Source organism: Mytilus californianus, unplaced genomic scaffold (assembly GCF_021869535.1).
Source record: "Mytilus californianus isolate M0D057914Y unplaced genomic scaffold, xbMytCali1.0.p SCAF_10, whole genome shotgun sequence".
Classification (NCBI taxonomy): domain Eukaryota; kingdom Metazoa; phylum Mollusca; class Bivalvia; order Mytilida; family Mytilidae; genus Mytilus; species Mytilus californianus.
The window spans coordinates 58,063,901-58,129,925 of NW_026262582.1; the positions used below are offsets into that span (position 1 = coordinate 58,063,901).

General features: G+C 32.2%; 1 protein-coding gene across 1 annotated transcript; it reads left to right on the forward strand.

The window, feature by feature from the left end:
• Window positions 1-27,560: 27,560 nt before the first annotated feature.
• LOC127718786 (fibrinogen C domain-containing protein 1-A-like) lies at window positions 27,561-41,488 on the forward strand. Its single transcript, XM_052224836.1, has 5 exons — window positions 27,561-27,573; window positions 30,176-30,325; window positions 34,916-35,008; window positions 35,888-36,052; window positions 41,238-41,488. Exons 1-5 carry the CDS (start codon window positions 27,561-27,563, stop codon window positions 41,486-41,488), a joined length of 672 nt encoding a protein of 223 aa, XP_052080796.1.
• The last annotated feature ends 24,537 nt before the right edge of the window (window positions 41,489-66,025 follow it).

Consider the following 66,025-nt stretch of genomic DNA (forward strand, 5'->3'; position numbering starts at 1 on the left):
TAAGCCAATATGACCAAAACCATTAGATGATTACTAAAGAAGTATTGACCATAGATGAAGATTTTTGACAAATTTTCGTGTTTTGGTCAATTAACTTCAAAACTATAATAGATGGTTGAAATTGAAGATCTATAAAAAAATTCCAAATGATCGAAATCATTGGATGACTCTTTTAGGAGTTATTGCTCTTATTTGATTTTGACTAATATTTGTGTTTTTGCTAATTATGTCGAAACTATAAAGTATAACATATATGTAAAAATGACCATGAATACAAGATCTACACAAATGCCACTAAATAAGATCTACAGTAACATTTACGCATTTCGACGATTAAATGCCAGTCTTTGTAAGAATCGGGCAATTTTGAAAAAAAAAACAAAACATGGCTGAAAGAAAAACCCACCGACCTAACTATCCTATTTTGAAGTTACCCTCATCCTAAGTTAGAAATGGTAGGTCTTTCATTTCTGCGTGTCTGGTAATTCGAGATATCTCTAGATAAATTTTGGTTAGAATAATACCAAATTACGGAGTTAGCTCCCCTTAATTGTTAATTTCTAGTGCATTTCAACCAAATTATATCTTGAATTACCAGAACAGGACAAGGATACGAATGTTATATTTGTGCATCATTATATATTTTGAACATACATTAATGTGCTCTTGAGTGGGTTTTAGTTTGTCATGTTTTCACCACTGCCTGATTCTTAGGCAGATTGGCACTTAATGTCTCTTCAGTGATGCTCGATGCCAAAATATTTGAAAATCAAAAACATGATATAAACGTTGCAGAGGTGATTAAATCTAAAAAGGACAAGGAATTAAAGCTTTGCATGAGGGAGATATATTCCTTAATTCAAAATGATTTAAAAAGTTTTACAACAGCAAATTTCAATCAGAAAATATCCATATTTTCATGCCAGTACCGACGTACTGGCTACTGGGCTGATGATACCCTCTGAGACTAACAGTCCAACATCAGATGCATTGAACCAGTGGTAGTTAACAATACCAATTTAAATGTACCAGATTTATTTCTCTTCGGTGATGCCCGAAGTCAAAATATTTGACAATTCAAAATCTTAAACAAACGAAGAAGAGCTGATAAAACCAAAAAGGACCAGAAGTGAAGCCAAACATAGTAAAGAAATCAGAGCTATGGGTTTATTCTTTTAAGTCAAAATTAATTTCAAAATTTTATAACAACAGTATTTCGTGGCAAATCAAAAGTACTGGTTGATTGGCCGGTGAAACCCACGGGGTCAAACAGGTTGTAAGTTGAAACACCGTCACACAGTATCTTTTAACTAATTTCGTGTATGCGTCAGGTACATCTTGTGTACTTTGCTGGCAGAGCTTTTGTCTCAGGAGCAAGAAAATCATTATGATATTTGGGATGAAAGTACTAACTGCATACACTATGGATTATAGAGAAACAGTAAATCATCAATATATCTGAAAATGAAATTAAAGACCTCAACAAATATGTTGTCGACTAAAATGTCCAGTGTTTTGATGACGTAGTCTCAGATATTTTATTTGTTTGAATCAATGTGGTTCTTCACATAGTAAGATTGTTCGTAACCTAAAAATAACGAAAACCAATATACGATTTCCATTTCTGTAGAACAAGCAATGTTAATGAGAAGATGTAGACAGTCTCTCAATTGAACATAGGGAACAGTTGTGTAGAGTGCAGAAAAATCATAAATATTGATATCATTGTAAAAGGAATTACAAAAATACCGAACTCCAAGGTATATTCAAAAAGGGGAAGTCTATAAAAACTGACAAAATCAAACGTTATCAATCAACGGAAAGAGTGAAAAACAACTGTCATATTACTGACTTTATACAGGTATTTTCCGAAGGAAATGGTGGATTAAATTGCAAATGAAGAAAATGGTGGGCAAAATTGTAATTGAAGATTTTGGAGCAGATATCTATAATTTTCGGTCCTTTTTGGTTTTATCACCTTTTTAACGTTTGTATTTTCAGACATTTTGGCTTCGTGCATCACTGAAGAGACATTAGTTATCGAAATGCGCATCTGTTGCAGTAAAAATTAGTTGCCTTAATATCATTAATACCACTCAGTCGATACCTCTGCTGGTGGACTACAAGTCTACGAGGGTTTCATTAGCCCTGTAGCCAGTACAGCGGTACTGGCATGAACGCATACGGATATTGTCTGATTCAAATTTGTGGTTACACATTTTTTTGAATTCATCTAATTAAGGAATATATCTCCCTCATGCAAACCTCTAATTCCTTTTTTGGTTGTATTAGCTCTTAAACGTTTGTAATAAGTAATGGATTTTCAAATGTTTTATTCCTCATCGCAATATATTTGAAGACCTCCTTTCATTGTAGAAGGAATGACAGTATGAATTTTAGAAGATGATTCCTCAGAACAAATACATGAAATAGAAAAGCGGGCTATATATAGTTATTCATAAAGATTTCAGTTTAAATAAGAAAAATAAGGTTGTCCTTTTAATTAATAACAAGCGAGATAAGGACGGATTTATGATTCTATAAAATCCACATTGTAAATGATTAAGAGAGGCGAAGGATACCAAAGGGACATTCAAACTCATAAGTCGAAAATAAACTGACAACGCCATGGCTAAGAAAGAAAAAGACCTACAATGAGTTTGGTGTAGGTATAAGAAATGATAGGTGCTTGAGTAGTAGCTTTATTATTAGAATTATTTGTTTTTCGTTATTTTTTTGTACATAAATTAAGTCGTCAGTAGTTTATCGAGGCTCAAATCTCGTAAATCGTTAAGGAAGAGACAAATCAAGGTAACAAACAAAAACTGAGGGAATCGCTAAAACTCCAAAAGGAACGAAACCAGGCGCGTAAACGGGGTAAACGTCTCCTGCTTTGCATGCATCACTCATCGTTGGAATTCACAATCAGTCAAATAATGCAATCGGGAATAGGACACAATCGGTAAAATTACATATCTGACGACTTTACATGTATCTAAAGATGGGGGGGTTCAAAGATATAAGACTGCGAAAACGACACATCATATTTGTACATATATCATATCGGTAGTTTTCTCGTATGAATTGACAAATTTAAAATAATTCAAACGAGAAAAACAACGACTTGATTTATGTACAAAAAAAATCAATTAAAACAGATATAATATACTGCAACAAACGACAACCACGGAATAACAGGCATTTTCCAAAGAAAACGAATCGTGGTTTTAACCTAGTTTTATAGCTAGCTAAACCCCCCACTTGTATGACAGTTGTTTATAGTTCGGTTATACTGAATAAAAAAAAAATGGGTTCAGACATAACAGGTTAATGTGACAATAAATGAGACCCAGCCAACAAAAAGTTTTTGTAGTTGATAGTACATGCCGTTAATATTATACACTTTCTCGATAAAAAATAAATTAGGTCAAATACAAAAACAAGGGTAAACAAAATAGAAACAACACTGTAAAAACCTCTTGCTCCGAATCTTACCTTAGGAGCTACCTGCACCAGGAACGCATGAAGCCAAAAACTCGGTAACGGTATGCAGAAATACAGAGTAACATCAAACGTCATACGACCAAAAGAATCATAATCTCATTATAGATAAAAGGATTAAAATTTTATACGTCAGACGGCCAGCGTTTCGTTAAAAAAGACTCACCAGTGACACTCCAATTAAAAAAAAATAAAAAAGGCCAAATAAAGTACGAAGTAGAAGATCACTGAGGACCCAAAAATGCGAAAGGTTTTACCGAATAGAGCCAATATAATCTATTGCTGGGTAGACAATTCTTAATATTTCGGAAAAATCAAAGTTTTGTAAACAGTTAATTTATCATTAAGATCATATGAATGATAATTCATGTCAACACAGAAGTGTTCATTTCTGGACTGGTACCCTAAGACATTACCAAATTCATAAACCATCAGTCATTAGTCTTTGGTTTTCTATGTTGTGTCATCTGTACTATTATTTGTCTGTTTGTCTTTTTATTTTTGGCCATGGCGTTGTCAGTTTGTTTTCGATCTATGAGTTTGACTGTCCCTCTGGTATCTTTCGTCCCTCTTTCATGTAAATCTTCTAGCCCTAAATTTTGAGCAAAATTCTGCCATTAACACCATATTCTCGAAAAAAAAACGAAAACATACATATGACATAAGATAAACCACTTACAAGGTTCCTTTTTGGAACATTTTAGTCTTTCTGTCTGTCTGCATGCGTTTATGTAAAAATGTCTGTCTGTCTGAATAAAATTGAGAATGGAAATGGGGAATGTGTCAAAGAGACAACAACCCGACCATAGAGCAGACAACAGCCGAAGGCCACCAATGGGTCTTCAATGCAGCGAGAAACTCCCGCACCCGGAGGCGTCCTTCAGCTGGCCCCTAAACAAATATGTATACTAGTTCAGTGATAATGGACGTCATACTAAACTCCAAATTATACACAGGAAACTAAAATTAAAAATGATACAAGACTAACAAAGGCCAGAGGCTCCTGACTTGGGACAGGCGCAAAAATGCGGCGGGGTTAAACATGTTTTTTGAGATCTCAAACCTCCCCCTATACCTCTAGCCAATGTAGAAAAAACAAACGTACAACAGTACGCACAGTAAAACTCAGTTTAAGAGAAGTCCGAGTCCTATGTCAGAATAGGAAACAAAAGAAAATAAACAAAATGACAATAATACATAAATAACAACAGACTACTAGCAGTTACTGACATGCCAGCTCCAGACCTCAATTAAACTGATTGAAAGATTATGTCTTCATCATATGAATATCAGGCACAATCCCTCCTGTTAGGGGTTTAGTATTATATCATCATAAAATATATGAGAAGAACATAACCCGTGTCATGCCAACAACTGGTTTTAGAATAAATATGTTTAATTCCGATGCAAAGACCCTATAAGTGAATCAATATTAAAGCCAAAATAATGACCTGACAACAGTATCGTAACTATATCCCTTCTTAATAAGTCTGTTTAAAGGTTTGGTTAGCTTTTGAGGTGAATACTGACATTTTTGTGCGTTGTAAAGAATATTACCATAAAAGATTGGATGTGAAATACCTGAACGTATAAGATGTCTGCATGTTGATTTATATTTACGAATGATGTCCTTATACCGATGATAAAATTTAGTAAATGTTTTGACTAGTTTATGATATCGAAAACCCTGGTGTAATAATTTTTCAGTGATACATAAATTTCTCTCGCTAAAATCTAATACGTTGTTACATACACGAGCGAATCGTACAAGTTGAGATATATAAACACCATAAGATGGTGACAAGGGAACGTCACCATCTAAAAATGGATAATTAACGATAGGAAACGAAAAATCATCTCTTTTATCATAATTTTTTGTATTAAGCTTCCCGTTAATGATATAGATATCAAGATCGAGGAAAGGACAGTGGTCATTGTTAGTATAAGCTTTATTTAAAGTAAGTTCAACAGGATAAATTTCTTTAGTATACATACTGAAGTCGTCATTATTGAGAGCCAATATATCATCCAAATATCTAAAAGTATTGTTAAATTTTTGTATCAGATGTTGTTTCGATGGGTCTTTGCTGATTTTAGTCATAAATTGTAACTCATAACAATACAAAAACAGGTCCGCAATAAGTGGTGCACAGTTAGTCCCCATGGGATTCCGATAACTTGACGATATACGGAATCTCCAAAGCAAACAAAAATGTTATCTCGTAAAAATTCAAGGGCAGATTTAGTATCAAAGCAGGTCCAATTGACATAGCTCTTTTGTTTGTTGCTACTAAAAAATGACCTAAAAGAGTTTGAACATATGTATTTGCATTCCGACTTTTTAAATGCCCATTTAATTAGGTGTGTGAATTTTTTCTTAATAAGAATATGAGGCAAAGTGGTATATAGGGTAGAAAAATCAAAACTTTGAACAGATTCAAAATCACCAATATATGCATGCATGTATATATGTCTGTATGTTTGTATGTTTATCTGTCTGTTTATCTGCATGTCTGTATTCTCGTGCGTCTTTTGTTTGTCTGTCTGTCTGTCTGTCTGTCTGTCGGTCTGTCTGTGTATATGTTATGTCTGAAATTTAAAACAATGTTAAGAGCGATTATAACAAATTTAGCAATCTTGGAACAAATAAAACAACATTGTGTGGAATAGAATTTCTTTAATCAGTATTGTACAACATTCAATATAACATTCCATAGATATATATATATATTATTGCAAGATCCTCTACACATGACACAGTGCCACTTATGGATTTCATTAAGGAAAGGAAAGTTTTCTTTCTATGTTTGTAATGCAGGCTGAATTTTACTGGTCTTTTCTAACGAAATATAAATTTCCCTTTACTAAGCATTGATTTGACAGTCTTATGCAATATTTATTAATTAACCATAGTAGTAATTTTCAACAGTTTTTTTTAATATTCTGCTGCGGCTGCCTCCTCTATTCCCACCCTTAGAACCTTTCTTTCTCTCTTGGGCACGTTGTTGGTCTTTTTGCTTTCTAGCTTCTCCTTTTTGGTGTTTGCCTTTCGTACTAGGTCGTTTGTTTTTTGTGTGCCCCCTTTTTTTAGCCAGTTGTTTCAATACCTGTTTTAATATTGGTCCTGCTATAGCATCGGCTCCTGGCAGTAGTAGAGCGGAATTATGATGCACCAGTTCCTGGCGACTGTTAAATACCGAATTTATGAAATTTCCAACATCACCGGCGATTACAAAGAGCAGGTACAAAGCGAATACATGTTGGTATAATTTCATATTAATCTTTGTTACAATTCTAGAGGTATCAAGGTGGCTCTATGCAGTCACTTCAACCCTGAAATACAAACACGAATATAAGGAAGTGGCGTTACACAGTGATAAGACAGATACCAACACCTCAATAAGGACCACATTAAATACTTGTTCTTCGGACTTTTATGTACAAAAAATTGGAGCGAGCGAGCGAATTTTTTTAAATGAATATTTTAGCAAGCGATAAATTGAATTTGTTGGAAGAAAGGCTTAAATTTTAATCTGCAAATTTTCAGAGCGAAAAATAATTTTTCAACATGATAAATGTAATTTTCCATGAATTGTTGGTCGAGCTATTACATTTAAAACATAAAATTGTTGATTTGATGTAAACGAAACAGAGCGATAATTCAGATAGTCTCAAGGAAATTTCAGTAAATAAACTCATCACAGATACCAGGCATAAATTTATTAAGTCAGGGATTTCGTTACCATAAATTACATAAAACCTTTACTAAGTTATTCCATAGTTACACATATATGGTATAGAAGTTTGGATGTACCTGTAGAAAACTTAAGAGTTTTTACGGTGATGTTGTTAACTAAGCCCGGAAATTTAGATACGATCTGGGTAAAGTTATCAATCCTTTAAATAAACTTATTCTAAAAGGTTACCAATTCAACACTGTAATTAGATCTTTGACTATTGTATTATTAGTATAAATATTGATTTTGTCATCAGTAAATTAAAACCATACTGAAAATTATTGTTATACACATTTGCACATTCACGGTACTACAATCTGTCGTTACCTATATTTTGCCATCGCACAAAGTCATGTTTTTCTGTGACTGTTAATGACGTCTTTACATTTCGTCCATTGAATTTTGGATGTGTACTGATTGTTATTTTAGTCTAATATACATGATTTTTTTTATTATTTGTTATTGACTTTGAACTAGCTGTCAGTAACTGCGAGTACTCTCAGATATGTACTTAGTCTTTTTTGTTGAGGCGATGCCACGTCCGGTCTGTGTTTTCGTTAGATGTTTTATGCTTTGTATCGATCTGATGGATTAAGCCCTTATTTTTATATTACATTTTTTTATTTATCAAAGGCTTTATAAGGGTATAGTATTTAAATAGGAAATGTTAGAAATTGAAAGATAATGGTAGAAACCCTCCCACGAATTAGTTATCATCTGGTTGTAAGAACCGAAGACAAATTAATTATTATTGTGTTTATAAAAAAGGGTCACCCAAAATCTATCAAAGACCACATGAGATCGATATAATGTTAAAATAGGAAATGCTAGAAATTGAAGGCCACTGGTAGTAACACTTCCACGAATTAGTTATCATCTGGTTGTAAGGACCGACGAAAAGTTAATTTTTATTGCGTTTGTAAAAAAGGGTCCCCCAAAATCTATCAAAGGCCACATGAGAATATAGTTTTAAAACAGGAAATGCTAGAAATTAAAAGTCACTGGTATTGACACTTCCACGAATAAGTTATCATCTGGTTGTAAGAACCGAAGAAAAGTTAATTATTGTTGTGTTTGTAAAAAAAAGGTCGCCCAAAATCTATCAAAGGCATGTAGTGTTAAAATATGAAATGCTAGAAATAAATTAACAGTCACTGGTATTACCTCTTCCACGAATAAGTTATCACCTGGTTGTAAGAACCAAAGACAAATTAATAGTTATAATGTTTGTAAAAAAGGGTTCCCCAAAATCTACCAAAGGCCACGCGAGGATATAGTGTGAAAATAGGAAATGCTAGAAATTAAAAGTCACTGATATTAACACTTTCACGAATTAATTATTATCTGGTTAAAGAAGAGAAGAATGCTTAAAAGAACGCATCCTGCTGATTTGAAATAATATGGATTTTCAAATAGATTGATAAATGTTATATGTATATATAATTTTCCAATCAAATTCATTGTTATACAGATGTTACGATGTTACATGAAAAAAAATCGATACCGTAATGTGATCTTCTTTACGTGAATTGTGTCAAATACTTTGCAACACAAATACGTACCAGCATTTATTTAGAAGATCCATTATATTTTGTGTACGGTTTTACTAAATTGACGTTTAAAATTGAAAAAAAAAAATCCAAATTAATTTAAACCAGTAGAAAAAAAAGTGATTTTAAGCTGGCACCAGAGTTTTCCAAAAACAAAGCCAAAGATAAAAAGGCTCATTTAATTCTTTACCTCAATATGTTTATGTACAAAAATAGAGATCAGAAAACAATCGTGCGTGATTTCCTTCTTCTTTAAAAAAAAAAGGTTTTAACTTTTAATTTTCTCGATTGTTTTGGTAATTTAATTTTTTGGGTAAAATACTTCGTCATTTGAGAACTAAAAAATTGTTCTTCAAAACTTTACAGTATTTGATTTCCATGAATTGATAAATAAACGTTGTGGTTAAAATTCTAGAACATCCTTTTAGCAATCTAAAAGATAAAGTAATCTTTTAATTAGAAATAAATAAACGATGAAAATATTTTGAATGTCGTGGTACTTTTGTTTATTTTATTGTTTGTTTTCATAACACCCTTTTTTTAATCTCTTTAAAAACAATTGTCCTTAAAAAATTTACATTCTTCAATGTTTCACTAGAACTAAAAACATATCGGAGAATTTAAAAGAGAAACTTTTAAGAATTTTCAATTTCATGATAAAAAATTTGAATAGTTGCATTGTAATTTTCATGTACTATACTTATTTGATTCAAATCAAATCATGTAGAGTTGAAACATATAAGAAAAATGGATAAAACCGCCACTGAAAAAGAAAAAAAAAACAAATGAACAATTCCCACTAGATAAGACAAAAAGTTTGGAAATCCAAACAAAAAACGAGAGCAAAAAACCTAAAAGGACATTGCCAGAAGGGTCAAAATTGCCTAAGAAAGCTTTGCCTAAGGGATTACAACCTAAGTTTCACCACACTTACCTAATTTGAATATTAATTATTGAAAATGGAATATTAAGGCAACAGTAGTTTATCGATGTTCAAATGATAACGTATCGGCCGATGTATAACAGGTTAATAAGGGAAATAAATAAAAAAAAAAAAAAAAAAAAAAAAACATGAAAACGGAACTGTCGAATTTTAACTTTTAAATTTTCACACAAACACACTTATTGATATAAAGCCAATAAGCTAAACAATAAATTTAAATAGCACTGTTATAGTCTTTAAAAAGCTTACCTGGTACCTTTGTCTTTTTTCCTTTGCTTGTGATGCAAAATTGCTTTAGCTTATATACATATTTAATAAACAGGCTTACGTCATATTCTATAAATAATGATCTGTGTGATAAAAAAATTAACAAATGAAAACAAATTACAAATAAAATAAATCAATAAATGTTATAGTGTCAGCCAAAATAAAAAAAATCAGTAGTCAAAATAGGATTTGTTTGACATGAAACACAAAATCCCCTCTTTTTGGTCCTCAATGCTCTCCAACTTCGTACTTTATTTGGCCTTTTAAACTTTTTGATTCGAACGTCACCGATGAGTCTTTTGTAGATGAAACGAGAGTCTAATGTACAAAATTTTAATTCTGGTACCTATGATGAGTTTATTTAAATCAAAATGTTCAGTTTCCAAATTCATAATATTCTACCGATGGATTTTGTGTTATCGTAGATTGACATGTGGATAAATTTGCCATCTGTTGGATCATCCATATGAATAGTATTTTTTTGGTATTTTTTTGGACTATCATTAACCATAATAGATAGAGAAAAACATAGCAAATATGTTTAGCACTATAAGGTTTACAAACAAGTCAACATGACCGAAATTATCAATCGACTCCTCGTTTTTCGTTTTCGTTTTTTGCCAAGGCGTTGTCAGTTTGTCTTCGACTTATGAGTTTGAACATCCCTCTCTTTGGTATTTTTTCGTCTCTCTTATAGAATTATTACTTCTGAATGATGATTTTTTTTTTATCTATTTTTGCCTTTTTGTAAAACAAAACTATAGTAGATGCAGAGAGAAAATTTGAACCATAACTTATTACATTGAAGGTAAAAATAATTATATATCAAAATGGAATATGTTTACCAGGGGATCGTAAATAACGATGGCTTTCTGAATATTCGAATATTACCTCTTCTGTGAATTAACGGATGCATTTTGAGTGAATATAGTTCCGAAAAGGTTTTTGATATATATTGTTGAGATTATATTATAAATAAATTTGTATAACATCTTCTCAACATGATACAGAACACTTTGATGGCTTTCAAAATGAGTGAAGAACTTCCCTGTACTTTATTTCTGAAGCAAACTCAAATTCAGTAGCAATAGTCTGTTATAATGAGAAAAGTATTGATAGCCTTAAAAACAAACCAACATTTTTATATAAATATACCTGTTGTAATTTTTATTTCTTTACTCACTTAAAAGAACAACTGATAAAAAAAAATTGTCTGTTATAAAGAATACAATTTTAATTAACAGACAATTTTTAAATCTCCGAAGTTTACCAGAGACCCATGTTTTGAAAATGTAAAGAAAAGCCATCCTACCAGCCGGCACCAATTTCTAATTAACTGTCATTGCTGCTCAAACACTAACGTTCTCTCTCTTTCCACTTCAGCTTACCATCTCATTTTTTGAACCTTTGTCATTCATCTCACGAATTTGTTTACATTCTCCTTTGTATTTTTCATTGTTTTTCTTTCATACTAAGTCATATTTTGTGTGAGCTCCCTTCTGTGTAAGCTCCCTTCCATCTATCTTTACTATGTGTTTTCATCCGTTTTTCGTCCTTCCCCCTTTATGCACCATTAGCAAATGATTTGCTAACTATTTTAAAACATGTTTATTAACATCTTTGGTTCTTGCAAGAGGTAACGCAGAATGTTGATTGCATCAATACCTTACCGGTGAATAAAGAATTAATATATATTTCAAACATCACCAATTAGCGAAAAGACGAGCAATGTACTAACTTTACTACATGCTAATCTTTTCTACGAACAAACCCTTATAGAACATTATTGACTCCTATTTCGAAATTTTAAAAGTGGAAATAAAGAGATTTTTAAAGTATAAAATATAAAAAAAAGTGTAATATTTGGGTACAGAACAAGCTGGAAAGCAGGATAATTAATTTGAATATTAGTTTTTCTACTATAGGAAATAAATGTAGTAACTCGATCATTCAAAATTTAATCAATAACAGTTTGTTCAAGCCAAAAATGACCTATGAGTCATTATTTTTGTAACAGATGTAGCCAAGGACCAGGATATTCGAATTGATAGAAAATACTAGGAATGAGAAAATAGGGCATACTAATGATTCTTCGTAATATTGGTTTAACAAAAGCATTGATTTGTGCTTACATATATAATATTCAATTAAAAATATGTTTGTTCAGCTGTTGACTGTTACATGGAACAAAGATCGATAACGTAATTTGAAAATGAAAGGGATACATTCCTGTTGAAGATCTGTAGCTTATTAATTGTATCATCGTTTTTTTGTATATTTTTTTATGACAGAATGCTATTTTCAAATTGATATACATGTACTGCTAACAACAACCATAATAGCCCAATTTCCCGTATCAAACATAAGCTAAAAGAACTCGCCAAGGAATATATTTTTGTCCCGGCTGATAAGGCTGCTAACAATATCATTATTGTTTGACGTAAATTTTACATTGAGGTTCTGCAAAACGAAATCAAGAATTCACCAACATTCCAACTGACTCTATTTTCGGAAAATGACATCTGTAACAAACATAAACTTTTAGCTACCTGTTTACAAGCAGAACCAAATACAATGAAAGTTCCAACTATGTACTGGCTTCCGAAGCTGCACAAAACTCCTTACAAATATAGATTTATTTCGTCTTCAAGCCATTGTTCCACTACTAAACTATCTAGTCTACTTACTAGTACACTTGGTACAATCAAAAACCTGGTAATAAATTGTTCAAATAAGGCCTTTGAAAATAGTGGAATTAATTACTTTTGGAGTGTCAAAAATTCGTTGGAAGTACTTGATAAATTGCATGCTTATATTGGTGATTTCGAATCTGTTCAAAGTTTTGATTTTTCTACCCTATATACCACGTTGCCTCATAATCTTATTAAGAGAAAATTCACACACCTGATTAAATGGGCATTTAAAAAGTCGGAATGCGAATATATATGTTCAAACTCTTTTAGGTCATTTTTGAGTAACAACAAACAAAAGAACTCTGTCAATTGGACATGCTTTGATACTATAACTGCCCTTGGATTTTTACTAGATAACATTTTTGTTCGCTATGGAGATTCCGTATATCGTCAAGTTATCGGAATTCCCATGGGGACTAACTGTGCACCACTTATTGCGGACCTGTTCCTGTATTGTTATGAGTTACAATTTATGACTAAAATCAGCAATGACCCATCGAAACAACATCTGATTCAAAAATTTAATAACACTTTTAGATATTTAGATCATATATTGGCTCTCAATAATGACGACTTCAGTATGTACACTAAAGAGATTTATCCTGCCGAACTGACTTTAAATAAAGCTAATACTAACAATGAAAACTGCCCTTTCCTGGATCTTGATATCTTTATCTTTAACGGTAAGCTTAATATCAAAATTTATGATAAAAGAGATGATTTTTCATTTCCTATTGTTAATTATCCATTTTTAGATGGTGATGTTCCCTTGTCGCCATCTAATGGTGTTTATATATCTGAACTTGTTCGATTCGCTCTTGTATGTAACAACGTATTTGATTTCAACGAAAGAAATCTCTGTATTACTGAAAAATTATTACACCAGAGTTTTCGATATCACAAACTAGTCAAAACATTTACTAAATTTTATCATCGGTACAAGGACATCATTCGTAAATATAAATCAACATGCAGACATCTTATACGTTCAGGTAATTCACATCCAATATTTTATGGTAATATTCTTTACAAAGCACAAAAATGTCGGCATTCACCTCAAAAGCTAACCAAACCTTTAAACAGACTTAATCTGAAAGGATATAGTTACGATACTGTTGTCAAGTCATTAAGGATTGCATATTTTGGTATTAATATTGATTCACTCATAGGGTCTTTGCATCGGAAATAAACACATTTATTCTAAAACCAGTTGTTTGCATGATAAGGGTTATGTTCTTCTCATATATTTTATGATGGTATGATACTAAACCCCTAACGGGGGGGATTGTACTTGATTTTCATATGATGAAGACATAATCTTTCAATCAGTTTAATTGAGGTCTGGAGCTGGCATGTCAGTAACTGCTAGTAGTCCTTTGTTCATTTATGTATCATTGTCATTTTGCTTAGTTTCTTTTGTTACCTATTCTGATATCGGACTCAGACTTCTTTAAAACTGAGTTTTACTGTGCGTATTGCTATGTGTTTCTTTATTCTACATTGGCTAGAGGTATAGGGGGAGGGTTGAGATCTCACAAAAAATGTTTAACCCCGCCGCATTTTTGCGCCTGTCCCAAGTCAGGAGCCTCTTGCCTTTGTTAGTCTTGTATGTTTTTTAATTTAAGTTCATTTATATGTTTTGGAGTTTAGTATGACGTGCATTTCACTGAACTAGTACACAATTTTATTTAGGGGCCAGCTGAGGACCACCTCCGGGTGCGGGATTTTCTCGCTGCGTTGAAGAACCATTGGTGGCCTTCGGCTGTTGTCTTCTGTTTGGTCGGGTTGTTGTCTCTTTGACATATTCCCCATTTCAATTTTATTATTTACTAGTATTGGATTAAATGTTTATAACCATTCATAATTGACAAAGCTGAAAAAGATGATAAATATAGATACTGCACCGTCCCGTGAATACGATATCTATCCATTCGGGTAAGGTAAATTTTCAACTTCAAAATGTGAGGTTTAAATGTAGACCTTTTCAAAATGCAATTGCATTGAAAGGTACCAAAACGTAGCATAGATACAGTATAGCGAACAGTTAACAAAGTTTAAGAGGTGCATGGGGATTTTCATAGATATTGATAGATGTACAGAGTGCAAAAACAATTTAAAAGATAATATAAAAAGATAAACAATCGGGATGGTGGATTTTACGGCCACAAGCCTAAATATATACATTGAATGATATAAGTAGTGATTAGACGTACCAAAATTTAGAATAGATTTTCAGAAATGCAGATTAAAATTGAGAATGGAAATGGGGATTATATAGAAGAATATAAGCTTAGAAATGATTCAAACCATCCTGGAGGAGCAAGTTTTATGAAGGTATTTATTCTTTAAAATCCTCAATCTATATTACATGTATTTGCGCTAAAATATACAATAACCATTACGAAACTTGTTTTTTTTTATAAGACCAAGAAAATGTTACAGGCCCTGTATACATATATAATATTCATTATTTTTGTAACAGATGTAGCCAAGGACCAGGATATTCGAATTGATAGAAAATACTAGGAATGAGAAAATAGGGCATACTAATGATTTTTCGTAATATTGGTTTAACAAAAGCATTGATCTGTGCTTACATATATAAGTAGTATATGTTAAATAGTAAAAAAAAAACTCAGTTTGTCAACAAGTCCAGTACACATTTCTACATATACAATTCATGCCATTGATGTCTCCACAAAGTTCCGACGATTATAAATGTTTCAAACGGTTTATGAAGAGTTCAACATAAATTCAACACTCTGAAATTGTTCTATTTTGTGTTTTGTATTTTCTCTTTCTCCTTCTAGGTTTTTGTTTTAATTGGTATCTCCTTTATAGCGTAACAAATTGAAAACAACACGTTTAATAATTTCATGCGTCCGCAGCGCTTTTCTGGATTAACCTTCATCAGGAATGCTCAAAGCCAAACATTTGAAATCCGAGGGATGTATAAGTACCGAAACCGTTGAAGAGCTATATGACAAAAATACCTAAAATAAATAGCCAAATTCATATAAAGTCAACTTTACCTGAGGGAGTTGAAACCTTAGTTTCTTTGTAATTTCAAAATTTATTAACAGACAATTTTAGAAAAGTTTGTTAAATCATGTCAGTACCGAATTGCTGACTACTGAGCTGATGATACACTCGGGGACTGATAGTCCACCAGCAGAGGTATCGACCCAGTGATGTAAAAAATTGAAAACAACACGTTTAATAATTTCATGCGTCCGAAGCGCTTTTCTGGATTTACCTTCATCAGGAACGCTCAAAGCCAAACATTTGAAATCCGAGAGATGTATAAGTACCGAAACCGTCGAAGAGCTATATGACAAAAATACCTAAAATAAATAGCCAAATTCATATAAAGTCAACTTTGCCTGAGGGAGTTGAAACCTTAGTTTCTTTGTAATTTCGAAATTTATAAACAGACAATTTTAGAAAAATTTGTTAAATCATCATAATTGATGGACGGTTTTGCATAAAGCATATCACATAAAAGAGCACAATTTGAGGGTATAGAACCACTAATTCGGGCCCGGTCTGAAAGAAAATTTGAAAGTTGAAAGCTGTAACTTTGTTAATAAGTAACATATCTGGATAACTTTGGTATATAATAAACGCTTACTGACTTGGGTTCACTGTAGAACCCTTGTTGAACGTTTCCTATCATTAAATAAAAAGATATATGAATTAAAATGGGAGGGCAATTTGCACTGTTGTTCAGATCAGAAGTATCTATTTTTCTAATAAGAAACTTCATGGAACCAGTGCGCTCTAATATGCAATTAAAAGTATTGATTTTTTCAGCAAACGTCAGGGAATGGTATATAGTTTTGACATGGAATGACTGTCACTTCATTTGAACTTATGACAAACTAGTTATGAATTCTTAAAATTTCAGACTTTACCATAGAAACCAATGGAGCTAAAATAAGTGGTTTTATTCGTGAAGGAATATCCAACTTCAAAGTAATTCCAATTTTTGGAAGATTACTTTATTGCTGCGCATCGTTATATCTGATAAATTATTTTCAGTAAAAAAAAATATATCGGGTTTTATTTACTCTGTTCTTGAAATATTTTGTATGCTTGATATAGAAAAAGGGAGTTGATATGATTGCAAATGAGACAACTATCCACAAGAGACCAAATAACGTAGATGTTTAAAACGATAGGTAACTGATATGCCTCTAACAATGGAGCAAAATCCATAGTACAAGCTATGAAAAGCCCCGATATGAAAAGAACATTTTAGATAAATATAAAAAAACGAACATTTTGAATAAATATTTATTTAAACTTTGAAGTAAAAAATCGGATTCGGATGTGGTTTGATTGCAGTATTTTTTATTCATTAATATTGATCCTTTGTGGAATGTTTCTTGTAGCCATGTGTTGTTATCAAATATAAGAACATTGGAAACAAGGATCTTATTCTTAATCGATGAAACAAGGTAATGTTATCATTATAATAATCATACAATCTTGTTTTTTGCTGAATCCTCGTCTTTGTATTGTGGAATATATTGTTATGATTTTATTGTTTTAAAATCATCTCAGCAGTATCAAACACACCCATACAGGTATATTTAATGAAAGATTGTTTGTGTTATTAGGTGGTTCCTACTATAATTCGTATTTAACACCAGTTCAAGAAATTGTATTGACTTTACCAACACGTCTACTTTTAAACAGATAGCTGAAAATGAACAGGTTCTCAATTGTTTTTGACAGATATCTAAAATCATTTAGCTATCAGTTTAATAATACAATATATGAAAAGCCGTTTTCGGCAAAACTGTTTAAGCCATATTTCATAACATTTATCCATAAGGATTGAAAAAATTCCCACTCAGATTAAAATCTTAAAAACGCCCCTATGAATTATAAATTAATCACATTGAGATAAAAAAAACCATGGAAATTCAAAAAGTAAAGTAATACATACTGAGAAAGAAAAATTACACAGTGAGGGTAAAAGTTACACATCAAGAATTAAAAAAATCATAAATAGGGTGCGATCGGATATGAATCTGAGGTTTTCTATTTTAATTAATACCTTTGAGTATCTGCCGTTAAACGCTGCTAGTTTATTACTGTATATAAGATTAGAATAATCAAACCCACATTTAATACACCAATCGGTTTTTAAGCAGTCTAGTTGAAACTAATCAAAGAAACTGAATAGGTAAAAATTGCCATGTTGATATACATGTACATGGATTGTTTGCAACTGTTTCGATGGTCTTTAAAGTTAACTGTAGATGAATAATTAAGTTTTTTTGTATTGTGTATCTTACATCACGAACCTCAAAGATATTTTTTTTGCTTTTGAAATAAAGATAAATTTTCACAAAACATGGATTAAGGTCAAAAGATAAAAGATTGATTTTTAAAAGCATTAATTCTCATCTCTGCTTCCGGCAACACTATTTGAAGTAAACAAATGTGCAATAATCTTAACGAAAAGAGAAAGCCGGTTCTACCTTTTTACGCTCAAAAGTGTTTCAGTTGACTGATTTGTCCTCAAAACGAATGCTTCAGATACCATTATATATATATATATATATATATTTAGAATATTATGTTTTATATGTTAATATAATAACATTAAAAATTCACAGTACAAAACAATGAAATATATATGTCAAATAAAATACCTTTGTTATGAGTCATTACAGTAGCGTACTTTGTGTTTGAATAAAAAAAAACTTCTTGTTGCTACAAATGTTAAACATGCGATGTATTTCTTACTTGTATATTTACTCAATTTTCGTTATCTAATTTTTTTAAATCAAAACTAAAGCATATTAATTATTTTGTTGGTGAAATGTACAAAACAAAACTTGGACACACCGTTCACTAACATGCCCTTAAATATTTTCTAAACGTCCTTTACGATAGACTTTTCTTGCGGATCTTTAAAAGGCATAAATTTTAAAAAAAAATGTTGTGTGTGTGTTATCTATAGTATATAGTTTTTAATCTATGAAAATTTTCTATTCTGCCCTTCAACAAAATGTTTAAAGCGAATGATTTTGTTGTTTTTGTTTTTGTTTTTCAACTTTCACAAATACCCTTGACAACAAATCAGACAATGATTTTAAATTTAACACCACACAAAATGCTCCAATTATGTATGCAACACTTTATTAAAAAATCGTTAGGGTTTATAGTGGTTTTGTTGAATATCAATATTTTATATCTTATTTTCTTTACATTTATATTAATTTGAAAACGATACTTATTTATCAATAATATATTTAACAGGAGATAACTTAAAAGACACATTATGTGAAAAAGTAGTTTGAAAAACAATGAGTGAGACGTAAGTCGTCCAGGTTTGGCTTTACTTTAGGTCCTTTTTGCTTTTATTAGATTTTGGACTTTCAAAACATTTTTGACTCGATCATCACTGAAGAGACATTCATTGTCGAAATGCACGCCTGGTGCAATAAAATTGGCACCGTTAATGTAATTGTACAAAAATAACCAGCCGTAAGTGTAGATGTAACAGTAAATTTGTAAAATCAGGGATTTTGTAAAATCCCTGGAATAATTAGTACTTTTGTAAGATCACTAACAGTTTCAGTAATTTTGTAAAATCCCTGATTACAAGTTTAAACTTGATATTAGAAATGAGTTTTTTCTTAATACAAATAAACCAATGATTTTGAAATCCCTTTTTTATACCTACATTAAACACATATTTACTTTTAATTTGATTTAGATCTAAAAAGTGGAGAAAGTATAGAAACTTCTTTAAATTTTTATCACTTTGATATAGAATACATGTATAAGACAGTATCTGAGATTCTCATTTCACAATAAGATACTCTCGTCCTGATATGCATGTAATATTTGCCACTGGATAAAATAGCATAAACCAATCAATTTCTTACTCTTTCCATGTGAGTTTTTCTCCTCTCATGACGGCGATCACTAAAATGTACTGTCTTTGTATTTGATTATAAATTTGACATAATTTGTTTATACTTTTCAGTAATTACAGAAGCACTATTTAATAAACATAACTTAGTTTCAAACAAGTTAATAATTAGAGCTTATTTTGTGGTCTTTCTGTGGTTTTTAAGCAAAAAGTTTTAAAATTTCTTCATATTTTCCCCGGTTCCAAATGTTACATTTTGATTTTTCCTCAATTATTTGAAGTAAGTTTGCTCTTGACTTAAAAACATATGTGCCTGTGCCATTTTTCTACAGTATGTCAGTTGTTTGAGGAAAATTGCTCACATAGTATTAATATAAAAGACTAAATTAACTTCAAACTTGTTGAATGTAACTGCTGTAGACTTTTTTTAAAATAATTTTTTAATCTAATAGAATTATTTTTTTTACAAATTCACTGAATTTAATCAGGGCATCTATAAAAAAAAATCTTAATTATTTCAGTTATTTTGTAAAATCCCAAGTTAAAATCAGGAATTTTATAAAATCACTAATCAGTTCAGTGATTATAAAAAATCCCTGAAATTCAACGGATTTTACAAATTCACTGTAACATATATACGTCTGAAGAAATAGCAGTCAAATAAAATAACATTTGAAATATGTTTAAATCGGGGTGGCAAATATGAAATAAAGAGGGCAATATTGTATTTCTTTAATAGCGTGTAGATAACAGACGCATGCATGAATATGGAAAATGATATTAAGAAATTGAGAAAACCAATTATGTCCGACGCAATAAATCCTCAATGAACGAAGCAAATGTAAAGGAGATTTGTATCGAAGCAAAAGCAATGTGTAAAGCAGGCAGAAACATTATTTGATTATTTGATCAAGATCTCTTAAACAACTAGAGTTTGACAGTGCTTTATGATACGTGACAGTGTAGTGTCTACAAATACCGAAGACAACTATACAACATAAGACTACAGCTAGAGCATAATGGTTTTCAAAATACAAATCAGGAAAAAATAATACTTGATTCCTAATTATATACAAGATGAATTATTGTGATCCAATCATTACCTATACTACTCGACATGTGGTACTGTAGTAAATATTGTTTTATCGTGTAAATACTTGTGGCTAAGTCTTTTTATATTATTTAGAAACTATCTTGCGGAATAAAAACCGAGTAACCCCACTTTCCCCCACAACAAAAAAGAAATCATGAACACAAAAGAACAAAACATTTTATTTTTTTCGATATGTTCTATTCTGCTTATTTCATGTGTGTCAACCAGATATAGTTTCTTCGCAATCTTTATTTATTATTTTTTTATAGTTGTTTTTTCTATAATCAAATATGAAAAATAGTTTCGGACAGTTGTATTTCTCCTTCCACAATAGTTTTGTACAAGAGAGAGTCAGAAGATACGTAAGGGACATTCTAACTCATAAGTCGAAGACACACTGGCAACGTCATGTCGATTGACATTTAATTTTATAAACTAAGTTAAATACTAATTTATAGAGTTGGCTACAGATGCTTTTGGAATATCTAAACGTGGACCAAACATTCGAACACAATGGGTATCAGTTTTGAAGCATGAGCTGTCATGATACCAATCAACAACACCCGTGTTTAACCGCATTCTTTAATGGGTATTGTTGCCAAATAATCCGTTTTCTTTGTAAAGCTTCGGGACTATGTTTTTCGTTTCCGTTTTTTAGCAATGTTTTTTTTTCAGCAAAATATTGAAAAGATTTTCACGTGTCTTATTTTCTTAGATTCAATTTTAGAATTGGTATTCTTTTTTTTTTTAATTTTTTGTAATATTTTCAACAAAAAACAACATACAGTAAAACATTTTGATTTATCAACATATTCCAAACAGTGGATACTAGACCAATGATGTAACGAAATTTTCTTTTTCGGATAAGAGAAACTACGACTTTTCCTATTTCTAGAAAGAAAAAAAAAACATATTAAAAGACAGATTCAATGATGTAAATAAATAATTTATAAACAGTGAATTTACAGAAAAGGAAAACATCAATTATATTTCATGTCTGCACAAAAGTGCTGACAATTGAACCGGTGATACTATATTATCGAATCGACGTGGTTTTTGAGTGCCCCTTTGGTATCTTTTTCCAGTTTTATGTTTAGATGTCAATGACATTCTCATGAATTTCAATCATTTTAATCATTAAATCCTGTTTATGGTCTGAATAAAAGTGGAAGAGAAAGCAACCCCACGACACACACATCAAATTATCTACAGGTCAATATCTATACATCTTCTATTTTGAAGCTCTTAAAATTTACTGATAAATTTAGATGAGATTATTCCACGATGAACACACAAATTGATAGATTTCTATGACTATACAACAAACAGAAGTATTAATGAATAGAATGCATGCCGATATTGCCAAAAAATCAGTAATTTAACCCTAGATATCTATATCATGAAACCCTTTCCAACAGTTTCTTCAAACAAATCATCTGTTATTGCCAATAAATAAAAAAGGTCTAGTGATGACTGATATTAGAATATAGAAGTACTGGCTATAGTCCTAGAGATGAGAAATATCAGAAGTATATACAAGTACTGGCAATATGTCTGAGGTACATTAGGTATATAAAAGTTCTAGCTACTAGTTATGAGGTATACTATAATTTACAAGTATTAGCCAAAGGTCTTATTATGATGTATATTAGGCATATACTAATACTAGCTCGTGTAGCTATATGTCTAGTTAGGATGTATATTTTGATTTACAAATATTGGCTATAAGTCTAGTTATGAGGTATATATATTAGGCGTATACAAGTACTAGCTGTCCCAGGTAAGGGGGAGGGTTTGGCGCCAAAAATCTAAGTTCAAACCCGCTGCATTTGTTTGCACCTGTCCTAAGTCAGGAGTCAGTTGTTCAGTGGTTGTCGTTTGTTGATGTGGTTCATAAGTGTTTCTCGTTTCTCGTTTTTTATATAGATTATACCGTTGGTTTTCCTGTTTGAATTGTTTTACACTAGTCGTTTTGGGGCCCTTTATAGCTTGTTGTTCGGTGTGATCCAAGGCTCCGTGTTGAAGGCCGTACATTGACCTATAATTGTTAACTTTGTACACATTGTGACTTGAATTTCATTGCATCTCATTGGTACTCATACCACATCTTCTTGTTTCTATAGGTCTAGTTATGAGGTATATTATAATTTACAAGAACTGGGTATAGGTATAGTTATGAGGTATATTGTAATTTACAAGTACTGGGTATAGGTCTAGTGATGAGCAATGAGAGTTTTTTTTAGCCCCTGTGTTGAAGGCCTCACTGTGATTTTGAGATGAAGGACAGAAATAAAGCGCTGTTCCTTTTTTTTGTGTGTTTTTTTTGTTGTTGCTGTGCATGTATTGATTTTGTGTCATGGATAACAAAAATACCGAACTCCAAGGAAAATTCAAAACGGTAAGTCCCTTCAAATGGCAAAATCAAAAGCTCAAACACATCAAACGAATGGAAAACAACTGTCATATTCCTGACTTGGTACAGGCATTTCCTTATGTAGAAAATGGTGGATTAAACCTGGTTTTATAGATAGCTAAACCTCTCACTTGTATGACAGTCGCATAAAATTCCATTACATTGACAACAATGTGTGAAAAAAACAAACAGACATAATAGGAAAAAAATGTCAAAAATAGGGATACAGCAGTCAACATTGTGTTATAATCTTAATTACTATAAAAACAAACAAATATGTCAACAAAAGTTGGATGGAGAGTTATCTCATTGGCACTCATACCACATCTTCCTATATCTAAAGAAAAACAAAATGGCAAATAGACAAAGCACATAAGCAAAAATGAAAGACAAGAACATAAAAATGACCATAGCACAATAACACAATGGCGGGATGTATAAGTACCGAGACACGCCAAAAGGATATTACCAAAAATTGGACTAAACAGTAAAGGTTAATAACTTACAAAGACAAATAAAAGATTACTATAAAACATAAAAGATGATAAACAACGTCAGTACCTAGAATCTATACTTCAAGACCATCATGTATTATTTAGTATAAGTTGATACGGAATATTTATCAACAAGGTCTTGGTATCTTCCGATGAACTTTTTTAGAAAAAGGACGAGACGTTCTTTTACATAGCCATGATTTATCAACTTTCTGCTCAGACACTAGTGACATTTTATAAAGTCTGAGTAGCAGCTGCAAGCTCTTGAAATAAGTTACATAAGTATATACAAGTAGCGGCTATATTTCCAAGTTCGATGAAAATGACAAAATAGGGATATATAAATCTCTTTTGAACCGTTTGGATGACTGAATATCAAGACAGTAAAATAATTCATAAAGTCATTCACACAGAAGATAAGTTTATCTGTTTCTAAAGCACTTTTCATACATCAATCATTCAAGCAAACACTCGTTAATCATGCACAATTAAGTTTACGATCATTTTCAGTGAAAAGATTTGTTATTAAAAAGTCTATTTTTTTTATATATATACTGGCATAGAAAAATGAATTAAAAAAATGCCAAGCCCTAATAGTCTTTTGATATCAAATGATAGAAACCACCATAAAATTTCTTGTAAACTGCTACATCCTGGGGAAAACTATAAATGAAAATACGCTTCATTCTACAAAATCTTGATTTATGGACCATGTTAACAATGCACAATTAAAATGTCACAATCCTATTATAAAGAAGTAACTGTGGATTCGAATTTTCTCAATATAGGTATATTTCAAAATATCTTCTTTTTTACAAATCATACATAATCAATTTTCTTGCACTACTTTTCAAAGTTGATTAATTGGATTATTTAATCCTATAATTTTAGTAGATTTGTTTTTGTAGGGATGTCTTTGATAGTTTTTGTACAAAAAAGGTAAACAGGTTGTTTTTCTTAAATTAAATTTTAATTCCTTTTTATAATTCGAAAGAATTTGGTGCTGATTGCAAATATTTGATGGTTGCCACCACTTGTTTAGTCCAGACTTATTTAAAGCTTGTCATGTTTTATAGACTGTTAATATCTTATATCACACTCTTCATTTCTGCAGGTTTTTTGTGCGTCTTTGAGTTTCTGTCTTATAAAAGTACACAATGCTATAGGTCTAGTGATGACTTATAAAAGAATATAAAAGGTTTCGTTATAGGTCTAGGGATGTGTTATATCAAAATATAAAAGATTTCGCTATATATAAAAATAAGAAGATGTGGTAAAATTGCCAACGAGATAACTCTCCATAGACCATATATGTCTAGTAGTGATCATAATGTACAAGTACTGGCTATAGGTCGAATGATGAGTTATATTAGAAAATATACGTACTGGCTATAGGTTTAGAGATGAGTTGTATTATGTATATATACGTACTGGCTATAGGTTTAGAGATGAGTTGTATTATGTATATATACATACTTGCTATAGGTTTAGAGATGAGTTTTATTATGTATATACAAGTACTGGTAATTTGCCTAGTATTGACTAATATTAAAATATATAAGTACTGGCTATAGGCTAGTAGTTAGTTTTATCATATACTTATAGAAAATAATGGTATAATTGTACCCCATGATAAAACTAATTTGTACATATATTTATTCATTAAATATGAAGAATTGCTTTAGCCGTGTGATATGACTTTTGTTATCAACTGCTTCCTGTTTATATCAACTGCTTCCGTTTTATATCAACTGCTTCCGGTTATTAGCGCATGCTTTTCTGTAACGTTATCGCATGACAATTCGACGTCATTTGGCAAATTCCGGAAAATACACCTCAATGGTACGTATTTTGTGTAAAACATAACAAAGTTGAATGAAAAAAATATTAGGAATCAAGAAAATATATTATTTAAAAATGCAAAACAAATATTACAACAAATGAATTTTTTGAGTTTAAAAAAATAGCTTTTGTCTGTATGTCTTCTGCTGAAGTTTATGATAAAAAGAACATAACATATCATTTTTTATATCAGACCCCTTATCAGCCCATGGTCATAATCATCCCTCGAGCCTGTCGGCTCTCGGGCTGATATTATGACCTAGGGCTGATAAGGGGTCTGATATGAAAGATGCCATGTTATAATCTATATATATCAGAATATACAAGCACTGGCAATTAATCTAGTGGTGACTGATATCAAAAATATACAAGCACTGGCAATTAATCTAGTGGTGACTGGTATCAAAAATATACAAGCACTGGCAATTGGTTTAGTGGCCACTGATATCAAAAATATACAAGCACTGGCAATTGATCTAGGGGTGACTGATATCAAAAATATACAAGCACTGGCAATTGGTTTAGTGGCGACTTTTACTAGAAAATACCAGCCCAGGCTACAGGTCTAGTGGTGAGTTATATTAGAATTTATAAGTAATGGCAATTGGTCTAAACGTGACTTATATCAGAATTAACAAGCACTGGCTACAGGTCTAGTGATGAGTTATATTAGAATATACAAGTATGTGCAGGCTATTGGTTTAGTGACGACTTATATTAGAATATACAAGTTCTGACAACTGGTCTAGTCGTGACTTAAATTAGGAATATACAAGCACTGGTATTTGGTTTAGTGTTGACTAATATTAGAATATACAATCACTGACAATTGGTTTAGTTGCGACCTATATCAGAATATGCAAGCACTGGCTGGAAATTGGATTAGTGGCGACTTATATAAGAATTTACAAGTACAGGCTATAGGTCTAGTGAAGATTAATAGTAGGCTATTCAAGTACAGGCTATAGGTCTAGTGATGACTTATATTAGGATATACAAGTACAGGCTATAGGTCTAGTGATGACTAATATTAGAATTTTGAAGCACTGACTATAGGTTAGGTGGTGAGATATTTGTGACTTGAAATAATAATAATATAATGATAAGACACAGAAACAAGGAAAATGCGTGGATCTTCCGGGAACTTTCGTCATTTCGTACCCAATACTTCTGTCGTTACAATGTCAATAGCCAAAACACTATTGTTGTCTTTATACTGCATATCAAACAATTTTGTACCCGCTTTTGATATCAGTTTGTTTATTTTTTTCATATTCTAAAAACTGCTTTTTAAGGTTCATCCTAGAAATGGCTCTTTTATTAGCTGATTAAAATTGTTACATTGTTTTTGAAATCAGTCGGGTGAACAAATGCGACAAATTTTAGAATAACATAAAAAAAAAAAACACACAATAACTAATGAATTTGAAAAAAAAAATTATAATAAAATAAGAATAAGAACAATTATTTTTGTTTGTATTTTTGTATGATATTATTGAGAATTTAGTTGATGTATATGACCGCTTCGCGCAAGTTCTTACATTCCATTGTAAATTGTCAGTGGCAGGCGAGGCTTATTGAATTGTAGGATTAGTGACTGTATTCACATAAATGTTTACAGACTACATATGTTGTATGCTCCAATAGAACGATTGCAGTTTATTTTTTTCAGTTAAGAGATCATCTGATGAGAATAACGATCGAATTAAAATGCAGCGACCAAACTGTAATAAGTCTTTCTCCAGGAAATAATCCATTTATAAAAAAAAAACTTGCGAACATCGTATGATAAAGTTTTTGAAAGAGATCAAGGAAAATGAATTAAACAGATATCAGTTGGAGTTATGTTTTATTTAGAAACAAAAACTTATCTGACACTTTTGTCACTCTCTATAGCCGGTTTTGATTTTGAATCACATTTTTATAAGAAATGGAAAAATGTAAACATAACTTTCAGCAAAGATGCAATCAAAACAATAACTACCAGTTCAGGAGTGGAGTGTGCAATGAGATGCTCAGTTGACGATAACTGCTGCACAAGCAGCTTTGACTCGGGCTCGGAACAATGTGGGTTGTTCTTTTCATGTTGTCCTCCCAAGAAACAAGATAATGAATCTGAGGTTTTGACAAGGATGTCTGTACCAGGTATACATTTACATCTTTATCATTATTTCACGGAGATATCATTTGTTTTTATGTTTTTATGTATTCATTTATCAATTGGTTCATCAATTTAGTTATTTGTTTACATACCTAATGTGTCAGCAATGTTTAATCTGACGTAATATGATTTGATTAGCATATACTTACAACTTTTCGTCCATTCAAATTGCTTGAATCTGCCTTCTAAATTTCATCAGGAACTATAACATTGAAAAATGTGCTTTGAAAATGACCAATTCTCCAACTTTGGACACCAGAATCACAACTTAATAATGAAATTATGGAAAATTAGTTATCAGCACCCTACAATCGTTCGTCTTCAATGACATTAATTTTTAATCAATATTATTTGGCAATTCTAGGAGAACTTTGAAAAAATTGTAAACCTATGTTTGAAGAAAGAAATGCCCTAAAATACAACCATTTAAAGGTAAACTTTGCGGGACATTTAATTGAAAAATCAATTTGGTTGCATGTCCCTTTATCTATTAGTTCCAGGTACATCATTTTTCGGTGTACTAAATAACTATGCATGGATGACCACAATTATAAGATTTCATTATATCAAGATATAAAAAAGAGATACTTGCTATTTTGGAATAAAATTTTGTGGTAAAAAAAGGTTTGTAATTAGTTTTCACCATAATTTCTATATATCTTGCTATAAAAATTCTTGGTTTGAAAAAGTATCTCTTAAAATACAAATTACTATATAAAGAAAGAATAAGAAAAATAGTTCTTAAAATCTTGTTAAGAATACAACGTAATTTTATCATTGTGGTCATTCGTCATCCATGCAGTTACTTTGTACACTAAAAGATATGTACTAAGAAACCTTGTGAAGGAAAACTCAAGCAATTCGATGATGATGATGGCAATTATTATTCAAATTGGCGATGGCGATTACATTAATTTGTCATCTGATTATGTAAAGAAGTAAACATCTCTTTATCTCCATATACATACTTACACCCGCTGATACCATCTTTAAAATTATGGAGTCGAGAATCTGTTCTAATGACCTATATTTATGGTTGATTGACATACAAACCGGTAAGTTCCCAATTTGTGTTCACAGTACATATGTATAAACTCAAAATATGTGATATCACTGTAACAAATTGAACAATATGACAGCTTTGATACTTAATTTACATAAAACAATACTTAGTTAATGAACTCCTTTTTAAAACACCTATGTAATAAGGTGTCAGCCAAAATAAACTATCAATAGATCAATTATAAGATAACTTAAGTTGTTAATATGTGCTAAATTGGATAGGCAATGAAAAAAGCGTTCCCTCGATCTCAATTTCATAGTATATACCTTTTCATAGACTAACCGTTACATGAGAGTTTGAACGTAAAATTTTACAATTACTTATACAACAATAGAAAAAAGAGACGCTTTTTGGCTTAATGTAGATATATTCAATATATTGAATCTATTTTCTTTAGAAAAAATAGACTTTTTTTTAAGTTAATGCAGTATAAAAATGAAAAAAAAACGTAACGTAAACTGGTGATTTTTGACCGATTTTGACCTTTGGATTTCCCATACTAAACACAACCTCACTAATATTTTTTTTTCAGTTTGTACACAATCTTCCTACATTTTGAATATCAGAATAATCATTTAGATCCTGTTTTGAGCAAGGCTATTTTTTCACTTTTTATCAGGCCCGAATATGCATTTCAAAAATTTTCCACCTTTAAAATTTCAAATGTCATTTCTCATTTCTTCTTAGCAAAAATCACATTGTTTTTTTTATTTTGCATCTTTTCTGATTTCAAAACCACAGTGCGTCACCAATCACCACTGATATTTTCCTTTTGCCGAAATGGTTTTAAAGAAATGACCAATGATGATTTCATACAAATTAATGTCGAGCCAATTAACTGGGCCAAAAAAACACCAAATTTTTCTAATACTTCGGTGCCGTTAAGCACAAAACTGGTAATTTTTATTCATATTAATAACATAAACGGTACTAATGTTATTGCACCAGATGCGCATTTCGACAATTAATTTCTGTGCAGACATGCTCGAGGCCAAATTATCTAAAAAATCCAAAACAAAATGCAAGCGTTGAAGAACCGATAAACGTAAAAAAGAACCAAAAGAAAAGCCAAACTCGGGATGGAATCAGAACTATGATTGAGGGAGATAATTTGCCTTTCATAATGGTAATCTTTCACTACTTTAACTTTTGTAAAAAGGGGTAAAAGATATAAAAAAAAACATAATGAGTCATGTTCAAATGTGGAATGATACTAATTATTCGTAAGGATAAAAAGTTAAATCACAAAAATACTCCGAGGAAAATGTTTAGGCTAAATTATCAAAGGATTATATTTTAATTAATCATGTATAATGATATATCTTATCTCTTATAAATAAAGTTTTGGTTCTTGATATTTGCGTTTGTATTTAAACCGAATAGAGTTGTTACCAAATTATTTTTTTTTAAATGCAGACGCCTTTTCTATTGATCTTATAATGAAATTTCATGATCAAATATGTTCATGAAATTTGCAAGATTTTTTGTTTTGTATTGCGTTAAAAAATATTTGCTGTTTTTAGAGATAAAAAAAGTTATAAATCCATTGCCAAAGGACTGCAGTGATATATTAACGGAAAACTCTAGCGATGTTTTTACAATCCAGCCTTTCAACAGTCTAAACATAACAGTGTTCTGTGAAATGGAGACGGATGGTGGTGGGTGGACAGTAAGTATGATTGTTGTGTAAACCATTAGATCTTAGGAAATAATTATCATTGCCAATAAAAAAAAAAATTTCAGGCAAATAATTGTTTTAGATATGGCTGCAATTATATTTTTACCATGAGCCAACACATGCAATAGACTGTATTTTAAGAATCATATCGATTTAGCCGTATGTTTACCAATGTTACTTTATAAAATGTTATAATGAACCCGCTCATTAGGATAAAACAAATGAAGAGAAAGAAAAACTCCATAAACCGGATACGCCGCAAAGGCGAGGCTTGCATCCTAAAATTGAACAAAAGATTTTCTTGATATTTTTGTTTTAGAACATCGGAAAATTACAGTTGCCTATAATTTTATTTAACTTCGTTCTTTATTTGGTCTTTTTAACTGTTTTGATTCGACCGACACTGATTAGTCTTTTAAATCCTGGTATATATGATAAGTTTATCTAATGACAGAGTATTGTTATTGCTTTTTAAAGACCTTTGGTTATTACATAAACATACCGTGAAATATAGAATGATATTTGCACATAATAAATCCTTAAATCAAATTTTGTAGGGCATTAATATTTTGCATACTAGTTAACAGCAATAGTAGTACAGGTATGCCATCATAATATTCCTAATTTCCTTCGGCTGATTTCGTGGATATGTTAACTCATCCCCAGTTTGTTTAGGGTTCGTGTGCTCAGTCTTTAGTTTTCTATGTTGTGTTTTATCTCCGAAAGGTAATATATCATGGTTCTAAGTTCAGAGAACCCCAACACATCAATTTGAACCATAACTTCAAAATAAAAATGTATTCCATTGAGGACTACGCCATGCCATGGGCTAAACGAGAAGAAGTTGAACTGGACACTTTGTCAGAATGGGTCAAAACAATCAGGTCTCTGATAAAACGTCGAATTTATAAGTTGAAAAACTGTGTGAATAATCCACCAAAGTCTGTTTTCAGAGACAAATAATCTGTAAAAAGTGTATCATCTCTTCATAAATATGTTGTTATTCCTGTGGACAAAGCTTTAAATACTATTGTCTTTGTATGTAAATCGTACTACTAAGAGTGTCTTGTAAAAGAATTAGGAATAAATGAGCACTCAGATAATCCCACATATAAAAACATAACATTTGACAAGGATGAGATTTTGACGAATTACAAGTCCTTCGTGGCTTCAATGAACATTGCATTAATAGCAAATCTGAGGACATACCTTGTTTGTATTGGATACCTACGCTTCACAAAATTCCGTACAAACAACGGTACATTGCCGGATCATCTGCATGTTCTACCAAGGAATAGTCCATTATATTGACAAACATTCTGTCCGTAGTGAAAGAGGGTCTTCAGAAATACTGTGAAACTGTTTTCTCGCGTAGTGGTAATAACCATATGTGGATTCTAAAAAACTTTAAAGAACTTCTGGATAATTTAAATTTCGATCTTTCTCTGAAATTAAGTCTATCAAAACTTTTGATTTTTTAACCCTGTATACCACCATTTTTCATGTGAAATTGAAAAATCGTCTAAAAGAAATAATCCAGAATGCTTTTCAATATAAAAATGGTAGCATACGCTATAAATTTATTACTTTGGGATACCATACGACATATTTTGTTTAAAGTGAACAAAAAGGTAAAACATGTTACACAGAGAAACAAGTGATCAGTATGCTGGAGTTTCTAATTGACAACATTTTTGTTGAATTTAGAGGTAGACTTTTACAACAAATTGTCGGCATTCCTATGGGAACGAACTGTGCGCCTCTCCTTGTCGATCTCTTCTTATTTTCATATGAATCGGAGTTCCTTCAGACACTTGTCAAAAACAAGAAGATCAAAATTCAAAGAAGCCGGATCATTTAATTTCACATTTAGATATATTGATGATGTTCTTTCCATTAACAATCCAAACTTTTCTGATTAGGTTCCATTAATATATCCTCTAGAACTAGAAATTAAGGAAACAACAGACACGGCGTCCTCCGCCTCATTTTTAGACGTATACCTCAAATTTGACATAAGCGGTCATCTCAGTACCTAAATCTATGACAAACGAGACGATTTTAATTTGAAATTATCAACTTCCCCCACCTTAGTAGCAATATACCAACTTCACCTGCATATGGGATATACATTTCCCAACTCATTCGGTATTCAAGAGCTTTCAGCTGCTACCCAGACTTTATAAAACGTCACCAGTGTCCATTGTTATTTCAAAGAACGTCTCGTCCTTTTTTCTACAAAGGTTCAACCGAAGATACCATGCGCATTTCGACAATTACGGTACTTATGCATCCCGCCTGCTTATGTGTTTTGTCTTTATGTCATTTTGTTTTTCTTTGTTGACATATTTGTTTGTTTTTATAGTGATTAAGATTATAACACAATGTTGACTGCTGTACCCCTATTTTTGACATTTTTACTTCTGTTTAGTTTTTTTCACTCATTGTTGTCAATGTAATGGAATTTTATGCGACTGTCATACAAGTGAGAGGTTTAGTTAGCTATAAAACCAGGTTTAATCCACCATTTTCTACATAAGGAAATGCCTGTACCAAGTCAAAATATGACAGTTGTTTTCCATTCAATTGATGTGTTTGAGCTTTTGATTTTGCCATTTGATAAGGGTCTTTCATTTTTGAATTTTCCTTGGAGTTCGGTATTTTTGTTATTAACTTTTTATGTACCTTTGTTTGTCTGTTGTTTTATTTTCTTCTATTTTTGCCATGGCCTTATCAGGTTAATTTTCGACTGTCCCTTTGGTATCGCTTTCCTTCTGGAGCAGCTTAGACCACCTTCGGTTTTTAGTCGGGTTCGTATTGCTCAGTATTTTGTTTCTGTGTAGTATTTTGTGAAATCGTGTTTGTCTTTTCGTCGTTTTTAGTTTTTTGTCATGGATGTGTCGATTTTCGTATTTTTTTTAATGTCCCCGTAGTGTCTTTTGTATTTGTTTTCCTTCAAACATTTGGCTTCAAATTATCTTGCAATATTTTAACAAAACATTTCAGGTTTATCTTAAAGAAAAACTTCTTCAACAAATTAAATCAGGTCATAAATAAAGGCTTGCAAGAAAACTGTTCATAGACTTTTTATTTCCCTGGTTATTAATTACCGATTTTGTACTCTTAGAAACAGGACCGTGCTACTAGTGGATTCGGGTCTGCTCACTATTCTGTAGAACATGATATCACCTCCAGTTCTTAATGGGATTCGTGTTGCTTAGTCTTTAATTTTTTATGATATGTTTTGTGAAATTTTTTGTCTTTTCGTTTTTTTTTGTTGTTTTTTTTTGCCATGGGATTGTCAGTTTCTCTCGCCTTATAAGATTTAAATATCCACTCAGAATTTTCCTTCTCTTTTTTGTTACCGAACGATCAACCGCCAAATCAATCAAATTAATAAGATTAATGACAGGACCTTTTTTTTGATTATCATGATTAGATTTAACACAACATGCCACTGTTGTTGTTTTCTTGGATTCGCACAATGTTTCTGAATAGTATTAAATAGTCTACTACATCTTATCTTTATGCTCAGCGTATCGCATTTATTCGTCAAATTTAGGTCTTCCTTAAAGCATGAATTGCGTTTTTTATTTTGACTCGAATGGTTTTAAAACTATTGAAATATTGACAGATTGTCATATAAATCCGAGATTTTCTGCCACAAAACTCAGTTTTACCTATCACGTTTCCTTTGTCTTTATCCCATGAGAAATTTGATTATTATAAAGCTATTAAATCAACAGTTCCAAGTGGTGAATTTGAAGTATTCCATTCGTTAATTGTACGGACTCAATTGCGAGTTGATTGACCATTATGGAATATGTTCCAATTGTCCTAACCACAATCCCGTCCTCTTTTCTTCGAATGTGACATACCGAATTAGACTAATCACCGGGATTGTATTCCATGAGCAACACGACGGGTGCCACAGATGAAGAAAGATCTGCTTACCTATCCGGGACAGCTTAAATCACCACCGGGTTTTGGTGGGGTTCATATTGCTCAGTGTTTAATTTTATATGCTGTGTTTTGCAGAATGTTGTATTTTGTTTTTTTTGGTTTTTTGACTTGGCATTATCAGCTCGTTTCGAATTATGAGTTTGACCATCCTTTTGGTATCTTCAGCGTCTCTTTTTCTATCAGTTGATATAACTATTTCCCGGTTTCCAGCCTAGGTACAGATATAGACGTAACATGCGTCTTACATTCACTCGGTCGATACCGCTAATTATGGATGTTTTGTAATCGAGGGTATCACCAACCAAGTAGTGTACGTTCTAGTACGGATCAGAAACGATTATGCTATTCACAAATATTGAAATCATTTGAAATCCTTCGGGTGTCTACCCGCAAGCTGAATAGCCTTAGTCATATATTGCAAAACCTTTTCGTTGTTTAAACATGCAACTTTGATAATAACGTTTGCCATTAAATGTAGACTTTAGAATTCAGAACTAAGTACATTATTTGCAAGCATTTTTTATTTTTACATTTTGTTATTATCAATTTTGACTATTAAAGATACATTTTCTATACATTTATTTTATTTCTTCTTAAATGAATGCTATTGTATTTCAGATAGTACAAAAACGGTTTGATGGAAGCACTAACTTCTTTAGATCATGGAATGACTACAAAAAAGGTTTTGGTGACGTCTCAGGGGAACATTGGATTGGTAAAATATAAGAATATAAAAATCTTTGAATTATAAACACATAAATTTAAAGTTTCACAGAATAGATCACATCGTCGAAGTGAAGCTTTCCCACAGAAACTAAACCCGGACATAATGTTATTAAAATAAAATAAGTAAATAATAATTATATGAAAATTTCTGAAATATGGATTCGCCAAAATAGCTGGTAGGATGATACCCTTCGGTACTTGCAATTCTCTCAAGCTGAAATCAACATAAGTTCAATTTGTATAGTGTGACAACACATATTCTGACAGGATTAGGTTTTGTTTTTTAAGAGGAGCCATTAATTGTAAAAAAAAAATAATTGTAAAATTGTTAAATCTTTATAAAATTTGTTAATTTATGATATATGAATTGTAGCTTATTGTCTGAAATAAACTTCATGATGATGGCACTGTTACCAAAGCAAAATTTTATAATTTCCAGTTTTTCCAAAAATTACCAGTTAATAATTTTGAAGACATCCTGTGATTTTTTTGGGGAAGGCTGTTGCTATATTTGATTATTGATAAAAAGTTTAAATTTTGGCAGTGTTTGCAGTATTTTTTCTAATACCGGGGATATTGAAAAACCTAAAGCCAATATATAAAAAAAATACATTGATTACTGGTATATAACAGATCAATGTACGTTGAACATCTATAAGATGTTATTCTCATAACTATTATAGTTTTTGGTTCTCGAAAACCTGGTACTCGAATTGAAAATGAACCTAATGATTCTTTTCTCTTTCTTTTGATTGAAATTGACGATGAAATATAGTGAAACAATTATTTTAAATTTAAAAGTAAAGCATACAAGGTAACAAAGTTTGACCCTAGGAACAAAGAATGATCAATAATTTCATTTCTTTAGGGAATGATAACCTTCACAACATACTACAGCAAATGACTTACAAGGTTCGATTTGACCTTGAAGACTTCACAGGGGATACAGCATATGCTATTTACGATACGTTTAACATTGGAGAAGAAGAAACAAACTACAATCTGAGTATTTCTGGTTACAATGGAACAGCAGGTAAACATTACGTATCATTCTGTCATAATACAAAAGTACATTTCCACAAAACACAAAACATCATTGCTGCAAAGACTATAAAAACGAAAGTACCCAAAAAAAAAGAAAAAAAAGAGAGACACTGAATAAACATCTAAATCACAATTTTTCTCGACTTCTAAATGACTTATTGAAAAATTGCAATTTAAATCATGGCGATTATTTGATAATTTTGAAGGTTGTTCAATAACTAACTGTATTTTCGTTTATTAGTTAAACTTGTTATGTTCTACTTTGCTTTCATCATACGAACATATCGCTTGTCATGATTCTGCATGGTTCTCCGTCAAGTAAGAGCAACTTCAGTGCAATTTTGACTTGTTAATGTTTTCTATACACGACAAAATCATCCGAAAGAGTTATTTTCCCACCAAATTGCACTGATTGTAAGCTTGGTTTTACTTCTTTTAACTCTTACTTTTCCGAATACCAGAATGTCCTACCACAGAGTACGATACCTGTCGAAAATTATATCTTCAGGAGTCTAAATTCGTTTATATGAAAACAGACTATTATGCGACTACTCTGGTATTACAAGATTAAAAACTGCGAACACATATCTCTCGTTGATTGAAATATAAACCACATTCCTGTTTCTGTTGTGTCGTAGTTCTCCTCTTATATTTGATGTGCTTCCCTCAGTTTTAATTTGTAACCAGGATTTGTTTTTTCTCAATCGATTTATGAATTTCGACCAGCGGTATACTACTGTTGCCTTTATTCATATTTTGTTTTGTTATCTCAATTTGTATATAATATATCAATTAATTACCTAAAAAGGTTTTCCAACCACTGATCTTAAACAATCTGATTGTTTCAATTTTTTTTTTTATCAGTTATTAACATTAGGTTTCGGTATATTCCCAAAGATATTTTTTGTTTGAAATAACAGGATATCATATAACGGTTCAAAATCCCATTGAATCCTATTGAATTGTATTAATAACTTAATGGATCAAAATCACATCCGGTTATGCCAGAGAGTTTTCCAGTCATTAAACTTCGTCCGTTATTTGTTATGTTAAAGCATCTATAATTCTTAGAAATGATACAAAAGTAGTCTAAAGAAGCGGATATATTTGACCTTGATTCTATCAAAGAAAATATTATTAATGTCCTTATAAATTAAAAAAAAATTGATTACCTTAAGGACTTGAAAAAATATCTCTGAAAGTTAAATAACTTTCATTCAGGAATCAGCTTTTTCGACAGAAATATCGTCCTTTAATAAACGTATAGGGCCTACACACTGAATATTTCATGTGGGATATTTTTTAATCGACGGTGCTTTTGTAATGACATTACAGTACATTCAGGTGCACGATATGTTTTGTCCATTATTTGTAATTTTAAAGCAGTAAGCTGTACAATATATCTATATCTATCTATACATACCATAAATTACTTAAAACATTTACCAAATTCTTTCATAGATACAAAGATTTGATTAGTAAATTTAGCTGTACCTGTAGAAAACTTATTAAAATTGGTATTTCACATCCTAAATTTTACGGTAATATTGTACTAAAAGCGCGAAAATCACTATGTGATCCGTGTAAACTTATCGAAACTTTAAAAAAACTTATTAGTAAAGGTTATCTTATAAATGTTGTCATATGATCTATGAATATTGTTTTCATTGGCACTAACATCGAATTTGTCATCAACAAATTAAAACATAACTAAATTTGTATTCTTTTCTAATGGTTTTTGGGATGTATATATACACATCCACGATTATTTTCTATTTAGACATTGTTTTATCTATACATAACATCATACATATTATAAGGTTAAATCCTAACTATCCTACTGCCTGTCGTTACTTTTATTTTGGCATTGCACAAGTCATGTCTTCTTTGAATGTCCATGGCGTTAAAACACTAAATCCCTGCCTGGGATGTGTTTTAATTGATTTTAGTCTCTGATGCATGATTTTTTTATTATTAATTGTTTTTGGCTTTTAACTTGCTTTCAGTAACTGCGAGTACTCTCAAATTGTACTTTCGTGATTTAATTTGATTTTTGGTGTTTTAACGCCACTTTTAAGCACCCCTTTTGGGCTATTTCGTGGCGGCCAGTTTTTATTGGTGGAGGAAGCCGGAGTGCCCGGAGAAAACCACCGACCTTCGAGTACTTTCATGTTAATTTGACCTGTTGACACAATTTGTAATGCATTTCTGTTAGTACAATGTTTACTTATTTTGTGTTATATCTCGTCTTACTATTTTTAATATGTTCCACCTTTAATAAGTATTTAGTATGACGAAAAAAGTTTTCACTTCTGTACTAGTACTATGAATAACAAAGTTATTTTGTAAAAAATATTTCTGTACTCCTAACAGCAAAAATTTACCTGTGTACGTTACTTTATTTAACGCCATTTTGTCCTATGTTAAAGTTGTCTTTTTGGCATTGAAACATCTTTTTTGTTTCATATTGTGTCATAGATCAAACTTATTCGTTCAGTGTATATTTACTACGCCTCCAGGTGCGGGATTTTCTCGCTGTGTTGAAGCCCCATTGATGGTTTTCAGCTGTATTCTGCTCTTTGGTCGGGTTGTTGTCTCTTTGAAACATTTCCCATTTCCATTCTCAATTTTATTGTTTTTGTGTATTGTCTTTTTGATCAAGTTGAGCCATTTCAATTGATATTTTATTGTGTGTCATTTTATGTTGTAATGTTATACCACTGTTTCAGGTTAGGGTGAAGGTTGGCGCCTGTTAAAACGTTTAAACCCGTTGCATTTTTATGCACCTGTCCTAAGTCAGGAGCCTGTTGTTCAGTGGTTGTCGTTTGTTGGTCATGTTGGTGTGGTCATAATTAATAATAGGGTCCATGATATACCTATTTCTAGAATAAAAAAAAAACTCCAAGTAATTGCAAAGCGGTTTGTGTTCGTACCGGCAGACAAGGCAGTCAATAATGTAGTGGTAGTGTGACTCATATACTACACGGAAGTTCTCCAAAACGAAATGATCGATTATTCTACATTCAGGTCCGTACGCTCCACAGAGAGTCAAATTGTAAACAAGGATATCACTGCCACTACCCAGCTTAAAGCTCCTTCCGAACATTTGAAAGTACCGACTATGTACTGGTTACCTAAATTACACAAAAAACCATTTAAATTCCGTTTCATCTCCGCATCTACTTAGTGTTCTACTACTAATCTGTCAGTGCTTCTAACTACATCCCTTACTACTATCAAAGAACTTGTTATTAACTTTTATAATAAAGCTTATAAAAATAATGGTATTAATTATTTTTGGAGTGTTCAAATTCTTTAGAAGTTTTAGATAAAATATGTGCTTTTGATTGTCCTTTGAATTCTGTCGACAGTTATGAGTTTTCTACTCTCTACACGACACTTCCACACAATCTTATCAAGACAAAGTTTTCATATTTAATTAAATGGTCTTTTGAAAAATCTCATTGCAAATTAATTTGCTGTACCTCGTTTAAAGCGTTTTTTCTGTAACGAAAAAGCAAAGTATGCTAGATACACTTACTGGAAATGTGAAGATATGATTGAAGCTTTAAATTTTCTCCTGGACAACATATATGTACGTTTCGGCGATAAAGTGTATCGACAGGTAGTAGGTATTCCTATGGACACTTACTGCGCCCCTTTAATAGCAGATTTATTCCTGTATTGCTATGAATCTCAGTTAATGACCAAACTCAGTAAAGACGTCATTGTTACATTTGGTTGATACATTCAACAATACCTACCGTTATCTTGATGATATTTTTTCGTTAAATAATCCAGAGTTCTCTAAATATACTACCGACATTTACCCAAAAGGAACTTACTTTAAATAAATCTAACATAAACAGCAGTAGTTGTCCTTTTCTAGATTTAGACATTTCAATTTCTAAAGGGAAACTCCATACCAAAATTTATGACAAAAGAGACGATTTTTCATTCCCTATTGTTAATTTTCCTTTTTTAGACGGCGATGTTCCTTTGGCTCCATCATAAAGTGTTTATAAATACCAACTCGTTCGTTATGCCCGTGTGTGTATTGATGCCATAGATTTTAACGAACGTAATCAATGCATCACTGGTAAATTATTAAGTCAGGGATTTAGTTACCATAAATTACTTAAAACTTTACTTAATTCTTTCATAGATACAAAGATTTTATGACAACAGGTAAACCCAAAGGGTTAGCATATCTTGTTTTATATAGAACAGTCGTCGTATTGTTCGGTTGTCGGTGATGAATCGAATTCGGTATTGGTGACAATAGATAAATGTTTCTCTGGTTAAGGAATATCGTTATTTGTTACATACTCATCAGAAAAGAATCGAACGATTCGTGATGGACACCTTATATATTTTGTCATGATGTTAATTAACTATTGATATAGCCATGATTGAACAGATCATGTGACATTGTTGTCATTTTCGAGGAAATCGCTAAGGTGGACTATATATTAATCGATTCTTCATAAAACTTGGTTCATCGTATAGTATATTTACGAAATCACTAGGTGGCGGGGCAGATAACAAGAAACAATTCTTAGAGGTTTGAGAAAAAAAGTCATGATTTTGCTTTTCCCCCTCTGTTCATCCACAAGTTTAAAAAAGTTAAAATACTTAACAGTAACCTTCCATATTCATTAATTTAAAAACTAGAACTGCTTCAATACCTTCTTTGTGAAGATAGTCATGAGGTCAAAGAAGTCTAACTACTGTATCACTAGCCTGTCAATACTGAGGTTGTGAGTTCGAATCCTGCACATGGTAGGTGCGTTCGACTCCAATCTTAATTGACAAATATTTTCAGTTTCCTTGTCGAAGGTCGGTGTTTCTCTCCTGGGCACCGTGGCTTCTTTCACCAATGAAAACTGATCGACACAAAATAGCCAATAGTAGCTGTACTGAACGCGTCGTTAAAACACCAAAAACCAAATCAAATCAAATCTCTGTCAAGAAATGGTTGGCGTAAACCAACAATTCTGTTTATACAGGTTTTTGTCTATTTTATTAAAACAAATTCCCACTACAATAGCTGAGTTACATTTCACATTGAATGCAAATTAATCATGTGTAAAAATATTTTCATTTACAAGTGTTTCATTGAGAAATACCAATTTTGATTCATTTCTAAATCCTTTTGAATTTTTATTTTACAGGCCATTCAGTGAGAGATTCTTACATTATTTCACATGATGGTGTGGAGTTTACCACCAAAGATAGAGATAATGATTTCAGAGACGACATAAATTGTGCTGATGCTGAGGGCGGGGGTTGGTGGTATGGGGCCTGCTCATGGTCAAATATCAATGGTCTGTACAATGTGAATGGTCACAAATCTATTCACTGGCATACTTGGCGTGGAAAAACTAAACTAAGAAAAACAAAAATGATGATCAAACCGAACTAAAGAAATAAAAACAATAAGAATGGCCAAATGAAAAATTAATTTATAATTGGATGTAGAAAATGATTGTGGAGTATTACTATTTTCAAAAATATATTTTGATAACATGAATTTATCAGAATCCTTGTTTAAATAACAATTGTTCGCTAATTGGATAAGGCTTGCGAACACATTTCTTTGAAAAGCAATCGTCCCCGATCATATTGTTTATTTCGTATTTGATTGAAATAATCTTAACGGGTGACATATAGTTGTTTCCATTCATCTACGTCATTTGAATTCGGTGGATAGTTGTCTCATTGACAAGCATGCAACATCTCCTATTTTTCTATATTAACTGAATTATTTTAGTGTGACACTATAGGGAAACGGTAGTATATTTTCCTCCATAGGCGACAATAATAACAATTTTTAAATTTACCACTTTTTATAATAAAAACCTGGACAACACAGTACTTTGTGTGGTATTAGTACTTTATCATTCTATTTTAGAAATTGAAGTCAAATAGAGGCATGACCATCTTTGAACGAAGCTTATCATAGTATCCATGACTACCGTCAATTTACATCAAACTTATGAAATTTGAAAGCCTTCTAAAGAAAATGTTTCAATAAAATTGAGAATGGAAACGGGGAATGTGTCAAAGAGACAACAATCCGACCAAAGAGCAGAAAACAGCCCAAGGCCACCAATGGGTCTTCAACACAGGGAGAAAATCCCGCACCCGTAGGCGGGCTTCAGCTGGCCCCTAAACAAAAATGTGTACTAGTTCAGCAAAAATGGACGTCACACTAAACTCCGGATTATATATATCTGGGTAATATGTAACGAGTCATGGACGAACGAGGTCATTACAGTATGCCTCCAAATCAGTTAGTTTGGGTATGATAATAATTTAAAATGTTTTTTTAGGAGTATAGCACCATGAAATTTTCGACACACGTTAGTACATAAAGAATAGTAACACTTCTGTCGTCCTTATTTTAAAAAGAATTGCACGCTGATTTCCAAATTTATAAAATTTGATTCCAACGACAAAACCATCTCGCGGAGGTAAGACGAAAAGCTACAATTCTACTGTATTCTAAAACCTGTTCAGCTTACTTGCGGTATGGAGTTTGCTCATTGTTGAAGGCCGTACTCTGATCTGTAGTTGGTTACATCCTCGTCCTTTGGTCTCTTGTGTATAGTTGTCGTATTGGCAATCAAAACACATCTACATATTATCACATAAAAAAGTTCATTGAAATCGAAAACGGTACAACAGATCCGGGCATACCGAACGAGTTGTGATATATAAACACCATAAGATTGTGTCAAAGGAACATTGTTATGATATTGTAATTATCATGTTTATTTATCTTAGCCTAATTTGTTTTGTGTGGCTTTATAAGATGTTAACATAATTGGGTTATAGTTGTTAACCAAATTATGTTATAATTGTGCAGTTTAGAAATCACTGGAACAATCGTAGATGCTGATTAACTTTCTATTTGACTTGCATAATAGTTCCGGAATGATTATAATCTACGATGCGGAATTTAAAATAGTCGGCTTTGAGCGTTCCTGATGAAGGTAAATCCAGAAAAGCGCTTCGGATGCATGAAAGTTACAACGTGTTGTTTTCATATTTTACATCACTGAGTCGATGGTAGTCTTTTTTTGAACTCTTGCCTTTAGTTTTTGCTTATGTGCTTTGCCTGTGTGCCGTTTTGCTTTTCTTTGTTGACTTTTTTGTTTCTTTTTGTAGTGGTTGAGATAGTGGCACAGTGTTGACTGTGTCCCTGTTTTTGACATTTTTGCCTATTGTGTCTGTTTGTTTTGTTCACTCATTGTTGTCAATGTAGTGGAATTGTGTGCGACTGTCGTGCATGTGAGAGGTTTGGTTGGTTGTAGGCCCGGGTTCGGTCCGCCGTTTTCTACATAGGGAGATGCATATGCCGGGTCGGGAATATGACAGTTGTTTCATTCGTTTGATATGTTTGGGCATTTGGTTTTGCCATTTGATGGGGCTTCCCGATCTGGGTTTTCCTTGGGGTTCGGTGTTTTTGTTGTTTAAATTTTTTCGCACGCATGAAATTTATAACGTGTTGTTTTCATATTTAACAGCATTGAGTCGATACCTCTGCTGGTGGACTATCATTTCTCGAGGGAATCATCAGCTCAGTAGTTAGTACTTCGGTATTGACATGAATTATAACAAACCTTTCTAAAATTGTCCGTTGATAAATTTTGAAATTATATGAAACTAAGGTTTCAACTTCCTCATGCAAAGTTGACCTTAAATAAATCTGGTTATTTTTTAGGTCCTTTTTGGTCATACAGCTCTTCAACTGTTTAGGTTATTATACATTCTTGGCTTTCAAATATTCGGCTATTAGCGTTCCTGATGAAGGTAAATACAAAAAAAAGCACTTCGGACGCATGAAATTTATAACGTGTTGTTTTCATTTAAACTTCTATAGTATTCTAGAAATTTCCCTTCTACAGTTTTCTAGGAGTTTTCTTCTAAAGTTTCCGTTGTAACTATATATCTATATATATACTGACGATGAATTGTAAGAATGACATAAGGAAATGCCTGTACCAAGTCAGGAATATGACAGTTGTTGTCCATTCGTTTGATGTGTTTGTGCTTTTGATTTTGCCATTTGATTAGGGACTTTCCGTTTTGGATTTTCCTCGGAGTTCAGTAATTTTGTGATTTAACTTTTTTTGTAATGTCGGACAGAACTATATTAGAATTCTTAGAAGATCTCTAGAGTTGTTGGATTGCCACTTTTATTTACGTTAACAACATCATAATGTTTGTGAATTTATTGGACATATAAATATTCCGTTTGGATTGCGCAACAGTTAAGACAAGAATTCCGGATAAAGAAAAGACTAGGATCGGACATTCCGATATTTTAACAGATAAGTTAACATTTCAATTTGTACAATATTTCGTGTAAAATTGTATAATAAATCTTATTAAATTTATTATTGATTTTTGTTTTTTTTGTTGGCTACAATTTAAAGATGATTTCTGGTCGTAACAAAATCACCGTCCAAATAAGGAACATTAAGAATAGAAAACGAAAAATCGTCCCTTTTGTCATATTTTTTGTGTAGAGTTTTTCGTGTAAAACTGAAATATCTAAATCTAGGAAAGGACAGTTATTACCGTTTGTATTTGATTTATTTATAGTAAGTTCCTTTGAGTAAATTTCGACAGTATATTAAGAATTTTGTTTTTGATTATTTAACGAAAAAACATCATCACGATAAAGGTAAGTGTTATTGAATTTATAAATTAAATGCAAGTTAGACGGGTCTTTACTGAGTTTGGTCATAAACTATAATTCATAACAGTAGAAGAACAAGTCTGCTATTAAAGTGGCGCAATTGGTGCCCATAGGAATACCTATAGCCTGTCGATAAACTGTATTGCCGAAATGTACATAAATATTATCAACGAGAAAATTAAAAGCTTCAATCATCTCATCACACATCCAGTAGGTATATCTAACATATTTACCTTTCTCGTTAGAGAAGAACGCTTTAAATGAATTGCAGCAAATATATTAACAATCAGATTTACCAAACGACCATTTGATTAAATAGAAAAAAAAAATTGTTTGATAAGATTGTGTTGAAGTGTAGTGAAAAGAGATGAAAAGTCAAAACTGTCAATAGTATCAAAAGGATCATCAAAAGCACGCAATTTATCTAAAACATCCAAAGAATTTTTACATCTTCCGTGACGTCCGTTTTATATCTATCAACCACATTTTATTAGCTCATTGCTGATTCTTTTGTGCTAAATGTCCAATAGGGAATATGCCATCAACATTCAATCGAAGTAGCACTCTGGGTAAAAGGTCGATACATTTCCCCGCCTAAAGCTTTGACATGCTGTGAGAATGATGTGTTAGCTTTTAAACAGTTCCTGATGTAGAACATCATGTAGTTTACCTGAGTTATATTATTTCAAAGGTTGATTGAAACTTGTTAATTACTTTGGCCATTTCTAGGCAAAACACCATTAACTGCTGTAGTTGTGCGATATTGATGGTCAATCTGATTGCCCCATCTTCTACTTTTACAAGCGTTTAATTCTACTCGTGGGCTTGATCTACATTTACTAATTTCAAATTACGTTTGCAACACTTAAACTGTATAGTTAAATGGCATACTATCGCACACGGGAACTGGAAGCCTTAAATTTGATGGATAAATGCAAAGAACCAATGAATAAGCAGTATAATGGAATCTTTTTACACCCAGAAGGAACATTATCTTAATGATCTCACATCAACATGTCCAGTTCAATCTTTAATGTTACAGACTACTTGTGGTTAAGTGGACTCTCATTTTCCCTCTTATTACGCCATTTTTTTAATGTTACATAGTTCTCACCAGGGTCTATCCTCAGTAAAAATTATGTCAGGATCTTTGCATAAGAATGAGTACACCTACTGTAACCTCGTGGAAATGTCTTGTTCATGATGCATGCGAGCCTCTGAAAAGGAATCTGCTGATCATGAAGTACTATGTTTTCTTAATTGAACATTTGTTCAACCACTGTTTTCTCATCAATCACATAAGGTTTTCAACGATGCCATGTGTGTATGAAGACCTAAAACAACACTACTAGTATTCTTTGTTCTACTAGAACATGTAGAAATATGTGTTTGCCAAGTTCCACTCTTCCGATTTTGCGAAAGTGATTATTGATACAAGTCTCGAAAAAAAAAATTAACACATTGTTGGATTGTATTTATGGAATGTCGAACTGTTGTGACAGATTTGATCTCTTCCTGAAACATTGACCAATGCGGATCGATATATAAAGGCGGATGACCATTTGTCTTAGCTCTACATGCGTGATATGCTGTCCAAACATATCTATTTTTTCATAATCATCTTCAGCAATCTGTGTTCTCATTTTGTTAACTTATTTATAACATGTTAGGATAGAGTTGCACAATTGACTAATTATACCTGGTTGGCATACTTGTGTTTCTGGCTAGACAATTGACAGAGTGCATGTCCATAAAATGGTAATTATTAGAGGTAAGTATGAAACGCATGGTTTAATTTGGTGAGTATTAAGTATATATCTTTTTCTATAGTAAAATATATCTAAATATTAAGTTATAGCAATAATACGAACAATTATGCTGGCGCATAATATATTGCTTAAAGTACCAGAGATTATAAGGGAAATGCATATATTTAAAAGCATAAGGTTATAACGAATTTACCAAGTTACACTAAGAAAATGCTGAATTGTTGAATGTGTCGTACTATGTAACGATTCTTTAGCCGTAGTTGAACTCTTGTTGTTGTCAATATTGTCCACGGCTGATGTTGTAAAACCACCAGGATTCGAGGAGGAACCACATATTCAATGTTGAATGTTTCATAAATGGAATCTTCTAGTACTGTAGATACATAGATAATTGGATGATTCATAAACGAGAAACGTAAACTGTACATTTGGTCATTTATTATCTCCTTTCCTGGTCCTAGCATCCAGAAGAAGGCCAATATACACTAAGAGATGGTTTAAGTTCAGTTGAATGTAATATTAAAGAAGAATAGAGAAAACAAACAGAAGTAACTTTGAAATGGATAGCGTCGTATTTGCCTAAAAGGAATAACTCGACTGCATCTCAATATTTGGCCAAACGATTATCAACTAATGTTTTAATGACAGTGGAAAAGACTTTTGCCTACATCATATCTCTTTGAACTACCTGCATGTGCAACCTTTTCAAGTATCGTTGTCATACAAACAGATTGTTGCAGTTGTTTGTTTAACTGAAACACAAATAAATCATTTAAAAGAAGAAGCAAGCACCAGCCTTGTTAATGGCATCGCAAGTAAGAGATTATTGCAATTTTTTTAGATCATTACTATCCTCTTCCAGTTGATCATAAATAAAACTGTTCGTGTCGAGATGTATACATGCTGGTTAAGTCTAGCTTAAATATTGGAATAATACCAGTGTCTATACGTGATCCCTCGTTGTAGACTACTGTTCTGCAAGAATTGTACCGTAGTTACGATTTTCTATACTTTATTCACAACTCCTTTGACGTTTGGCTTAAGTATATAAATGTGACATACACTTGGTATTATAGGGCACTACGTTTTACTGAGGGTACGTCAAAAAAAAACACTGTGTATCCTTCTATAAGGGATATTTGTTGATTTTGATATCTTATGGCGGCCATTTTGGAAAAAGCCGCCATATTGAAATTTCAATAGCTTATATTTTTCGAAACACTCAGCACTACTACCATTTCAAATTTGACCTTGAATGTGACCTTATGTAAATGATAATGTTGATTTTGATACTTCATGGCTGCCATCTTGGAAATAGCAGCTGTATTGAAATTTCAAGGTGGGTCCATAGCTGATATTGTTTAAGACACCAAGAACTAATACCATACCAAATTTGGTGCTTTTATCATGAAACCCACAATTTTGTCACCGATCTGCTGGACTTATTGTTAATTTTCTTTTTTTGGACAGCGATGTTCCTTTGGCACTATCTTACGGTGTTTATATATCACAAACCGTTCGTTAAGCCCGTATCTGTTGTAACGTTTTGGATTTCAATGAACGTAATTTTAATTTACTGATACCAAAATCAATATTAACACCAATAAAAACAATATTCAAAGATATAATTACAGTGTTGAATTGATAACCTTTAAGAATAAGTTTATTTAAAGGATTGATAAGTTTATTTAAAGGATTACCCGGATCGTATCTAAATTTCTGAGCACGGTAAACCACATCTCCGTAAAAATTAGGATGTGCTAATTTGAAATAAGTTTTCTACAGGTACAGCCAAACTTCCAAACCAAATCTTTTTATCAATGGAAGAATGTATTAAAGGTTTTAAGTAATTTGTGGTAACGAAATCCCTGACTTAATAATCTACCTGTATGACCTATAGTTGTTTATTTCTATGTCATTTGGACTCTTGTGGAGAGTTGTCTCATTGGCAATCATACCACATCTTCTTATTTTCATATTGACTAATGAACCATAAGATGAAGTTAAGGTCAGATGAAACCTGCCAGTAAGACATGTACACGTTCCAATCACTAGACACCAAATATTGATGACCTATTTCTGGTTGATCTATTTCTAACATACGGACTTGACCACGAAAATATAACCTTGAACACTGATCCATGAAAGAGGTCGAGATCAGATGAAATTTTTCTGACGGACATATAGATCTTTCAAGGATTCCATGTAACAAATATAGTTATCCTATTACTCATAATAAATGAGTATTTCACATGACAAAAACCCATAGTTTTTTTGTAGCTGTCGCTGAACCATGAAAATGAAGTCAAAGACAATGACAGACGGAAACTTTGTAACATAAAGAATCTGCATCGTGCAAGTTGGCATCCAGGTCTACCTTCTGAACTTTAAAGATTTAAGATAGAGTTTAACAAGCCGCCGCCGTCGGATCGTGAATCGTAAGACTAACATTTAGACATAGATCACACGGTATAGCATGTTCACATGAAGTCTGATAACTAAGGTAGGGAAGCTCTGATTAATTTGTAGTTATTTATAAAATGCGACGAATATTTCATATTTGGCCGATATGAGATATATATATATAATTATATATAAATGTCGATAATTAGGACGTTTGTGATCGGTGCATGTAATAACGCATCACACAGTATATCATGCTCACGTGAAGATTGCTACCAAATTTCGTTTTGTTTAACCAACAGTAAAGCAGAAAAAATTAGATTGATAATATAATGACCAGACTTTATTTTTGATTGTCACGATCAGATTTCAACGTGCCACTGTTCTCATGTTTTCTTAGATTCGCACAATGTTTCTGAATAATATCTAACACACTCTACTACGTCGTTTAATTATGCTTAACAGATCGCATTTATTCGTCGTATTTAGTTCTTCCTTTAAGCATTTTAATATTGACTTGAATGTTTTTAATATTGATATACTGTTATATAAATGTTATATAAATGTGAGATGCAATGCCAGGAAAGATGAATATCATAAGCCATGCATGGCACAACTTTTCGGAATTAGGGGATGTTTGTTACGCTTTCAATTTTGATGACGTTTGTCGAACTTTCGAATTCTGAAATAAGTACAGCTTACAGTTTACTGCGAGTACTCTCTGATCTTGTTTTTGTGTTAAGGTTTTTAAGTGCTTTGTATCGATCATGATGAGTTAAGCCCATTTCATTTTTATAGTTTGTTCTTATGTCGTATTGTTGCACCACTGTCCCATGTTAGGGGGAGGGTTTGCCGCCAGCAAACATGTTTAACCCCGCCACATTCTGTATGTGCCTGTCCCAAGTCAGGAATTCAGTGGTTGTCGTTTGTTGCTGGCTGTATATCATATTTGTTTTTCGTTTATTGTTTTGTACATAAATCAGGCCGTTAGTTTTCTCGTTTGAATTATTTCACATTTGTCATTTCGGGGCCTTTTATAGCGTACTTTAAGGTATGAGTTTTGCTCATTGTTGAAGTCCGTACGGTGACCTATAGTTGTTAGCTTCTACGTCATTTGGTTGAGAGTTGTCTCAATGCAATCATACCACATCTTCCTATTTTCACATTGTTTGAAAGCATTTATTTTGTTTTACATTTATTCTTGTTTTGTTTTAAATTTATTATTTTTTATTATTATAAAGTAATATAAACACGGTTTGGTGGAAGTACTTACTTTTTTAGACCCTGGAATGACTGAAAGAAGGGGTTTTGTGACGTCACAGGGGAAAATTAGATCAGTAGTGTTATTTTATCGAAAAATATTAAGATTTACCCCAATTTCTTAGAAAATTTAATATAGAAATAGATTGTTATTGTACAAAAAAACTCACCAAATATTCCAGGCTTATAATTTTCTATGCGCGTTTCGTATACAAAACCTCCAATAAAAAAAGTTGAAATTCAAAATACAAAGTAGGAAGTTGAATTTTTTACCAGGTTTAAAAAGATACATCCCTGGCTTGGAAATGTCTAGGTTGGAGCATTCCTGATGAAGGTGAATCCAGAAAAGCGCTTCGCACGAACGAAATTTATAAAGTCTTATGCTTATATTATATAACAACATTCAATTATTGCGTTAAGACACAGAAACTTTTAACATCGCGTTAATGTGCGTAAAATACATTTCAATGTTTTTTCACCAACACGATATCTATCTACAGGTATCCCATTATTTAAACTTTTCACAGTTCTTTTAAAATCTCTACTGCAAAATGATTTATGAAGGCTGATTTTTGTGTGAAAATCAACGTTCTAGCAACCCTTACTTATCTTACCATCTGGGTCAATATCCCTAATGCGCCTCAAATTTAGGAACTCAAATATAATATCTAAACTAAAATTCTCTGTGAAGTGATATTGGACATGTTTCAATTTTTAAGAAGTGACTGAGCTTAACCAGTTGTGCTGATTTGAAGAGCAGATGACCATAGAACAAAGGTGTAAAAACTATGGAGTTAATACATGTATAAAAAGAACTGAATTTTCAAAGAACTTATTATGTGAAAAAAGGAAAAGCCGCATCACAAAGGGCTTTTCGGGGTATGCTAAATTATGAAAAATTGAAATTCACTTCGGGATCCAAAAAATTTAACAACTTGTGTGAAAATGTCTCAGCTTCAAAACGAGCAATCATACATATCCAAGTTTACGATATGGACAGAGGAAACACTACCATTACCTCCTATTTGAAATGAATTGTGCTTATTTACCCTATCTGTCTTTTTCGTAATCGTATAGGATCGACTTGTCGAGTTTCCGTTTTATAGATAAGAAATGATTCATGGGGGCTTGAATGTATACTGATTTTACTACGAGCGATAGCGAGGGGTGAAAAATCGGCATAAAGGGCAAACCCGTGGTAAAATCAATATAAATGCAAGCTCCCATGAATTATTTCTATTCGAATAGGACAAATACGGCAATTCTTTTTGGATCGAAGCGCTCTAGGTGTGCCGTTCCCGCCATTAAACATACTATCAATATTGACGTAAAAGAACGGAGAAAACTGAACTATTGACATGCTTAAACTATTTACAATAACGTACTTAGATAGGTTTGGATGAATTTAAATGATAATCTTACTTATATGTAAAAAAAAAAGGCTTTTAACAAATTTTATAGTCGTTTGTTTATGTTCCTTGATTTGATGACTTTCAGTTTCGCAACCGCTTATATGCTTACTTCATCGTTCAATGACGTCATTTCCACCGATTGACGTCGGGTAGCTCATTCATAAAAAAAAACATTTGACGTGGGAGTATGATTGGAACAACCTAAACAAATCATGACGTTGCCGATCAGCTGACATACAATATATTCATATTTTACCACAGGTGTGTACTCAAAGCGTTTGTAGAACGTCATATTGGAATAATATTTTACTATATTTCTGTTATTGTCCCCTATAATTTCATAAAATTATCAATTCTGTTATTCAAGAAAAAAAAAATAATTTTCAAGTCTCAATATACGATTTAATTCTTCTGACATCATACATGTCCAGAAAAGTTCAAATTTACAAATATTTTTAATCTTGGACAGCAGAATACTGGATGCCAAGATCCCAGAAGATGATTAAATATTGGCCAAAAAATTCGTTAAACATTACAGAAATTACCATTGTAAACGGGAGCTTTATCGGTCAATAAAAAGACATAACAGTATCTTAATTGAGACAAATAAAAAGCATCTAGATACTTTTGATCTTCTGTTAAGAGTAAAAATGTTTCCGTCTATATAGTTTAAATTATGACAAGAATCTACATACTTTTGCGCAGTATTCAGATACGTATTGAAAGTAAATGATAGATGCTTCATTAATATATCGAGATGGAAAAGGTTCTAGATGAAACCCTCGGTATTTTGACATGAACGGCCACTCCAAATTAAGTAGGGCAAGTATGTACAATATTTTCTCAATCGACCTAGTTAAATATAAAACTGGCAATATTCGGTTCTTCCCAGTTTACAAAGATATCAAGTTTATCGAAAAAAATAAGAAAAGTTATTTTATTTATAATATACAAAATTCCTTTTTGAATTACGATTTATGACTTTCCTTGGAAAGGAGAGGATTGTGGACCTTTGCTAGCGTTGAATGAAGTTAGAAACAAGAAGTTTCCCACTGTTAATTATAAATACAAACTTTTTTTCCGAAAGATTCCTATCTTGACCATTGGATTTAATAATTTACAAAACTTCATGTGACTCGCTACTGGAAACGTAATTATCGCTACGATGTCAACCAGAAGGGTCAAATGTATTTTAAAAGAAAGAAATACAATTGTTACTATGGAAAGCCACAGTGAACCCCCCGATTATTATTATTTTTCCTTTAAAAATAGATGGATACAAATAAATCTTCGGCTTTCAGAATCCCGCCGATTATTATCAATTCTAAAATCTTCGGCTTTTCAAAATCTTCGGCCTTTCAAAATCTTCGGCTTTTCAAAATCTTCGGCTTTTCAAAATCTTCGGCTTTCAAAATCTTCGGCATTTCAAAATCTTCGGCTTTTCAAAATCTTCGGCTTTCAAAATCTTCGGCTTTTCAAAATCTTCGGCTTTTCAAAATCTCCGGCTTTTCAAAATCTTCGGCTTTCAAAATTTTCGGCTTTTCAAAATCTTCGGCTTTTTCAAATCTTCGGCTTTTCAAAATTCACCGCCAATTATTATATCATAAAATCTTCGGCTTTTGATCAAATGGCCGCCGATTATTATGAATTGTTAAATCTTCGGCTTTTAATCAGCCCGCAGATTATTTTCAATAATAATATCTTCGGCTTTGAATCAAGAGCCTGCAGATTATTTTCAATTTATAATGAAATCTTCGGCTTTTAATCAAGATCCCGTAGATTATTTTCAATAATAAAGTCACCGCGCTGAAGTACGTCCATTATTCATTTTTCATTATTCAAAATTCAATAATGAATAATGAAATAGTTCATTATTCACTATTCAGTCTTTGGCTTTTAATCAAGAGCCCACCGATTATTATCAATAATCAAATCTTCGGTTTTTATAAACCAAACCAAAAATAATCCCCGGGACTCGAATATTATGATTGTTATAATCTGCGTGAAAATAAAAATGCAAAGACTTACATCAAATGAAGACGCGGAACAGAGAAATACATTTAAAACTCTCTATATTTGCATATTCTGGTTCATTACACCAAGAAAGGTTGAGATAGGTAAGTGTTATTGTTGAAAAGACAACTGAAAACCTTAAACATGCAAGCACATGCAGACTATAAAGTACGTGTGTATGTATATATTTAAGTGTGTGCGTAAGCGTCTGGATAATTTTAAGCCCCCGGACGAACAGACGGACGGACAGGGGGTAAATTAATATCCCCCCTATTTTGTCACCGGGGGGGGGGGGGGGGGGGGGGGGGGGGGTGCGTAAAAGATTTCCAGACGATTACGCACACACTTAAATATATACATACACACGTACTTTATAGTCTGCATGTGCTTGCGTGTTTAAGGTTTTCAGTTGTCTTTTCAACAATAACACCTATCCATCTAACCCGAATAATTCAGTCGTTATATTCCGCTGATCTACGAAGGCTACATTAACCGGAAAATTCACACCGCTATGCAATATGGGAATTTTGATTTAAGTTGGCAGCTAAAGAAGGAGGAGTTCCGGATGTTAATTGATGTTAAATGATGTAAACTGATGTTAATTGATGTTAATTAATTATTATCGGATTTGTGTTAATTGAACACACGTGTTTGGTAAGACAATTACAAGACAGTTGCGCAGACTCATTATCCTGATGGCCACCGATTGGCTCTCTCTCACAGAGAGCAGGCGACGCGGCCAATGATCATAAGGAGTTCAAGCCCTCGTGTGGGAGAAAATCGGACACGGAAAGGGCTTGAATTATTCGAGTTACTATCCATCTATCTCAACCTTTCTTGGTGTGATGAACCAGAATATGCAAATCTAGAGAGTTTCGAATGTATTTCTCGGTTCCGCGTCTGCATTTGATGTAAGTCTTTGCATTTTTATATTTCTCCGCAGATTATACAATCATAATATTCGGGTCCCGGGGATTATTTTTGGTTTGGTTTATAAAAGCCGAAGATTTTATTATTGAAAATAATCTGCGGGCTCTTGATTAAAAGCCGAAGATTTTACAATTGATAATAATCGGCGGGGGTCAGACTTTTAAAAGCCGAAGATTTTATAATATAATAATCGGCGGTGAATTTTGAAAAGCCGAAGATTTTGAAAAGCCGAAGATTATGAAAAGCCGAAAATTTTGAAAGCCGAAGATTTTGAAAAGCCGAAGATTTTGAAAAGCCGAAGATTATGAAAAGCCGAAAATTTTGAAAGCCGAAGATTTTGGAAAGCCGAAGATTTTGAAAAGCCGAAGATTTTAGAATTGATAATAATCGGCGGGATTCTGAAAGCCGAAGATTTATTTGTATCCATGTATTTTTAAAGGAAAAATAATAATAATGGGGGGGGGGGTTCACTGTGGCTTTCCATATGTTACAATACCATGTTATTATTTTTTATTTGAGTTAAAGGAGATTTGGGTCAAATGTGATAGCGATAATTTGTGTAAATTGTGCATCTTTATTTGAAATTATTTAAAAGGATTAGTTTTCTTAAATCTGATATCTTTGGACTTTCACAGACAAACTGATCGGTCATGAAATGTCATTATATTGTTATACTTATTACCGTTTTATCTAAATCATTTTATTTGCAATATTTGTCCGTCAAAGTGATTTTATTAACATGTAACGATTTTTCTTTATAAAGCTTTTTGTGTTATAAGTAACAATTAAGTGTCAGTATATTTTTACAAAGTCGGAAATTTGTTTCAAGATAATTCTATTTGTAAATAAAAGATAAAGTCACAGCTTTGTATAGTTCTTAAGTTTTCTTATGTAAAGAATAAATAATCCTTTAGTCATTTCAATTAGCGCTGTTAAGCCTTAAACTAAAACGACAGATTTTTGTAATATTCTTTTGTTAATCTTTCAAGTGCTAATTGTATTATTTCATTGTCATTCGGTAATCTCGTTTCTATTATTGTAACCATGTAAACTCTTGATTTAAATATGTTTTCTGAAGTTCTTACTTCAGTGAGAGTCGGGCATTCGTACTGACAACATCCGCTCATTTGTAAAAGTACATGTATTCCATCCTGAATCAATAAATTGTTAACTACTGCATAGGACTTGTGTCTAATTCTACAAGTGGAGTTCAAGCGAGTATTCTCAGGCAAGTGACTAAGTCTTAGTCATTGTCTAACGTTGGCATCGCCAACGTCTGCAACCGGTCGTTGGTTGCAGCTCGTTATCATCGAAATTCAAGTAGCCAGTCTCCCGGTTACATTTATGGTGGAGGAAACCCAGAGGCGTGTCGACTTTTTAGTTCGACACACGGTACCAGTATCTCAAGCAGCAAGTGACAGTTCGATCGCTAGTTCCCATCATCTCAGTTTATTCAGCGATGGAATATAGTTTTCGAGCTCAATGGAGAACGTGGACATTTTATTCCTGTCAAAATCTAATGTGTGTCAGATGTGGATTACAACATCATCGTTTTGGGACATGTTCAGCAATAGATAAGCAATGCTTCAAATGCAACAAATTCGGACATTATTCAAGGCAATGTTGGAGTAAATCAAGTAAATCTTCAAACTGTTTACAGCTCGTCCAGGAAAAGACAAATTGTAAAAAGCAACGTGATAGTAAAAGACTGAACGAATATTTTGAAAGAAAAAATGTAATGCGTGTGTTGCCATTCTCTGGCATAAGATCTACAGCTTTTCAAAATTGCTTAGACGTTTCTGTCATACTTCGTTCCGAACTAAAGTCTGTAAAAAGTCAACTGCGTGAATGTAAAGTCGCACACAGAAAGGATATCACAAAATTACAAGATCAACTAACAGAGTCCAAGCGTGAAAACACAAGCTTAAAGAAGCAAAAAGAAGACTCAGCAATTCAAGATTCAAAATCTATCCAAGAATATTCAGACAAAATTTCTCAACTTGAATCCAAACTCAGTGATAGTGAAAATTTTGTTAACGTAATAACTAATCTTAACAAGCAAATTCAGTCGTGGATAATAGAACAGGAAGAAAAACACAAAACCGAGAACGACAGACTCATTTGGCGTAGTGATGAACTTTATAAAACTATTCAAATATTATCGGATGAAAATAATCGATTAAAATTAATGCAGCAACAGACAAACGATCAATCAGCAAATAGCAACAAACATTTTCGAGAAAACAGACATTACCGTAGAAGATAGTTTTTTAAACCTCAAAGCGGGGACGCTTTGGATTTCAAAGGGGAGGGAATCTGTGATAGCGATAATTTGTGTAAATTGTGCATCTTTATTTGAAATTATTTAAAAGGATTAGTTTTCTTAAATCTGATATCTTTGGACTTTCACAGACAAACTGATCGGTCATGAAATGTCATTATATTGTTATACTTATTATCGTTTTATCTAAATCATTTTATTTGCAATATTTGTCCGTCAAAGTGATTTTATTAACATGTAACGATTTTTCTTTATAAAGCTTTTTGTGTTATAAGTAACAATTAAGTGTCAGTATATTTTTACAAAGTCGGAAATTTGTTTCAAGATAATTCTATTTGTAAATAATAGATAAAGTCACAGCTTTGTATAGTTCTTAAGTTTTCTTATGTAAAGAATAAATAATCCTTTAGTCATTTCAATTAGCGCTGTTAAGCCTTAAACTAAAACGACAGATTTTTGTAATATTCTTTTGTTAATCTTTCAAGTGCTAATTGTATTATTTCATTGTCATTCGGTAATCTCGTTTCTATTATTGTAACCATGTAAACTCTTGATTTAAATATGTTTTCTGAAGTTCTTACTTCAGTGAGAGTCGGGCATTCGTACTGACAACATCCGCTCATTTGTAAAAGTACATGTATTCCATCCTGAATCAATAAATTGTTAACTACTGCATAGGACTTGTGTCTAATTCTACAAGTGGAGTTCAAGCGAGTATTCTCAGGCAAGTGACTAAGTCTTAGTCATTGTCTAACGTTGGCATCGCCAACGTCTGCAACCGGTCGTTGGTTGCAGCTCGTTATCATCGAAATTCAAGTAGCCAGTCTCCCGGTTACATTTATGGTGGAGGAAACCCAGAGGCGTGTCGACTTTTTAGTTCGACACACGGTACCAGTATCTCAAGCAGCAAGTGACAGTTCGATCGCTAGTTCCCATCATCTCAGTTTTTTCAGCGATGGAATATAGTTTTCGAGCTCAATGGAGAACGTGGACATTTTATTTCTGTCAAAATCTAATGTGTGTCAGATGTGGATTACAACATCATCGTTTTGGGACATGTTCAGCAATAGATAAGCAATGCTTCAAATGCAACAAATTCGGACATTATTCAAGGCAATGTTGGAGTAAATCAAGTAAATCTTCAAACTGTTTACAGCTCGTCCAGGAAAAGACAAATTGTAAAAAGCAACGTGATAGTAAAAGACTGAACGAATATTTTGAAAGAAAAAATGTAATGCGTGTGTTGCCATTCTCTGGCATAAGATCTACAGCTTTTCAAAATTGCTTAGACGTTTCTGTCATACTTCGTTCCGAACTAAAGTCTGTAAAAAGTCAACTGCGTGAATGTAAAGTCGCACACAGAAAGGATATCACAAAATTACAAGATCAACTAACAGAGTCCGAGCGTGAAAACACAAGCTTAAAGAAGCAAAAAGAAGACTCAGCAATTCAAGATTCAAAATCTATCCAAGAATATTCAGACAAAATTTCTCAACTTGAATCCAAACTCAGTGATAGTGAAAATTTTGTTAACGTAATAACTAATCTTAACAAGCAAATTCAGTCGTGGATAATAGAACAGGAAGAAAAACACAAAACCGAGAACGACAGACTCATTTGGCGTAGTGATGAACTTTATAAAACTATTCAAATATTATCGGATGAAAATAATCGATTAAAATTAATGCAGCAACAGACAAACGATCAATCAGCAAATAGCAACAAACATTTTCGAGAAAACAGACATTACCGTAGAAGATAGTTTTTTAAACCTCAAAGCGGGGACGCTTTGGATTTCAAAGGGGAGGGAATCTGTGATAGCGATAATTTGTGTAAATTGTGCATCTTTATTTGAAATTATTTAAAAGGATTAGTTTTCTTAAATCTGATATCTTTGGACTTTCACAGACAAACTGATCGGTCATGAAATGTCATTATATTGTTATACTTATTATCGTTTTATCTAAATCATTTTATTTGCAATATTTGTCCGTCAAAGTGATTTTATTAACATGTAACGATTTTTCTTTATAAAGCTTTTTGTGTTATAAGTAACAATTAAGTGTCAGTATATTTTTACAAAGTCGGAAATTTGTTTCAAGATAATTCTATTTGTAAATAATAGATAAAGTCACAGCTTTGTATAGTTCTTAAGTTTTCTTATGTAAAGAATAAATAATCCTTTAGTCATTTCAATTAGCGCTGTTAAGCCTTAAACTAAAACGACAGATTTTTGTAATATTCTTTTGTTAATCTTTCAAGTGCTAATTGTATTATTTCATTGTCATTCGGTAATCTCGTTTCTATTATTGTAACCGTGTAAACTCTTGATTTAAATATGTTTTCTGAAGTTCTTACTTCAGTGAGAGTCGGGCATTCGTACTGACAACATCCGCTCATTTGTAAAAGTACATGTATTCCATCCTGAATCAATAAATTGTTAACTACTGCATATGACTTGTGTCTAATTCTACAAGTGGAGTTTACGCGAGTATTCACAGGCAAGTGGCTAGATCCTAGTCATTGTCTAACGTTGGCATCGCCAACGTCTGCAACCGGTCGTGGGTTGCAGCTCGTTATCATCGACATTCAAGTAGCCAGTCTCCCGGTTACACAAACGCCAATTAGACATCAACCCGATGACACAGATATCTAGAACACGTCTAGAAAACAACATACAACTCTTAATTAAAATATAGGTCTATAATGTGACAAGCCATCATTCAACCTATAGTGTTAATAAATGTGAAAACATTAACCGCAACATTGAATAACACTAAATTCTAAAAAAAAAAAAAAACAATTCATATGAGATATAACACAACCACTAATGGCGAGTAAAATTCTGAAACGGTAAAAATTACAAATTTCGACATTAACAGAATTGTGAATTTTCGAATCAAAAGAAGTTCATTTAACTCTATAAACTTTCACAGTCGAGGCACAGTTGTGTTTAAGTATTCACAGGACGATAACATTTATGTTTCGACAAATGGGCATATTGCGCTCATTTGATATCAGACTTGTTACGGGACTGTAATGAATCACAGTTTATGGCGAAACTCGGTAAAGATCCGTCTAAATTCCATTTAATTGATAAATTCAACAACACTTACCGTTGCCTTGGTGATGTTTTTGCTTATAACAATCATGTGTTCTCCAGTTATACTATGGATATTTACCCAAGAGAACTTACTTTAAGCGAATTTAATATAAACAGCCATAACTGTCTTTTTTGTAGATTTGGATACTTCAGGTTCAGACGGGAAACTATGGGCAAAAAATTACTAAAAAACAGACAATGTTTCGTTCTTTGGTGTTAATTTTCCTTTTTGGACGACAACGTTACTTTTGCTCATTTTTACGTTGTGTATATTACCAAACCTGTTCTTTATACTAGTAACCATGTCTGTAGTAGTGCCACGCTATTTACACATTCAAAACCCTTGCAACAACTCTTTGAGGGGTCCGTAGGTGGGCTGTTGCTGGGCAAAATTTCAGTTCTTATCCAATGTACCGTTATTTTCCCGTGGCATTTAAAATTTTTCGTCCTTCATACCGGTCGACTCCCATTGCAGTTTCTACCTATTGTATTAATTGTTAAGTTGTTCTGGTCTTGAACATGCATGGAATATATGCCACTGGATTTAAATCAGGTAAACAATCAATCAATCAATCAATCATAAATACATGTTATCAATTTAACACTGTAATAAAATAGCACTGTTAGCAATAATTTAAAACAGAACTAAATATATGCTACTATACATTTATGAACAATTATTGTTCCACATCCTGTCGATACGTATATATTTAGGCATTACAAAAGGTCACACTTTTCTCAGACTGTTTATGACTCACGTTATGCTAAATCTGTTTGATGTGTACGGATTTGTATTTCAGTCTGGGAAGAAACAATTCATTTATTAGTTATAATTGGCTTTGAACTAGTTTTCATTCATTGCGAGTACTCATAGACCTGAACTTTGTGTCTCTTGTCTTTTACCACACTCGGACTACAACAAACTCAGAACAGAAGAAGAATATAAGTATGATAAACGATGTTATTTACTTTTATTGAAAATATTTATCAGTACTTTATTTTGAATCAATTAGGAGTTAGAAAAATGTCAAAATTGATATCAATGAAAACAATATAGCTGTCATAATTTACAATTATTTAATCAAAGTTTTTAAAAATTTATTTGAAAACATTGGCACTTGTAGATGGAGGTTTGTGAATACCCATAATTAATGATTTTTTGTCATTAATAAAAACTTCATGTGAAATGTTTCCTATTGTTAAGTCACTTTCAAAATTCACCTTTCTACTGGATGGTAAGTCAGAGGAGATGAGTGATAAGATGCCTTCACCACTTGAATTTCTATCCCGTCGGTATAGTTTGTAGCCTTCAACGATGAAAAGATTGTGATATAAACATATACTTTTCATCGTCACCAGTTAATAGCTGGAATTAATTAGTTCTCTTCATTCTTTAATTTCATTTTTTTTTCAAACATCATATGTTTTTTGTATTGTTCTAATATCTTATACATATGAGAAGAACCGATGTGAACTTGCAATATCCACTATTCCTGCACTCCCTTTGCATATGTCCAGAGTTTGATATAGACCGAGTTTGTTTTAGGTCGAGTTATCCAGCAGCGACTGTGGCGACACCTGTTAGTTCTTTTATTTTGTCCGTTTTCGTTTTTTACCTCTGTTTTAAATTTTTTATTGTCTGTTTTTTTTCAATGTCATGTCTGTTTTCGTATTAGACCTCTGTTGTCTGTTTAATTTATTAATTGTATGTTTGTTTTTTAATTCATATCTGTTTTCGTTTTTTGGTGTCTGTTTTTCATATTAACGTCTGTTTTTTAATTTGATGTCTGTTTTCGTTTTAGGTAAAATTGAGAATGGAAATGGGGAATGTGTCAAAGAGACAACAACCCGGCCATAGAACAGACAACAGCAGAAGGTCACCAACAGGTCTTCAATGCAGCGAGAAATTCCCGCACCCGGAGGCGTCCTTCAGCTGGCCCCTAAACAAATATATATACTAGTTCAGTGATAATGAACGCCATACTAAACTCCAAATTGTACACAAGAAACTAAAATTAAAAATAATACAAGACTAACAAAGGCTAGAGGCTCCTGACTTGGGACAAGCGCAAAAAAAGCGGCGGGGTTAAAATGTTTATGAGATCTCAACCCTCCCCCTATACCTCTAGCCAATGTAGAAAAGTAAACGTATAACAATACGCACATTAAAATTCAGTTCAAGAGAAGTCCGAGTCTGATGTCAGAAGATGTAACCAAAGAAAATAAACAAAATGACAATAATACATAAATAACAACAGACTACTAGCAGTTAACTGACATGCCAGCTCCAGACTTCAATTAAACTGATTGAAAGATTATGTCTTCATCATATGAATATCAGGCACAATCCTTCCCGTTAGGGGTTCAGTATCATACCATCATAACATATATGAGAAGAACATAACCCGTGTCATGCCAACAACTGGTTTTTAAATAAAAGTGTTTAGTGCCGATGCAAAGACCCTATAAGTGAATCAATATTAACGCCAAAATATGCAATCTTTTATGACCTGACAACAGTATCGTAACTATATCCCTTCTTAATAAGTCTATTTAAAGGTTTTGTTAGCTTCAGAGGTGAATACTGACATTTTTGTGCTTTATAAAGAATATTTCCATAAAAAATTGGATGTGAAATACCTGAACGTATAAGATGTCTGCATGTTGAGCTATATTTACGAATGATGTCCTTATACCGATGATAACATTTAGTAAATGTTTTGACTAGTTTGTGATATCGAAAACCCTGGTGTAATAATTTTTCAGTAATACATAAATTTCTCTCGTTAAAATCTAAAACATTGTTACATACACGAGCGAATCGTACAAGTTGAGATATATAAACACCGTAAGATGGTGACAAGGGAACGTCACCATCTAAAAATGGACAATTAACGATAGGAAATGAAAAATCATCTCTTTTATCATATATTTTAGTATTAAGCTTTCCATTAATGATATAGATATCAAGATCGAGGAAAGGGCAGTGGTCATTGTTAGTATTAGCTTTATTTAAAGTAAGTTCAACAGGATAAATTTCTTTAGTATACATACTGAAGTCGTCATTATTGAAAGCCAAAATATCATCCAAATATCTAAAAGTATTATTAAATTTGTGTATCAGATGTTGTTTCGATGGGTCTTTGCTGATTTTTGTCATAAATTGTAACTCATAGCAATACAGAAAAAGGTCCGCAATAAGTGGTGCACAGTTAGTCCCCATTGGAATTCCGATAACCTGACGATATACGGAATCTCCAAAGCGAACAAAAATGTTATCTAGTAAAAATTCAAGGGCATATATAGTTTCAAAGCATGTCCAATTGACATAGTTTTTTTGTTTATTGCTACTAGGTGTCTGTTTTGATTTTTTAACGTCTGTTTTTTGAATTTTATGTCTATTTTCGTTTTAGGTGTCTGTTTTTTTTTTAAATTTTATGTCTGTTTTCGTTTTAGATGCCTGTTTATTTTCATTTCAACGTCTGATTTTTAATTTTATGTCTGTTTTCGTTCTTCACGTCTGTTTTCGTTTTTGGCCTCTGTTATAATTTTATGTCTGTTTTCGTTTTTGATGTGTCTGTTTTTTTTATTTTAACATCTGTTTACTTAATTTCATGTCTGTTTTCGTTTTTGACGTCTGTTTTCGTTTTTGACCTCTGTTTCTAATTTTTTAACGTCTGTTTGCACATTTTTATGTCTGTTTTCGTTTTTGAAATCTGTTTTTTGTTTTAACGTCTGTTTTTAAATTTTTGTTTAATTTTGCCCGAATGTCTGCTATAAAAGACGCTAAAATAAAAGTTGCTGTAGATGAAAGTGTATACAGTATATAGTATAACACTTTCTCGATAAAGTGAAAATTGAGTAAAACATAAATGCAAGAGTAAACAAAATGAAAACAATACAATAAAAGCCTCTTGCGTCCGAATCGCACCTCATGAAATTCTGCACGAAAGACGCCAAAAGCCAAAAACCATATAGCTGGATGCATTACTTCCGAGTCACGTCAAGATTCATGCGAACAAAAGGAACATAATAGCACATAGACAAATAAAGAGAAAAATGTTAAGTAGATAAAAAGATACAGCACATAGGATCTATACCATCTCAAGACCATCTTGTATTATTTGTGAAGTTTTTTTTACCACGGACAGCAATATGACTTGGGCAAATCAGCGTTTATTACATATGCAAAACCCAATGTTTCGTAACAAATATGTGATAAGCATTATAATAAAACATACATATCATTTTCGATTTAATTATGAAGTGTTTTGCATTTCATCATATATTTCTGAAAAATAATCAAATCAATAAGATCAATTTAGTTTACACATGATATCAAGATTGGTCTGACAAAAAAACCACACGATTTGATATTTGACAAAATATTAGAACAAACAAAACAGCATACGATTGGGAATGAATACTAAAGACTAAGCACGGACCGTTAGACGTAAATGTATCACCCTTGATATAACTATATAAAAACAGAAAGAAGTTACCAAAGGAACAATATCAAACCATAATCCGAAACGAAAAAAAAAAAAAAACGAGAAAATACTTATTCCCTAGAAAGAAAGTAAGAATAAAAGAAAATGAACAGACATTGTTTTGAGCGAGTGTCAAAGCTGCCGGAGCAGTAGTTTACGTCATCAAAACACCTAACTGCACGCTCTTCTTCCGAAATGGTATGTGTTCTTTCGATTAGTGCTCGACATGAAGTTAGTTTTACGCCTTTCATTTTCTTAAAGAGTTATGATTAAATTTCAAAACTTGCCACTGATATATCCATATACGTTGTTGGTTTTATATAAAACATAATTTCTTCTGCTAAACCCTTATTGCACTTTACTTTAGGTCTTCCGATAATTAGTAGTTTTTTTTCAAAGAAAGACTGTAACTGGTCGATGCTCAGATAATCTTCCATTTGATAAAACGTAAGTTATCACTAGATCTGTAAATTTTACTTCTATAATCGCTTGATATTACACTGATACATGAATATTCATACTGTAATAATTTTCAGAAAACCATTTGACTTACTTGATTTTTTTAATGCAGATAGGCGTTCGGTTCAAAATAAACTAAATTGTATAAAAATACTCTTTTGCTAATGGAGGAATGTATCTTTCCCTCAAATTTTTTTATTTATTTTTGTCGTTGGATTGCTGGTTTACAGACTAAACAACCACGTTTCTTTTTATTCAAATGAATCGGAGCTATCATTTATACCAGACCAAAAGTAATTTATTAAAACACTTCAGTTTCTTACCATAGCATTCAAATGCTTTAAAAAAAACATTACAACTAGAATCGAATACTGCAAATAAAAACAGATTAACAAGGAATATTAGTCCAATACGACAGAAATCACAAACTTTATCTACATATTCTAACAGAAACGACAAAACAAACTTTCTTTGCGGATGTTTTCAATAATGGGCAGGAAATCTTTTAATGCTAATCGAATTAGGTCCAATGCTAATACGTCTAGGATACCACAAACCACCTATCTGCTGAATAACAAGAGAAACAAATGGAGCCATTTAATGTCACCATAAAACAATATTGAATTCATGGTAAGTAAGGGATAATGCAGGATTATATCATTTGGAAAAAGTCCGATCAACATAACTTAGGGTTGCAACAATAATGGTACCTGTTATGTCCAACGAATGCATGGTGTTTTGCGTCGCCCAAATTATTGAATAACTATGCCGCTATTCTTATAAATAAAGATCGAAATATTCGTAAACTTCTGATGACGAAAATAATATATTTTATGTATTTTTTATTTATTATGTGAACCTCCAGATTCCCCTCTAAATGTCACCTACGAAAAACTACGGTTATTCTATAACTGTAAGATTTTTAGCTACAGTTTTAACTATAACAAGTCTTTTGTGTGTGTTGATGGTGGGGGTGGACAGGATGTACATTGTTCTTTTGTAACTTAAATTTAAATTAGAAATAGAAAAGATATTTCAAAATAAAACATAAGCAATGTTTTCAACATAAAAATTCTTACTGTATAGTATCAGGAATTGTTTCTTGTTAAAAACATGAATATTGAAATCATTG

Excerpts from the sequence above, each read along its gene's own strand:
- LOC127718786 (XM_052224836.1), top strand. Across the intron at positions 30,326-34,915 it reads TGGTGGTGGGTGGACAGTAA|TACAAAAACGGTTTGATGGA; the intron begins GTATGATTGTTG and ends TATTTCAGATAG. Across the intron at positions 36,053-41,237 it reads TGGTTACAATGGAACAGCAG|GCCATTCAGTGAGAGATTCT; the intron begins GTAAACATTACG and ends TTTATTTTACAG.